Here is a 68,682-nt window from a genome sequence, read left to right on the forward strand (position 1 = left end):
TAGTGAATCTTTGATTCTCATATATTTTTTCGATTCTTACTCAATGAAGATGAAAATAAAACTGTTTTTAAAAATGAAATGGATTCTGTTTCAAAATAACAGAATTAGCTCATAATTGTTATAACATATATTAATCGATTAAATTGTCATGTTAATGGATTAACGGGTTTTTGAAAACAGATTTTCAATTATGGCTTAATCGATTAATAAACAGAAATCCTGGGAGATTAGCTATTGTAACTTCATTTAATCAATTATGATTTTGCCTAATCGATTAAGGATTTCACCATGACTTAATCGATTACAAATTGGGTTAATCGATTAAATTCATTAAAAATGGTTTTTCAATTTTAAATGGTAAACACCCTATATGATGAATGATCATGCAATCATGATTTTAGAAATGATTAAACCTTTATGCATAAAATCATGTATGCTAAATGCAAATGCATGAGTGTTAATTATCATATATTTATATGTTGATGTTATGCCTCATTTTATGTGAATTTTTTATTTTAAACTCTTTGTGAGACACTCCCATCTTGGGTTTACCTATCCTAAAACTCAATACTAGGCAATCATCTTAGGATTCTAGAATGTAAAAAAACAATCATAGATTCTATGACAATAACCTTGAGCTCTTGGTATGTTGTTTGTTGAGATGTCCAAGTCATCAAGCTTCCGTGTAACATCTTGTCTTCATCAAAACTTCGTAGGTCGGTTATAATGACATCGTTTGACTATTTTCCATTTCAGAAGCACAATAGTGCAATGAGGCAACACAATGCAACATTTGTAACACATGTAGTAGACGCTGATATTAGCATGACGCCATTCGTATTGAGAGATAGTTTTTTCGTGTTTTTTTATGTGCTATATTATGCATATAATGTTGTTTTTCAAGCGCAGGTTTAAAGGTATATTTATAATTGGAAAGGCTTTGAGATAAAGATTATGTCACATTTGAAAAGAATACTCATAAATATTGTTATTACTCTTTCAAAAAGCAGATATAATTCTTATCTCGTATTTAAAACGAATGATAATTCTTATTATGTGATATGATTTATTTATTTTTAAAACACTCATATAATTTGTTACCCAATATAATTTATTCATTTTAAAGAAATGATAATTCTTATTATCTAGTAGGGTTTATTCATTTAAAAAACCACTAACTTTTATAGAAATTTTTTATTTAACAATTATCACAACACTCTTATTTTTTTTGGAAAATTTATTTTGATTAGGAAATGATCCAAAACACTTATTTCAAATTGAGATTACTAAAATCCTCTGAATTCAGTAAAAAAATCCTAATATCCTTGTAAAACTATAAAAGTTATTATGAAACCATATCCGAGTCAAATATTATTATTTAATTTTATAAATTCATGCAAATTATCCCTCATCCTTTGTCCTTTCAACTTTAATATGATGCATTTATATTTTATACCTTAAAGGACACATTTCATACTCCAATATCCATTTGAATTTTCCAATTTTCTATACAATTTTAAAGAAGAAAAATTGAATGTTTAGTCAAAAGTAATAGAAAGAATAAATAGCTTTTATTAACTATCTCACTACCCACAGAAGAATACTGCAAAGTACAATTCTACTCTGTCTTATTGGTTTCAATCAAAAAATCATTGTAGGAGAAGGAATCTTTTTTAGTCTCTCTCTAACAACCAAAGGTTCCTTCTTTATTCATGTTCTGAATTTCCCTCTTTATTGTTTTTTTATATTTTGATGCAATTGTAGTGCAGTTTTGAAATCAGAAGAAATTAAATACAATGTGTAACCAATTATGAAAGTTTGGTTCTTTCTCTGTCTCTTTCACTATTTCTTACTTTACGTATATAATATGTTAATAAAATTTATTCTTTTCCCCTTGTTTTTTGTGTTTCCGGAAGTTATTTTTTTACTCACATGTGTTTCACTGATTCATTTTTTGTTTTAAGATGGGGCATTGCTTAGATTATTTGTTTCCTTCCTGCTTCATTAGTGTGTAATGTGTTCCATTTTGTTGGTTTAAAATCGGTTGATTCTTATTGTTGACTGTTAAGAACAAAAGTTTAATGTGAGTTTCTCAAATCATTGATTATGATCATGTTCGGGAATATTTAACATTCTCTATATTCTATAATGTAATTACCTTTTGGTATAGAACAGATGTATAGTTTAATCGATGTGTTCATTTCAGAAGTCATTAATTGTGGTTGCTATCACGATTTCGAGCATTTTGGTTGCATGAAATTTTTTGTGATTGAAAATTTATTTTTGAACCCAATGTGGCTTGTTCCAGCCACATCACTTTGATTCGGAGCCAGATTGCAATCATAATATTGTGACTGCATTAGGTGGTACAGTCTCCAACTTGAAGCCTCGTGCTTGATTATAGTTTTAACACAAACTTTGATTATATTCTCCTAAACGGCTCTAGAATCATGTACCACACTCCACTAGTGGGAGAAGACTATGTTGCTGTTCACTCTGATTTGTTCTGAAACTTTTTTTAGTTCAATTAGGGATTTGCTGAACGAGATTTCGTTAAGTTCTTCGGTTGAAGAGATGAGAAATTCATACTGTAACTAACTGCTAGTTGTTTACTATTTTCACAGAGTAGAGAATTTGCTCTATCAAGAACGGAATGAGATTCAAGCCCATGATATTTTAATATTTCTCTGTAATAGGAAGGCCATGGCACGAGCTTCACCATTAGTTATAATTCTTTTGGTTCTTGGTTCTGCCTTTGCCACATATAATCTGGTAACAATGATAATCCATTATGGATCTTCAGAAAGTGTGGCTATTGATGACAGAACGTTATTTGTTGACCCCATTATTGAGATGCCTTCACATGTAAAGAATCGGAAGAGATCCAAAGCGCCTTTTCATGTTGCCGTAACTGCTTCTGATGCTCCATATAGCAAATGGCAATGCCGCATCATGTATTACTGGTATACAAGACAAAAGAACTTGCCTGGGTCAGAGATGGGAGGATTCACTAGAATTTTACATTCTGGAAAACCAGACAACTTGATGGATGAAATTCCTACTGTTGTGGTTGATCCTCTTCCAGTGGGCCAGGACCAGGTGACTTTACTGTAGCTTTCAATTTTTCTGTTTTCATGTACATTTACCTTTATTTCCTTACCCCCAGCTTATCGACTTAGTAATATTGTAGTTGCTTTTAAATTGATTCAGCTTGGTTGTTAAAGTCCATTGCTGTACATGCTTGTGTCCGTAAATCTGTGTATCTCTTCGCATTAAAAAAAAAACATTTTTACTAGTCAGAACAAAAGTAATGGGGTTCGGACTTAGTGTATGAGATGGTGTTGAGTTCCTTACTAGTTAGTAGTTATTACTTATGACAGTAGTAATTCTGTCAGTACATTCTGTTAGTAACTGCTAGGCTTAACTTCTAAATTCTCTAGAACTTGTAAAAAAAACATTTGAGATTTGATTCAGATCTCAGATTAGTTAATGACAGTTACTTTCTTCTCAATTGTTCTCTCTCATTACTTTCTTGCTCTTTCTCACATTTTATCATATATAATGAACTCTGTTATGGAGTCCTGTGGTGAAATGAAATAAAAATGATTTGGTGTTGTAGGAATATTTAAATGATGATATTAGATGGATGAGAAGTGATGGATCATATATGGGCTTAATATTAGATGAAAATGGTTGTTAATAGGTATAGGTAGAAGAACTAAAGTCATAGGAGAAAGGTTTCATATTTTTTGCTTTGTGTAGAGTTGAGAGGATATCCCCTCTTGATGTAAATGTAACTTAAATATATAGTACTTTGCCTTTTTACAGAAAAACTATTCAGTTTGGAATAGGTTGGCATGCTTAAACTTCTAATACCCTAATAAGAAATTGAAGTTTCAAAGTGTTTTCACTTTTTCTTTTGAAGATGAATTTATTTGAGGCTTAGAACTTCAAAGTTTAGTTCTCAAATGTTCGCTGGGGCAAATATATTTTTTTCTCCAAAAAATAGGATTATCATATTTTTACAAATGTAGCTTTTGTTAGACATGCTAGAAGTAGAACGATATGAAATTAACATAGAGTTCTATTCTATGCTTGGTGCATTTTGTAAACAGAAGAAAACAGGATATAAATTAAAAGGTGATACATTTTGGTTCCAGTAAAAGAGGTGGAACCAAAGAGAACAAAACAGCACCACAATCTGTTTATTCCAATATGTTCTGCTACTTGCCAAACACTACCAAATAAATGTGGATTGCCTTAATTTGAATTTATTTTTTCTTGTATGTGGACATTTTGTATTCCTCTCATGTATCTTTTTGTTAATGATGTTTTGATTAATTATCACTAGTTGAATTTCCTCCTCTACCTTTGTATCTAATTTCCATATACCTGTTTGGACAGTTATGTATTTATTCATTTTTGGCTTTCTGCAGTCAAAGCGATGTAAATGTTTTGTAACATATTGCTTGGTCTGTTTTTGTTTGCAGGGATACGTTGTCCTGAATAGACCATGGGCCTTTATTCAATGGCTGGAAAAGGCTACTATAGAAGAAGAGTTAGATCTCTCATATCAAGTGATCTATCTTTCATTTTATAATTCAAAAAAATTGACTTACTTCCTCTGTTTTGATGCAGATATGTGTTAATGGCAGAGCCTGATCACATATTCTTACGTCCTCTCCCAAATCTAGCCGAATTGAAGAGCCGAAGTCAATATTTGCTGCAATTTGAAGAGCCGAATTGTTGTCACAGAATATGCTTATTGGAGTTGGATGTGGAATGCCAAGGTCTCTGTACAAATAGATCAACCATTGTGCTTCACAAGTGACCATGGCAATTGTCCTGTATTCGGCTTCGGAGGAAGATCTGGAAATGGTGTTTTGCCTTTTACTTTTCCATGAAATCAAAGCCGTCCCTAAGAAGAAGCACCATCCTGTTACTGACTTCCTTGTGTCCAAGCAGGATGCCCAATCTGAATCAGAGTAACCTTTTATTTCAGTGGTGTTGTTACTTGGAAAAAAAATTCCTTGCCCTGGTGAATTCTTGAGGTATCTCAGGATCCTTGTTGCTGCTTTGTGATGCAGATCAGTAGGATTAGAAAGGTATTGGCTTAAAAAACCAACTGCGAATGAGATATCTGGCCTGGTATGTGTTAAGTAAAGAAGCCTTCCTATGAGCCTCCTATAAGCTGTAGAATCTTCAAGAGTGTTTCCTGATTTAGAATGGAGTCTTGTATTGTATTCCATTGGAGTTGATGCTGGTTTGGCTCCTTGGAACCCTGTTTCTTGTAGGAGATCCAAGGTGTATTTCCTTTGATAGAGAGATATCCCATGAGCACTTCTTGCAACTTCCATTCCTAAGAAGAACTTGAGTTCACCAATATCTTTGATGCTGAATTTATTGTTGAGGATTCCCTTGGTGTGAATTATCTGTTGTATATCATTACCTGCTAAGATCAAATCATCCACATAAACTAGAATGTCTGTGAAGCCTGTGTCAGTGTTCTTAGTAAACAGAGAATAATTAGAGGAGGATTTTACATAACCTATTTGAATCAAGGTGCTTGTTAGCTTCTCATGCCACTGTCTGCTTGCCTGCTTCAGACCATATATTGACTTCTCAAGTTTGAATACCAGCTTGGGATCATTGTTGTGTAGACTTTGAGGGATCTTCATATAAACTTCTTCTTTGAGATCTCCATGTAAGAAAGCCGTGTTTATGTCTAATTGATGCATATGCCAATTAAACAGGGCAGCTAGGCATAAGAGGACTCTTATGGTTGTCATCTTCACCACTGGACTAAAGGTGTCCATGTAATCAACACCCTCAGTTTGGTTAAAACCTTTTGCCACTAATCTGGCATTGTGTCTCTCTATGGAACCATCAGGATTATGTTTGATTTTAAAGACCCACTTACACCCTATGGCCCTTTTATTATTAGGTAGGGTGGTCAATGTTCGGGTATTGTATTTGCTAGAGCTTCCAATTCTGCCTGGATAGCATTTTGCCAACATTCATGTTTGATGGCTTCTGCATAGTGATGAGGGGTTTGGCTGATGGATATAGCAAGAGAAAAGTTCTTATGTCTTTGAGATAGATGATTATATGTAAGGGCTTTGTTGATGGGGTATTTTATATGAGGTGTCTGAATGTTAGGTCCATGAACCATGCTGCAGTGATAGTCTCTTAGGTAATTAGGAGTTCTTTTGATCCTTTGTGAATGTCTATTGGCATGGTTGGAATCAGGAATATCAGGAATAGGCTCAGGTTGAGTGTGCAGAGTTGGTATGGGATCAGGTTGAGTGTGAAGGATTGGCATAGGGACAGGTGAGGTATCATGGATAGGTGAGGCATCATGTTCTGGTATGGGACAGGATAGTATGTTTGCCCCATTAATAGGAAGGATGAGAGTGGCATATCATTTATATCAGTGTTCCCTGTATTGTTGAGGAAGGGAAAAATTTGTTCAAAGAATGACACATTTCTATAGAGGAAGACTTCATTTGTTTTGGCATCTAAGAGTATGTATCCTTTAGTGCCATGCTTAAATCCTAGAAACACACATCTTCTCGATCTAGGATCTAGGATCTAGTTTTCTCCTATGTGAGACTAAAGTTGAAGCATAACACATGGAGCCAAAAACTTTCAGGTTTTCAATATCAGGCAAGGTGTGATAGAGTTCCTCATAGGGTGACTTATTACACAAGTAAGTAGAGGGCTGCCTATTAATCAAGTGTATAGCATGTGACACAGCATAATTCCAAAAACAGTGAGGCAAACCAGATTGAAAAGTAAGGGATCTAGTGACACTTAGTATGTGTTGGTGCTTTCTTTCAACCACACCATTTTGTTGTTGTGTTTCAACACAAGTGGTTTGATGTTATATTCCTTTTGATAGATAGAAATCACGCATAATAAATTCCTTACCATTATCACTTCTAATGGCTTTAACTCTCAAATTAAATTGAGTATCAACATAAGAGATGAATTCTTTAACAAGTTGGGCTTGAGTCAGATTTTTGTTTCATAAAAAAGGCCCAAGTAAATCTAGTTTTGTCATCAACGATGGTAAGAAAATATCTATGTCCAAAGGTGGAAATAGTGGACATGGGACCCCATATATCAATATGAATCAATTCAAATGCAGTAATAGATTTTGTAATGCTAGCAGAATATGGCAATTTTCTTTGTTTAGCTAGGTAACATATTTCATAAGGGTCAACATTTTTACTGCATCTTATAAAAGGAAAAGTAGCCTGCATAGTGTTTATTTTGTCATGAGACAAGTGGCCTAGCCTAGAATGCCACAGATTACAATCAGTGTGGCTAATGTGAGCATTAACATGGTGAGGTTTAGCATAGTTTTTGGTAGAATCAGATAGCACATATAGCCCTCCTTCTAGCTTAGCTGCACCAATCATCTTCAAGGAGTGAAGGTCCTGAATTTTACAATGATTGGTGGTAAATATTAGAGTGCAGGCTAGATAGGTGGTAAGCTTAGATATAGAGATCAAGTTGAAGTTAAAAACAGGAACATACAAAACATTGGTGAGGTATAAGTCATTTGAGAAAACAACAGTTCCTGAGTAATTGGCAATTACTTGATTGCCATTGGGCAAGGTGATCAACAGAGGTTTAATCATCTTGAAGTTTTGGTATAGGGACAAGGAGTGACAGACATGGTCTGTTGCTCCTGTGTCAAGAATCCATGTGAAAGATGTGGTTTGTGAATTACTTGAAATGTGTTGTTCTGTGGCAATGATGGAATTAGATGCTGGTTGATTCGTGCTATATTTTGCTTGGCTCATGGATTCTTGTATCAAATTCTTTAGAACATTGTGCTGAGCTGGTGTGAAGGCTAGTATTGGATCAGATTTTTCTTCTTTAAAGCTCAGATCTACAAGATCATAATGTTCTTCCAATGAGTCTAAGCTTGCTTGTCCTGCATAGTTATTGACATTTCTTGCATTTGTTTGATAGTTGGGTGGAAATCCATGTTTTTTGTAGCATGTGTCAGCAGTATGTCCAGTTCTCTGGCAGAGTGTGCAAGTCTTTTGTCCCCTTCCTCTTCCAAATGTTCCAGCAGGTCTGTTGCCAATTATTCCTCTCCCTCTTCCTCTTCCTTTTTGTCTTGTTTCATTGTAGTTGCTCGAGAAACTTCCAGAAAATTTCAGGTCTTCAAGTTGCATTTGTCTCTCCTGTTGAACCAAGGTTGAAAACACGTTGTTGATTGGAGGAAGAAGGTCATGAAGCATGATTTGTGATCTAACGGATGTGAATTGTTCATTCAAGCCTCTCAAGAAGCATATTACATAGTCATTCTCTCTATAATTTTGAATGGTATGGATGGTACAAGCACATTTGTATTCATAAAGGCAGGGAGGAATAGGCCTATAGTTGTCTAGCTGTTGCCAAAGGCCCTTCATCTGATTGAAAAATGTTGCAATAGATAACCTTGCTTGATGGAATGAATTTCTCCAATAAACTCAGAGATTCTGAGCATATCTCCCTGATGGTATCTTTGATGAAGATCTACCCAAATTTCTTGTGTCGTTTCCAACCACAACACACTCTGGACAATTGAAGGTTCAATAGAGTGATTGAGCCAAGACACTACCAGATTGTTGCATCTCTTCCAAGCTGTGAACATTTGATCGTGCGGAGGTGGTTTAGTTAGTGTTCCATTGACAAATTCTAGCTTGTTTTTGGTTTCCAAAGCCATTGTCATGACCCTTGACCAAGAATGATAATTTTCTCCGTTCAAGAGAGATGATACTAGAGAGGAGCCCGTGTTTTCATTTGGGTGCATGTAATAAGGATTTGTTGGGTCAAGAGTAGGATTTGTTGTGTCAAGAATAGGATTTGTTGGATTTGCCATTGTTATGCAGAAGAGGTTATGAAAACAGAATCGATGTTGAAACAGAGAAAGAAAATAGAAGATGAGAAAGTTGAGTAGCAGTGATGATTTGGAAGGAGATGGCGCAGCAGAATCACCCTTGCAAGGGTGCTCTGATACCATGTAAAATTTGGTAAACCATTGATAAAAGAGGAAGATGAGGTATGAAGAAGAGGATGGTTACAAACCAAGAATGAATAACCTCACAAGAGAAACTTTTATTTAATCACTACTCAATAAAATGTATAAAACTTCTATCTCTTCATTATTGAACTACTAAGCCATAGTTCATACTTATATAACTAAGAAGAATCAAGAAGAAAGAAAAGAAACTAGCTAAAACAGAAAAGTTTCCAGAAAAGGAAACTGAACCAATAACTGAATAAACAGAATTATGAAAAAAAATTAAAAAGGGAAAGAAATAGTTTTTGATTAATCTAAAGGAAGGATTTCATCTTGGACTTTTGGGCTTGGCCTTTGCTTGGTGTTGAGTAAGTTAGGATGACTAATATCATCAATTTTAACATTCTATGTCAACTTAGTCCCTAACAAAACCATTAGTGACCAAAAGTGGCTCCTGGATATCTAAAACAGATGAAAGGACTAAAAGGTTCCATATTTGTAATCTTGAGGCACTACATTGTTACTATTTTTCAAGGGACCAAAATTGTCTGCGTGTTTTCTTTATGGACTAACTTGGTCTTTTACTCTAAAATTTGCATGCATTCATCTTCGAATCGTATTTCTATATGAACATTCAGCTACCCTTACATCATCTTTGATAATTTCTGCAGGTGACCCTTGTGAAGATGGTGAATGAGGCTACTGCTAACATCCCCAATTGGGACACATTGTGAATATGGTCTTTTTTCCTACTTCAAGATATTCATAATCTTCTTTTGTCCGAAGAAATTATTCATCGAAATAGTGAGTCACCATTGATATCGACACATCTAGGTTCGCTAAATTTTAGGTAGTTCCTCTATTCAATCTTTTCCTTCTTCTTGTTTCCTGGATATCTCGTTCGTTCACATCTTTTCTTTGTTTCCCGAGTCAAAGTGCAAGTTTTGAAAATGAAAAGAAGCATATATGCATTGAAACAATATCTTCTTTTTAGTTTAGTCATAGAACAACTTAGTACACTACCCCTTTATAGGACAATTTTAAATGGAGGATGTTTCTTCTTCTGTTTTTTTGGGGTGATATTTTTGAATGAATTTTGAGCTAGTAGCCCAATGCTAGATAATTGTTCAATATGAAATAGCTCAGCAATTGATTAGGTATTGTATCATAACAGTACAACTATTTCTCATCATTTCTGTATCTTATCTGCATTCTATAGTTATACTTTTCAGTAGTCAAGGAAATTTGAAATAGTTATGGGTCCTCATTTTGGAAGTGAAAATTGAAGCTTCAAATGCACCTAAGTAATTTATGCAGCTTATATTTCATTGGTAAAATGCTTGTCCTCATATACAAATGTGAGTGGCTATGTAAATATCATGACCTTTCCAAAACAAAAGTGTTAGAATGTACGAGGTTTCCACTTACCATTTTTATACTATAAAGTTTTTTTTTTTTTCACAAAGTAGGTTGTCAAATTAAGTAAATGGAGAAGGGATGATAGGCTAAAATATTAGGGTTAAAAAGTTGATACATGGGTTAATATAGGAACAAAGTTATTGGAACTTTTTTATATACTAATTTTTAAAACAAAGTTAGATTTATTTATGATTTATCTCACTTTCTTCTTATTCCTTAATGAGTTAAACCCACTCGAAAATAGAGATAATTTTTTAGGTGAAATTATATAGAGTGGTCGAATTAAACTAAATGGGATTAAACTTTGAAATCAAGGATATCTCAATTTAAATAAAAAATCAAACATATTTTGTTTCATGTGTTTGCTCCAAATTATGAGATAGGATGTTATAATTTGAACATCTAAAAATGAACCTTACAATTGGGCTCCATGACCCTCTTCATACTCCATTATTCAAATCCTCACAAATCACAATGATTAATATATATATATATATATAATTTTGAACGTTTTTTAAATAAACAAAACAGGTTAAACTCTCCTAAATTAGCCTATAAATTTCCATACTCACATGAAGGCGGAAAATGGCATAAAATTATACTTTCTCATTAATAATTGGTTTAGAATAACAAGTATCATCCTTATGTGGTTAGAAGAATTTGTAAACTAATTTATTAGAAGAATATATCATGTTTTTGTTAAAAAGATGTGGTTAGAGATATTTTAAATGAGTTTAGTAGACGAAACTTGAAATTTGTGACTCCCATAATCCTAGAATAAATCTGATTAGCAAACTAACAAGAACGTATTGGTCCCTCTTGAATAATTCTCTTGTCTGTTTTCCAATGGTATAGTGACAAAGACATATTGGTCACAAATTCATATGATCAACTATGCACTAAAATGTTATTGAGGCAACAACGACATGCATTTGATTTGCACTGTTACATTGCTACCAACATTCTCTATCCTCCTTTTTGAGATGAACTTCTTATCACACTGGATCACCCAGTTGCTATTATTATTCCACAGCATAATTAAAAAATGTATTTTATACTAATATGTCATTTGATTAACATCTATTAGATTGAGGTAGGTAAGAAATGGAAAGTAAATAAACATATAGGTGGATTGTTGAATCAATTAATATTTTTGAATTTACTGACTGGATATAAATCAATAGACAAAAAGAAAATATGTTAATTGCTTTTTTACATATCTTATGAAACAATAAATTCTTTATTTTAAAAATGATGAACTTTAAATAAAAATATAATATAAGTTACAATAATTAAACATATATTTTAAAGAAATAAAATATTTCTACATCACAACAGTCATAATATGTATCGCAATAATTACAATTGTAACAATCATAATTTAAAACATCCCCATAACTCCATAACTATGGGGGTGTATTGGTTCTTTAACCATAATGCAAATGACAACAAGAAGGGATGGCCCCTACAAAATCCCCCGTCCACATCCACAGACTTCTTCCACCACCCTTCACAATCCACTTCTGCTCCTCCAATAACAAATTCACAATACATCTCACAAACACATATTTAAATTTTAATTAAAATTAATTTTTTTAATATTTTGTTAAAATTTTATTGATCCTATTCATATACATATATCTCCATACAATTCAGACTTATATATAGAGGTATATTATATAGAAATAACTAATAAAATCATGACAATATATTAAAATTTTAATTCTAATTAAAGTTTAATCTTAAATAATAACACAAAAACATAATACTTTTGTTTTTATAACACATTGGATACATCTCTATGTAAGTTTTTCTTAGTGTCTAGCTAAATAAAAAGGGGAAATAATACATTCTTCTATTGATTTTTTAATCAATTAGAAGATAACATATGTCACAATAAACAATAAGATATTTTACTTATTAATAATTAGTTTATAAGTGACTTATATTAATGATTTAACGAGAATATAAAGATGTTATAAAAAGCCCCTCACATTAAAAAGTTGACCATATAGCACGTGAGTTTGACCACATGATCCGTTCTAAGCGCTTCTTGTTTTTTTTCCTTCTTCACATTTTCTCTCTCTAAACCCAACCCAATCCTTCATTCATTGATTTCGGTTTCTCTCGTTCTCTCTCTTTGCGGCTAATTGCTAACCCTAACAATTCGAAGCCATTCATTCGTTTCATTTGATTCACATTGCTGTGCAGCGAAGGATGATTTTGATTTGATGCGGCCGTGAGCATTTTTGAGGTGTTCGATTCAATCTTTGCAAAATGTTGAACGAATCGTTTCGTGTCGCTATAACGCAAGGTTGAAATTCAATTCAATCATACAATGTCTGTCTTGGTGGCCCGTACGGGTCGGCATCAACAACGCTACGAAAACGGTTATCGCCTTGTTGCTGGGTACTGTTTCTTCATCAATCAATTTCTGTATTAGTTTTTTCGATTTTTAGTGAATACCTAATTTCATTATTTCTATTATCTATCCACTTTATGAGGGAAACAAACTTCACTTGCTTCATGAGAATCTTAAATATATATACATTATTCAGAGGCGATTTTGATATGGATTTGAAGTTCTTAGGGTATAATTGTGTGTTTTCATTTCTCGGATCCAGATTTTTTAGGAAACGAAATTGAGTTTTACTTTTTTTTGGATTTTGTTGGTGGTGTAATTTTTATGAGTATTTTTTCATCGACAATTGTGCACCCACTAGACGTAATAAAAAGGTATTTTTTAATTGTTAGTGTATCATCATGCTTTTGACTTACCTGCAATTATATTTTACTTTTTGGTTTTTAAGATTTGGTTGCTTTAAGACTGCTTGGAGTTTGTCATATTGCGAAAATTATTATATAGGTTTTGACTAAACCAATTACTTTAGGGACTTCACTTTAGAAATTTATAATGATTAAATATGAGTATAGAATGTAGTCATATTTCAAAGCTTGTTTGACTTTGTAGGTCACCCGACACCTTAAAAAACAAGTGGAATTTATAATTATACAGGAAAATTGATGAAACAGGCAATGGCATCCTCTTCCATGTGAAAGTTACTGTTGCATATACTGTTAAATTTTGCCATGTAATCTTTTTTATCTTTGTGAATTGGGGGACATGTGTGATTTCTTGTATTGTCAAAATTGTTATTTCATCTAAACAACTCAATTTTAAAAGCATTGACAGATTATTTGGTGCAATATGGGAACAAATAACTATATGAACTTGGAATTTGTAGAAGTGTGCTGGGAAAAGAATACGGAGATGTTTATTGACTAACTTAACTACCCTTTTATCCGAAGCGCCAAAGCACCTTTGTTTTATGTCAACCAAACTTTTTTCAACTAGGAGTTACATAGAGTTTGAAATTGTTTTGGATATATACACATGACATAAAGATCTGATCTATATATGCTAATTGGTTTTTCAGGTGTGTTCCCTTCAGGTATAAAAGTTCAGATGATTCTGTAGACTCTAATTCAGATAAGATCCTTGAAGTGCTTTTGATTAGTTCACCTAGTGGGCCTGGTCTTTTGTTTCCAAAGGTATGATGTTTGGAATACAACTTCTTACCTCTATATAGTAAAAAAACAAGAAACTCCTTACTTTTATGTTTCTCTCATTATACTTATTTTTCTATACTATTATGATTTCTGTCGTGATACATGATTGAGAATTTTGGGATGGATGTATTTATTTTGGTGGGACCAGAATACAAGAAATGGTTGAGATGGAGTAGAATCTATTTTTTGGTTATGAATTATGATATTCAGTGGTCTCCTTTTCATGATTTTTATTATTCAGGATTGGCAAATTATGGTGTGCTAGACATCTTTTGCCAACTATGTGTTAACTTTTGCTTCATGTAGTTAACATTATTGTTACAACGTTACTTCAACGTAATTGAAATTTCAAATTTGGTTGACTGGTACAATTAGTTTCTGCTATCTCAAAACTACAATGGCTTATATAAGATTCTCAATTCTGATTGTATTTTGTCAAAGGCAATGCCGTTTGTTTCCCTTCATTGTATTACACACAGTTCTCTTTATGTCCATTAATGGTGTAAGTTGTCCTTATAATTGTATTAGCGACATAGCTGTAGATGCAGCTGTCATTACCAGAATGCCCATTTGTACTATTAGAATGAAACCCAAGCTGTCTTGCCTTAGATTTAGGTTTTTATTCTATATTTAAGAGGAACTTAATCTTCTTGGAGTTCGACCGGGTAGATTTTCAACCGGCAACTGGTTTTAAAAGTCTAAGTTGATAGTATGACCTCAACCAACTCAGGTGAGCTGGTGGATCAATTTTGATTCCAATTCAATGAGATGCATCACTCCAAGGAAACAAGTGCAATGTTTTTTTTACCTGAGTCCTGCTTTTGAATGACCAGAAAAGAACATCATGTGAATTGCATTCTATCTGAGACTTCAGTTCTTTTGTGGAATTGACCTATGTGGATGATAAAGGATTGTAGGAATCTAGCACTAGAAGTTTGTTTATGAAACATACTGGGATCTTTGGTTTTAACTGCTTTTGAAGGGTGTATTTTGTAACTTGATACCACTGTATAGAAGAAAATTAGTTAACATGAAGAATGGAGATTTTAAGAACCCGATTGGCCAGTTTTCTTTCAAATTTTATGCACTTCATTTATTGTTTGTTAAATTAGATTAAATTTTATTTCTCTTGGATGAGGTGGTAAAATCACTGAGATTTTGTTTTCAATGCCACCTTTGTGGATGACAAATCAGTTTCCTTTAGTTTTCCTTATTTGAACAATACAACAAATTAGGTACCATTTATTGCACTAGCTTTTAGGCTTAAGTAATCAGATCTTAATTTAAATTTGTCTTGAATACCGTTATTAAATTTCATCTTATGCTGTTTAAGATTTTGTAGCCTCATAACATATTGATTACAACTTCATAGTAAGGGTCTGTTTAGAATAATTGCTGATACTTAATCGTTTAGTTTTGCTTTGTTTTGTAACTTAATGTAGTTGAGATCATCTGTGTATTCTTTGTTGAATGTGTCCTCATTGGAGATGTTATTTTCTATTAATTTTGATGTTGTTATTCCATCACAGGGAGGTTGGGAGAATGATGAAACTGTTGAGGAGGCAGCTGCAAGAGAAGCTATTGAAGAAGCTGGAGTTCGAGGAGATCTAATGGTGAAAAACTTCTCCCCTCATAAATTTATCTTAGTTTTTACCTTCTGTGATATTATATGTTGCTGTAAGTTGTGCTTGTTGATAATGGCATAGAGTGTATACTATGGGTGCGGCTATTAACACTTCAGCTTGCCTATCCACACCCGGCATCAACCAATCAAAATTTTACAACAAACAAGAATATATTATCATGATTGGTTAGAATAGTGTGAATAGGCAATTGAAGTGATAATAGCCTCACCCTTATACCTTAATGTAACTTTGCATCTTAGTGAAAGCAAGTGAGGCCACGTTAACATTTATAATTTGGGTAGTGGCTCCTCTAAAGTGCAGCTTGCACTTTAGGGGTTGAAGTGCACCAATCTGAACCATGTGATGAATAATTAAGATCATTACACCTCAAGTAATGAATCTACGGTAGAGTTTAGTCTGGATTAATGCACTTTAGCCTCTAAAGTGGCTGCACTTTAGGGAAGCTTCACCCTAAATTACTTTTCAATATTATCACATAATTGTTTTAATATGCCTGCCCTTTTTTCCAGATATGAGCAAAAAGTTAGCCTTGTATTTTTTGCATGCTATTGCTTCCATTCTGTTACTGCTGTCCTTTTAAACTTGGTCTCTTGATTTTTGTTTATTTTAATGGTAAACAAGTCTGGTGGATATTTTTACATTGCCTTTTATTTGGACATTTGGATGGATACTTGCTAACCAACGATTGAAACGTTTGGCTACTGGGTATCAGGATTTTCTTGGGTACTATGAGTTTCGGAGTAAGACGCACCAAGATGAGTTCAGTCCAGAAGGTTTATGTAAAGCAGCAATGTTCACCTTGTTTGTGAAGGAGGAACTTGAGTTATGGCCTGAGCAAAGTAGCAGAGACAGGTCTTGGCTGGCTGTATCAGAGGCACTTGGATGCCTCCGGCATGCATGGATGAGGGATGCTCTGGAATCCTTCTGCAAATGGCATAAGGAGAAATTGATGAGTGGAACAAGATGATATATCTGATCTGTAGACTGACTAGCCTGAATTCTCATTTATAGTGCATAATGGTATCTTTGGCGACAATATTTTACTTTAGGGAAGATAATCCTGATCTGAATACCATAGCTTCTCTTTCATGTCTGTGGATTGATCTCTGATTTTTTGTTTCAAATCAGAGTAATTCATAACAATGGATTTTAGTTGAGATTCTTGTTTCATATCTTTTTATTTTACTAGATTTTCACATGAAACACATTTTTGAGGGATACGACTAACCGTGACCCATACCATGTAAAAAGCACATTTTCTTATTCATATTAGTTTTAAGGTGTCACAACGGTGAAGCATTAGAGATTTAAACAATTCAACATTGTGAATATTGCAGTGGAAAAGAAAGAATTTTTTTCTACTAGTTATTAATATATAAGTGCAACCACACCGGTGGGTTGGGGTTGAAACTGATGCTCTAACCTTGACCCAACTGGAGGATACATTCAAAGATTTCTATTAGCTTCAATTCCTTGTATAGGTCCAATACTTGTATGGGTATGCCCTGACTACACAAATCTTGGCTGTTTACATGTCTAAGGAAGAGTTTGTGATGGGAAAGTCTTTGAAGATGGGAATCTGTTCCTACTTACCTTTCTTGCTCCCTCCAAAGGACAACATCAACAGTGCTTCTGTTCCATTAAAACATTTTTTTTTGGGTACAACTGAAAGTTTAAAAACAAAAACTAAAGGATATAGTATAGGTACGTCTGAAGGATACTTGGAGCTGTTCTAGGACTTTGAAAAGACTTGGAGATTCAAACTAAGTTTTGTCATGAAATTTGTCATCATATTTCTCTCTTTGAAAATATGTTGTACACGAGCTTCCCAAATCCTATTAAGCAACTCGGTGATGTTGTGAATAACTTGTGCCAAATACTGCAAGCGAGTCTGCATCTTATTTGTGATCATGTGAATTGCCTCAAGATAGTCAATCTCTAAGGTTATAGTTCGGTGTCCCTAGTTCCAAGCCAACAAAAGACCATGTTCTATAGCAAGCAACTCTGCTAGAATGAGAGACCCACTTCCAAACTTAACAGAGAAACCTGATAGTTAGTGACCGTCATGATTGAAGATAACTCCTCCTATTAGTTGATCACGAATCGAACAACTACCATCAACATTAAGTTTCACCCAACCAATCTCTGGGCGACTCCAATGAGAACTAACCAAAGCTACATCTATAGAAAAGATATATGAAGAATATCAATCTCTATAATCTTGATGGGCAATTTTAGCTACATAAGCTATATCCCATGTAACAACACAAAGATAGTATTATTAAGCTATCCCCAAACCCACCAAAGTCCTACCAAGAAAAGTCTTCTATTGTGGATTCTAACATTCCCAACTAGCCAAGACATATGTAGTTGGATAACCTTGATTATAATCCACTTTAAGTAGTTGTATTCTATTCCAATCTCCTGAATTTCAAATATTTATGTATGTTAGTTAATTTATTTTTTTATTAATAAGATGTTGATATAATTGTGTAAAATTTTACTCAAGGTGATAGATAACCTCAATTATACAAAAAATTAATTTAGAAAATTATATCATAAAGATAATAAAATATGAGAATAACAGTCAAAATTGAGAAAATGAGTTGTGAATTATTAGTTACACCTCAACATTAAATAAAAGTTTCTGTAAAAAAAGTTTAAAGTATTAACACAAACTCATTAAAGTCTACAAGAAATATTGTTTCTTGTAAATATCAATCCCAGATAAAAGAAATTCATAAAAATCTTTGTTGTATTTAACGAATTCTTTATTCTATTTTTTAATATGTATGCTTGATAATAATATAACTAATAAAATTGTCAAAACATTAAACTAGAAATATATTATAATTTTAAATAAATTATTGTAATACATTTATAATAATAATTATTTATATTTATATTTATTATGAGTATTATATTACATAGATAATATATTAGACATTATTTCTCATTTATTATTTAATTTATTTTTTGGCTAAATACGTGCATGGCATCCTATGACTATAATTTACTGAAACACCCACTTCGCCACACTCACTTATTCTCCTCAGCTAAGGCATAAACATCACATGCTGAGATTGACGCGACACTGAAGAAGAAGAAGAAGAAGAGCCCAATTGGTAACTTCGCCAACTTATTTTATTGTTTCAGCAATATCTAAATTTTTCAATGCTTCAACTTTTGTTAGATGACGTTTTCTTTCATGTGTTTGATATTGCTCACGAAGTGTTTGATAAATTGTCTATCTGAGAATAAGTGTGTGATTTGTTCATATTCACTTGCAATTGCACTAACACCTTTTGGCTAACCGATTTTTAATCCACGTGTTAGTGGATGTAATTAGACTCCTCAACTTGCTAATAAACACATTTTTTCAATTACTCTCCGAAAATGAAAAGCAATAACAACTCCCTTATGTGTTTTTATTGTTGTTGTTGTGAATTTAGTTACCTCTTGTCTTTGTAGCATCGTCCAAGTAGTTTGTGTCTTTGTGACATTTGTCATACTTCAATCAAGTTAGATGTGATTATTTCAAAAGATGAAAATTGATAGAGTGTTCAACAGACAACAAGACCCTTAAGACAACATTCTTGCGTATTATTTTCTTCCCTGCCATGTATATCTGCATAATATATGTTTTGATACTCTATGATTGCTCCTGTTATGTTCTGAGTAGAATCAAGTTTATCTTGTAATTTAAATTTGTAGTCTTTATCTGTCGGTGATGATGAGATGCTTGCACAGATATTTTACATGGGTAGTTTGAGTTTCGTGCGCAAGTTGTCTACATTTTGTTTTTTTGTATTTTAGTTTCTTTTTAAAAAAAAATGACTGAATGAAATTAGAGTTTCCACAATTCCTATAGAAGAAATAGCTAAATAGTGAAAGGGAAGATGCTTAGAGCTCGAATAGTGAATTTGGAGCCCATTTCATTTCATCTTTGATGCAGACCTCTTAATTAGGCCCAATAGACAGAATTATAGTGAGAGACTCAGGTTCACTAGAGTTTATGAAAGGAGGGGCAATGGGGAATAGCATAACTTCCTACTATGGAAATAACTAACTAAGCAGTTATGAAGGGGATTATATCCTGAGAGTGGAGACAGGGTAGAGGGGGGAATTAGTGGGACTGGGAGTTAGGAGGATTTGGCAACCTCACTGTTTGCCATTAGTCTATATATATTATCTCTGTAATTTTCTTTCCTTCAAGTTGATTCTAAGTTACAGAATTTCAGCATATAAACCTATCTACTTTTGTTTTTCTTGTTCTGTTAATATTTTGTTTCTGGTACCCATCATCTTTGGTATTAGAGCTCCCGATCTTGGGAGCTTATGGTAATTACTCGTGTACAAATGGATCAACGTGTGGATAACTTGGAACATTATGTACAAGAATTGTGGGCTGAAAACCAAATTCAGTTCGGTGAACTTCGTCGACTATTGGAAACCCATGACCGAAGGAGGACCAGAGGACGAACACCAAGAAGGGATGAATATAAGGATTCGAGATTACGATCTACTCATTCACACAACTCTTCCAAATCTGCTCATGAAGCCATCATAGGAGAATCCTCACTGGACGCAAGGTGGAGATGCCTATCTTCAATGGGAACGATGCTTATGGTTGGATTGTGAGGGTGGAGCGATACTTCTCACTGAATCACGTTGATGAGGAAGAGAAAATGGAGATTATTATTGTAGCTATGGAGGATAAAGCCTTAAACTGGTTTCAATGGTGGGATGAACAAACAATGGAAAAAACTTGGATCAATTTCAAGGAGGCGGTGATCAGGAGATTCCAACCGGGTTTATTTCAAAATCTTTTTGGCCCTCTGCTAAGTATTCGACAAACCAATAGTGTTATGGAGTATAGGGAGCAATTTGAGTTGGTGGCTGTCCCATTAAGGGGTATGGATAGAGCAATGTTAAAGGGGGTGTTCCTAAATGGGCTCAAGGAAGAGGTAAGAAGTGAACTGAAGTTGTTTCTCATTGAATCCTTGACAGAATTGATGGACATGGCACTATTATTGGAGGAGAAATTTTTTGCTGCTCGAAGGGGAAGGGGCTAGACAAAAGAGAAGAAGGGGTACATAGATAAGGGCAATTCTTATGGAAAATTTGTAATTGTTACAGACTCTAGTAAAGGAAAGAGTTTTAGAAATATCAATGCAGATGCAAACACAAAAGCATTGACCACCGGGAAGGAAGGTGATGATGTAAAGGGGAGTTGGGGAATGAAACTTTCTCAGGCTGAATTACAGGACAAAAGTAGGAAGGGACTGTGCTTCAAATGCAGAGAGAAATAGGGGCGTGAACATGTGTGTAAAATGAGAAATTACAGTCTCATTTGGTAGAACGAAACCCTAATGAGGATGAGGAAGAATCCCTAGACTTCTTTGAAGAGGAAAATGTAGGAGAAATGGTCATGGAGGGAAAAACTCTGCAACTATCCCTCCAAAGCATAGAAGGATTGACTTCCAATCAGTCCTTAAAGGTATGGGGAAACTTGATGGGGAGAAATGTATTAGTGGTTGACTGTGGTGCAACTAGTAACTTTATCTCAAGAAATTTAGTGGAGGAATTACAACTTCAAAAGGAAGACACTCCAACATACTCAGTGGAGGTGGGAATGGGAGTATTGAAAGGAATAAGGGAGTTTGCAAAAATGTGAAGTTACAAATTCAGGGAATTGAGGTAGAACAACACTTTTTCATTCTGGGGCTGGGTGAGACCGAGGTGGTGCTTGACATGGACTGGCTTGCAAGCCTAGGTGACATAGAAGCCAATTTCAGAAATCTGGCCATCAAATAGGAGAAAGATGGACAGACCTTCACGTTGAGAGGAGATCCTTCCTTATGCCAAAATCAAGCCTCTTGGAAGGCCATGGGAAAAACTTTACAAATTGAAGGAAAATGGTATTTCTTAGCCTATGAGAATGGGGGATGGGAATCAGAACGGGACAAAGGAAGTAATTTCCAGATGGAGAATGTTATAGCTAAATTTCCTATTGTTTTTCAGGAACCTCAAGGGCCGCCCCCAAAGAGACCTCAAGACCATGCTATAATCCTTAGAGAAGGAGCAGTAATTCCAAATATTAGACCCTATAGGTGTCCTTATTATCAGAAAAATGAAATTGAGAAGTTGATAAAGGAGATGCTTCAAGCAGGGATCATCAAGCCTAACACTAGTTCCTATAGCATCCCGATTATTCTTGTGAAGAAGAAGGATGGGGGATGAAGATTTTGTGTGGATTATCGGGCACTAAACAAGTTCACGGTACCAGATAAATTTCCCATCCACCTTCCAAGCACTTATGAATCAAGTGCTAAGACCTTACCTCAGAAAATTTCATTCTTGTATTCTTTGATGATATCCTTGTTTATAGTGAAAATGAAGAGTTGCATAGGTTTCATTCGAGGGAGGTGCTGAAATTACTAAAAAAAACAAACTTTATGCCAATAGGAAGAAGTGTGCTTTGGTCAAACTAGCATTGAATATTTAGGTCATGTTATTACTAGAAATGTGGTGGCTGCAAACCCCATGGAAATCAAGGCCATGGTGGATTGGCCTCCTCCAAAGGAGATCAAAGGGCTTAGAGGTTTCCTTAGCCTTACAAGATATTATAGAAAGTTTGTTAAAAATTATGGGAAGATTGTTGGACCTCTCACTCAACTTCTAAAGAAAGATGTTTTTGTTTGGAGTGAGGAAGCTCAATATGCTTTTGACAATTTGAAGGAAGTCATGACTCAGATTTCTATTTTGGTTGTTCCGGATTTTGAAAAGGAGTTTGTGATTGAAACGGATGCATTGGGAAGTGGCATAGGGGTTGTTCTCATGCAAAATGGAAAGCCCCTAGCATACATGAGCCAAGCACTATCAGAAACTGCACAGCGGAATTCCATATATAAGAAGGAATTAATGGCCATTGTCTTTGCAGTAAAAAAATGGTGCCACTACCTTCTAGGTAGGCATTTTAAGGTACATTCTGATAAAAAAAAGCCTTAGATATCTAACAAAACAGAATATAATTAATGAAGGTCAACAAAAATGGATGGCAAAGTTACTTGGATATGATTTTTAGATCAAATACAAACCAGGAACTGAGAATAAAGCTGTTGATGTACTCGCTAGGAAGATGCAGTTTGCTGCCATTTCCTCAATCCAATGCATTATGTGGGAGGATATAGAAGAAAAAGTTTTGCAGGATCCTAAATTAAAGAAAATCATGCAAGACTTGATGCAGGACCCAAACACACATGTTGGATTTCAACTCATCAAAGGCAGACTATACTACAAAAACAGAATGGTAATTCCCAACCACTCCTCTAAGATTCCCTTAATTTTACATGAGTTTCATGATTCAACTGTAGGAGGTCATTCATGGTATTTCAGAACTTGGAAACGGATTTCAACAACACTTTATTGGGAGGGAATGAAATCCTCCATAAAACAATATGTCCAACAATGTGAAGTATGCTAGAGGAATAAGTACCAGGCTCTAAGCCCCAGTGGGTTGCTACAACCGCTGCCTATACCAACCCAGGTCTGGTCTGATATCTCCATGGATTTTGTGGGAGGGCTTCCGAAGGCAATGGGGAAAACACCATCATGGTTGTAGTTGATAGGATGACCAAGTACACACACTTTATTCCTTTAGCACATCCTTGTACAGCCAAGGATGTGGCTGGAATCTTTGTCCAAGAGGTGGTCAAGCTCCATGGATTTCCCTCCACTATAGTGTCCAATCGAGACAAAATTTTCTTGAGCACTTTTTGGTCTGAATTGTTCAAGTTGGCAGGTACAAAGCTGAAGTTTAGTTCAGCTTACGATCCCCAAACGATGGTCAAACTGAAGTTGTTAATAGGTGCCTTAAGACCTACCTCAGATGCATTACAGGTCAAAAACTGAAAAAATGGCCCAATTGGATTGGATGGGCTGAATTTTGGTACAATACTAATTATCATTCTTCATAAAATCTACCCCTTTCGAAGCCTTGTATGGGAGGAAACCCCCCATCATAATAAGGGGAGATGTGGGAATGACTGCACTTGATGAGGTGGCTCGCCTCTCAACTGATAGAAATGTATGGCTAGAAGAACTCAAGGCTCAACTGGTTAAGGTTCGGAATTTGATGAGGCAACAAGCAAATAAGAAAAGAAGTGACATTGAATTTGAAGTGGGAGACATGGTCTATCTGAAGATCCAACCATACAAGCTTAGAAACTTGGCCAAGAGAATGAATCAGAAACTCAGTCCTAGGAATTATGGTCCTTATGAGGTGATTGCAAAAATCAACCCAGTGGCATACAAACTACAGCTTCTAGAATCCAGCAGAGTTCATCCGGTATTCCACATTCCCTTACTTAAAAAGTCAGTGAAGCCTACCATCCAGGGCCAGCCACTACCAGCTTGTTTGAATGAAGAATGGGAGTTGAGGCCAGAACCAGAACAAGTGCAAGGTTACAGGCAAGGTCAGCATGGTGAGCGTGAAGTCTTAATCAAATGGAAGGACTTGCCTGAGTTCGAAAATTCTTGGGAACAAGTGGAAATGTTGAAAACACAATTTCCAGCTTTCATCCTTGAGGACAAGGATATTGTTGAGGGGGGAGTGATGATGCAAATCCCTTAATTAGGCCCAATAGACAGAACTATAGTGAGAGATCCAAGTTCACTAGAGTTTATGAAAGGAGGGGCAGAGTGGGGAATAGCATAACTTCCCACTATGGAAATAACTAACTAAGCAGTTATGAAAGGGATTATATCCTGATAATGGAGACAGGGTAGAGGGGGGAATTAGTGGGACTGGGAGTTAGGAGGATTTGGCAACCTCACTGTTTGCCATTAGTCTATATATATTATCTCTGTAATTTTCTTTCCTTCAAGCTGATTCTGAGTTACAGAATTTCAGCATATATACCTATCTACTTCTGTTTTTCTTGTTCTGTTAATATTTTGTTTCGGGTAACCATCACCCTTTTGTTAAATATTTTTGATGTTGTGGTTGATTAATACTTTTTGGTAGATGTACAAGCATCACTTGACTGCTTGAGTGACTTTTTCATCTATCCAATGATCCTCTTCCCCATTTTGATTCATACCTAAAGGGAATATATTTTCTGCATATGACAGTTTGAGGAGTGGGAACTCAACATTGCCACTGTAATCTTCTCCTGTCATACACTATTATTGCTGCTAGTTAGGTGTTTTTCAACTCCACGCCTTCCCCCGGCACCACTCAGATTTGATGTTCGTTGTTTGTTAATGGTAAGTAAAGCATTTATCTTCTACTAAGGATAAAGGCATCTAGGATTCATAACTGGAGAGAGAGATAAAGGACACTGATGGGGTCGAGAAACCTGGGGCTATTTCGGTCTTTTATCAAAGAAGGATGGGAAAAGGCGACCTTTGTTGCAAAGTTCTTTTGCTTTCTACATGTCACCGACACCTATCTGGTCAGCCCGGTTCAGGTAAGCATGACTTCTCCTTGGCTCCTTGTCTTCAATTCTATTTCATGAGAAACAAGTAACCACTTCCTTGTTGCAGACCTTTGGTCCTAGCATGCTTCCTGCAATAGATTTGACAGCAAATGTGTTTCTCATTGAAAGGATCTCAGCCCGATCTGGTAAAGCTGCTTGCGGAGATATTGTTGTCTTGCGCTCACCTCAAAACCCGAGAAAATTTATCACCAAACGTTTGGTTGGAATAGAGGGTGATACTGTTACGTATGTTACTAGTCCTGAGAACAGTGATAAGTGCGAGACTGTTGTGGTATGACAATTTCTTATTGTTATTTTCTCCCATTTTTAGTATTTGGTTTGCTTTACTAGTATTTGAAGTTGCATTTTGGTAACTGGTTTGGGGGCTGCAATTGTTTTGGCCTCATCAGTTATCATGTAAGATTGGACTTGATATTTGCTTACCCATGTTTTCCCTTGCTTTGTTGATCATAGAGATTTGGTTTTCAAAGTTTGTCTTCTCTTTAGGTTCCAAAGGGCCACGTTTGGGTACAGGGAGATAACATTTATAAATCCACTGATTCAAGAAATTTTGGCCCTGTTCCTTATGGACTTATTCAGGGCAGGATATTTTGGAGGGTAAGTTTGTGCATGCTTTGAACCTATACACACATAAACCCTGCCCCCTGTTTCCCTCTTACTTCACTCTGTTACTTTCCCATAATCTTTTGATGATTTGTTTGTAGGTATCACCACTTCAAGATTTTGGACCTTTCTGGAAAAACTGATGTGAAGCATTCAATAGAATTACAATTCTTGTACAACATAACTGATAACTGTTTATGTTTAATTTTGAAAGATACTCTGCCTATTTATACTCTATCTGTTCAACCCTTTCTTTTGGATTTGGAATTCACTCTCCTAACTTGTGCCTTATAATCATCTTAGTTTCAAAGTGTTACATTATTTTTATTACGTATATGGACAACTTACCTTTTAGGTATTTAGTATTTATCTGTTCATGCTTGTGAATGATCACTGATACTCCGATTGGTTTGATTATTATAGAACATGTACGTCTCTGCCTTAGAAAAATCATAATATAGGCCTCGTACCTTGTAATAACAAGCAAACTTTCCTCAAACATTGTAACATGGATCTTCTTTCTAGGACAAAGATACTGTTGTTCCAAAGTATATCCCGAACTAATAAAAACATATCATATTAAATTAAAAATTTATTATTTTTCTATTGTTCCTTCATTTTCACTGATTTTGGATATGATTTTGGATATAATAAGAAATCTTTATCCTCTTTCGGGATCCTTGATGGAGATGGGGCCATTAAATCAACACGTTAAATATGAATTGTTTTGTTGAGTTTATATATATATGTATGAGTTTGCTAATTTGAGTAACTTTCTTTTTTAGTGAGTTACATGTTAATTTTGTGTACCATAAAAGTTGGTCACAATGATATTTTGATAAGTTGCTATTCTAAAAATTAAAAATAAGAATTATTATTTTCTCTCTCTTCCTACCCTCCATTTCAAGCCTTCAAACTTATATCATAATCAAAAGTATAGCAACACACGTAATAACCATAATCCTATTTGTTTTTTTCAATCTCAATATTCTACCATATTGTATTATATAAAATAGTATCATAAAATAGTATCATAAAAATCATATATACAAGTTCAAATATGTCCATTTAAATAATATGGGTCACATTTCAAGTGAATTTAATACGAGTTGAAGTTACCTGAAACACATCAATGACATGAATGATTTACTTTTTCAAGCCCATTGTAATTGAGTTCGGATATAGAATTTCAGGTTTGAGATTGGATAAGCACAAATTCAACCTCAATCCATTCGGTTACATTCTCTTCTAGCTTGCCCAACCATACAAGCTATCATACACCCAAATAGAATCAGAATCATATCCATTATTGAACTTGAGAGAGTGAAAAAACAAATAAAAATATAATAATAATTATATTATTTTTATTTACAGTGTGTGACACTTTTATCCTTAAAATTAAAAGAATGAAACTTCTCTTGGATTTCCAGCCGAACATGTGAATCTCTAATGCATGGGGACTACAAAATTGAGGTAATGAGACAGAAAAAGGGAATTAGGTTTAGAAATTTTTTTTAATCATAACTTAAAATATATACAATGATAATTTAAAAGTTTTATATACTGCAGTATCTACCATTCATATTTCATATTTAACTATCATAAACTGTTTGAAAAAAGATATACTTACACTAACAATATATATACTTCAAATAAAAGTTAAAACTAGTTATTAAAATAATAAACAGGTGAGGAAAATAGAAACGATGCATATGCACATGAAAGCACTAAAAAAATGAGTATAAAAATGAAACTCAAAAGATTGATTAGTCCTCGGAAGTGGAATATCTGTGCATAAGAAGACATCTAGAGATTGGAGTCCATCTCTCTCTTCTTTCTCTCTCTTCTTTCTCTCTCTTCCCTCGTTACTTTACTTTACTCCAATAAATAAATAAATAAATAACGTTAGTCAGAGTTGAAAATAACGTTACACCATCGTCACTCATCATCGTCATCACAATTCCAAGGTGGGTTTGCTTCACTTTTTGCTATACTTTACAACACATGAGTAAAATCTACCATGTTCACAGTGAATTTTACTGCACTGAGGCTAGGTGAATTTCAGTTTTTGATCTTGTTGCGCTTGGGTTCTGTACTTTTTATTCATTTGGGCATGTGAGAGTAATTGGGTTGGTGTCAAATTAGTATTTTTTCTTCTTCTTTTTAAACTGTGGTGCTTTGACTTTCTAGTACTTCCTTTTTTGCTTGTCATTGTCTTGCTCCGTGAATTGGGCTTTTGGGTACACATGAATGTGCCAAAGTTTGCTTTTTTGCTTACTTGAGCTCCTACAATTTAGGCTCTTTGTTTTTGGTACCTTGTGATTTTGTTTTTCTACCTCTATGATATGATTTGAACTCATTTGATGTTTTCCAAGGTTGTTGTGTTTGTTTGGGATTACTTTGTTGTAGTTTGTTCCGTGTTTTTAATGTTGTTTTACTTTCTATTTGTCATGAGAGTTAAATAGTTGTTGATTTGATGTTCTATGTTTACTATGGCAACTATTTTGTTCTTCAATTTATCACTTGTTTTGTTTTTCTTAAAATATTTTGTTGGGCAACAGAATTGAGGATATGATGGTGGCTTTGATGCATGGAGAGTAGAACCAGTGTTGGTGTTGAAGATGAGAAGGGAGCACAAAGAGGGATACCGAGCTTCAATAGTCAGTTATCCATTCCAAGTGCATTGTACATTTCATTTTTGCTGAATTTATGCTGCAAATGTTGATTTTGCTTCTCAGTGTTAGTTATTTATCATGGGTTTCTTGCCTTTCTAGATTGAGATGTTTCTTAGCCCTTTAATTTTACATTAGGATGATACAAGGAATGCATAGAAACTTGTGATTTTTATTGCTAAAGGTTCTGTTATACTTATATTTCCCCGTTTGCTTGAATTTAATTAAATATACTAGTGATAATTTCAGCAGACTCTCTCTCTACTACATTCACAGATCTAGCACAGTTTCCTTTATACCTTAGGTTTAAGGTGAAAACTTTCTGCTTCAGTTGGGCAGGGTGAACCATGCTATATTGCTAACAGTTCCATTTCTAATTTCCTTTATGGGTATAATAGGTTCATCTGTGCATTAGTTGACATAAGTATGTTACGTTTCGAAAGACTAAATGTAATGTGTGATGAGTCAACTTATCTACACTTATGTTTATATTTATAAGAAGGATCAACGTGGCCCCTTTCATAGAGTTAGTAGTAGATAGCTTATAATCTAGATAGGCATTTGACGAGGCAAGATGAGTTTTAATAGAAACTGTACAAAAATGTTTGACGCCTTCACATTTTTAATAAATAAATAAATTGGTGCTCTATTTAGTAATTTGTACTGATGATATGAAAAAACTTCTTATTAACTATTTTTCAAATAACCTAGCAATACCTTATACGCGTTTCTTGAGCATGGGGCATCCGTCATTTTCCCTTCTACTAGTAGTCTATTATTATCACTAGGCATATAATTTTACTTCAAATTCCGCTAGTTTCTCAAGTGTTAATGTCTTCCCTTGGGAGGTTGAAGTCAGGCTCTACACGTCAAAGTTTTCCATTCTAGGTTAGAGTTTATCGTGTTGAAATTTGTTTATGGTATCTTAAGAAATTTTGTCCTTATATAGCGGCGCTTCATAAATATAAAAGTATCTTTGAGTATGCTATTTCACATACAGAGGAGAACGTTTTGCTCAAGTTGTGGGTGAATCAAAATATGATGTAATTGGGTTGGAGAGCTATCATAACCAGTAGAACAGTAGAACGTACACAGCTATTCTTTGTAAATGCATTTGCGCTAGTTGTAAGATCGTGACCAGAGTTACCATATTCACTGGTTTGGTCAGAACCACAAATTGGTTCATGAGTACCAATTTGCAGTACTTTTGTGAACCAATACACTTTAATTTATGTATTGATGTCCAGTCCCAAGCCAACCACCATCGAACTCGTCACTAGGCTTCAAACCACCACCTCTCCACCACTGCCACTCCAACTGCACATGATGGGGCTGAGAGATATGTTTGCACAGGGTGGAGGCTGTTGGTTTAGATAAAGAAAGGTGGAGTTTGCTTCAGACTCCAAAGAAAGAAGTTGAAGATGAATGGGCTCAATAAATTTTTTTTGGAAGAAAAAGTGTGGATAAAAGGAATAAACACTAACAATGAAACAATCAGTGTATAGTAGTAATGTCTTCATTATAAAATGAATATACAATAACTTTTATGCGGAAGGAAAAAAAATTAAATTACGAGACGCATGTTTAATTTACCAAGAAAACTATCAGCCACTTTATCAGACAATTTATTTTATATTTTTAATTTTTATTTTCACGTGAATAATTTTAATTTTAAAAAATTATATTTAGAGCATACTAATTAGCATACCCACTAAGTATATTCCTGCATACCGGATGCTTAGCAAAGTGATGTACCACATATCGAAAAGTATCATGAAATTGGTAACTGATTGAGCTCCTGATAGATCAGATAAAAAGTCGCAAACATTCCTTTTTTCATACTAATATTAGATTTTTGACATGGGGTATATTATTTTACTGGTTACTTGGACATGTTTTCTAGTAGTTAAGGGGCCAATCATTATTTTTGTAGATTCTTAGTAGATGATTCTTCTCTCTTTGATCTGTAGGCTAAGGATAAATATAAACTTAGTTTGGATTCTTTTAAGGTCAAACGAGAGAGTCAATATACAAATTGGTATAGGTGCATCTGTCAATTTAAGGAATCCAAAAGTTTTTGGCTTCAGTTTTGGTTAAGGAACTGAGTTGTCATGATATTTTAACTGTGTGATGATTGTTGCATGTTTGTCTTGGTTTCCATGTCGTACGGTAGTGTTAAAGAGAAGAATTTGGGGGATTGTAAATATAGATTTTATTGGTTTTCTTTATTACATTAAAGTTGATATAATGAACTGGATATTCTTATTCAAGTAATGTCATTATGATTTTAGAAAATACTTTCACAATGGTTTGAACAGGTCTTTATGATAGTATTTGAATGCCAATTGTCTTGCAGCTCATTTATGTTCTTTTCCATCATGTCTGAAACTTCTTGAGTTACTACTTTCAATGAAAATTTGAATTTCGATTTTGCAAGAATAGAATCTGTGTTGTGAAATGAAAAAATCATAAATTTGGAATCATTTAGTTATAGACGAGTTCGTTTTTTATGTAAACTTTAACATATTGGTTGACATGTGTTAGCATGATTTTCAGCTATACAGAGGGGAGAATGATCAATTCTTTTCATGTTTCTTGCTTGGAGCATTTGACCAATCATAGGGCTTAGAGAATGCTGTTGATCTGAGTAGAAGTAAGTATTCCCGTGAACCAACATGGTGAAGTTTACATGTAACTAGTATTATCACTTGTCACGGTGCATCGAATTATCTTTACAAGACTACTTTTTTTTATTTGTCAAAATGATGTTTAATTATCATTTTTTCAAACAAGAGAAAAACTAGGGAACTATGCAATGGTTTCTCTTTGCACTCGCACAGATATGCCCATTGACGCATGATGTTGCCTAAACTGCTTGGATATTCATGTCTATGGTCTTGCTAAATTTTTTTTCCGAACTCTTGTTTCTAATATAGATTTTTTTCCTCTAGCTTTTCCATCTCTAATGAATTTTCCTGATATATGATTCAGGTTCAATCATCAAATATTCTCACTATATTAATTGATAATACTGAAAACCGGGACGAATCTGCCATGGCTGATGCCAGTCCTCGGACTGATATTTCTACAGATGCTGACACTGATGATAAGAATCAGCAGGTGATATTTCTTTATCTTTCATGCTATTTTCTCCCATGTTCAATTGATGATATCTGAAGTCCCTATAACCAGTCTAGGTGGAACTTGTCAACAAGGATCCAACCGCATGATTGATCAAAATATAAGTAGTACTCAAACATAGTGCATGGACAGAAGTCTTTTTGTTTCTGTTCCTTTAATCAGAGTAGAATTGTTAGTGGTTATTCTTCACAATCTAACATGTGATGCATGCTATATTTGCAGTTTGATAGAAGTCTATCTCATGCTGGTATGGTTTCTGACTCCAGTGACAGATCAAAGGATAAAACAGATCAGAAGGTTAAATATATTTTAAATTTTGTTGTGTGGCTAATATCTAAACCTATAGATGGTTTTGTTACATGATGACACTCTTTTTCTTTCATATTATTTCAGAGTCTCCGTAGGCTTGCTCAGAATCGTGAGGCAGCAAGGAAAAGTCGGCTGAGAAAGAAAGTAGGAATCATTTTGCCTATTTTTTGGTTAATATTTATTCTTATAAGTGTATTTTGTTTCCTGCATAATTATTGCTATCATATCATAATAATTCTGTCAAGAAAACTGGAATGATGCTTTCCTCCTTTTGTCGTTATCTTTGTTTGCTAGTAATCTACATCTTCCTTGAGTTAAATTGACAAGCAGATAAATTTGGGAGGGGTAGCTTTGTTCTTGGCGTTTCTTGGAAAAAGAATTAGAAGTTGATGAGTTACTTTCTTCTTCAGCACTGTGCTGCTATAGTACTGGTTTACTTGTATTTCCCTTATCAATAATTGTTATGTAGTTTAATCCAGTGATCCCCTTATAATGTTTTAACTTTGGCATCTATATAGTTGAAAGAAACAATTATGTTTACATTCCCCACTTAGCCATTTGAGACGCTATATGGAAATCTCATTTTCTTAACGTGCGTGGCCTTTTTATGTAGGCCTATGTCCAACAGCTGGAAAGTAGTCGTTTGAAGCTGACCCAACTAGAGCAAGAGCTTCAGCGAGCTAGGCAGCAGGTGGGATTTGTTAATTCTAGCAACTAGAGGGCCTCGACTCTCTCTCTGTCCCTCCCGTTTATTTTTTGTATGACACATTTCCTTGGCAGTCATTTTCAATTTTAATCCAAAGTCCTGTTTCTTTCGGTAGGGAGTCTTCATATCAAGCTCGGGTGATCAAGCACATTCAATGAGTGGAAATGGTATCTTGTTTATAGAACACGTTGCTTATTCTAATAGTTTTATTTTAGAAATATTTCTAAACAATAGTAGTATAATCAGTGTCTATGCTGTAACAGATTATTGAAGTAAACATTCAACTTCTCTACTGTTATGCTAGGTTATCCATAATCATTAATACATTGTTTTACAGGGGCAATGCAGTTTGATGCTGAATATGCAAGGTGGCTGGAAGAGCAGAATCGGCAAATTAATGAGCTAAGAGCAGCTGTAAATTCTCATGCAAGTGATACGGAACTCCGCATGATTATTGATGGTATATTGGCACATTATGATGAGATTTTTAGGCTGAAAGGTATTGCAGCTAAGGCTGATGTTTTCCATTTGTTGTCTGGAATGTGGAAAACACCCGCCGAGAGGTGTTTTTTGTGGCTAGGTGGTTTTCGGTCATCTGAAGTCCTTAAGGTAAGCTTTTGCTGATCCTTAATTATGCTTTAGCATATAAATTTTAGAGACACATTGTAAGAGAGAGAAATATATTTTTTCTCTAGAGGAGCATAAATTTTAGAGAAAACCTTTTTTCTACTGAAAGAAATAATTTTCTATAGATACATTTTGTTTTGTAAAATTTATGAATTGGATACCCATCCAATTCACTGAAGTTGATAAATGGCATCCGTTTAGTGAGGGATGGATTGGATAATTTTAAGTATGACTTGATGGATTCTACATGAGTTTTGGACTTTTTTTTATTCATCCATATGTTACTCCTACTCGCATTGTTGGATGATGAAGAATCTTAAATGAATGATGTCAGAGTATTACATCAAACTAAGTTTTGTAAGACTTACTAGTAGGTTGTGGGTATGCTGTTTCTGATGCCAGTGGGGTTTTAGCTGTGAGGTTTCACTTTTTCTTGGAAGAAGCATGGAGTTAGACTTATGTCCCATGCACAAATGATAAGGGTGAGGTGGTAGAAAGTTCAATAAGGAATAGACTGTATTTATTTTTTATCTTTCAAGTTCGATGAACATGCTACTTTCATTACTTGATACGAACCCAAGAATAGAACTACGGATTCTATTGAAGAATTGCTTGAAAATGAACAAAGAGTAGGAGAGAAACTCTCCTCCAAGGGTTCCCCCTTTTTCCTATTCTATTAATCCATGTTTTTCCTTGCTTTCATCAATTTTGGTGATTTTATAACCAAAATTTTAATAATCTTTTCCCTCGCCATATACCGTTATATTTAAGATACAGCTTTAACAGAAACCTTTGTGATAACACTTGCATCTCATGTTTTTGAAAAAATAGGTAAAGTAATGAAGTAATTTTGTAGTGCTTCAAAATCAACTGAACCCTAAATCTGACTTATGGGAGCTTAGTGGTAGAAGATAAAGAAATATGAGTAAACACATTTCAGTTCCTCATATTTTTCGACCTTACCAGTTTAGTCCCTCAAAAGTTGAAAACCAAAAATAGTCCCAAAAAATTTCTAATGTGGGTCAAATTAGTCATTTTTAAAGTCAAAGTAGTCCTTATCAGCCTATCAGGTATTATAAAAATGCTAAAAATGACTAATTTGACCCCATTTGATATTTTTTGGGATCATTTTGGGGTTTTCAACTTTTGAGGAACCAAACTGGTAAGGTCGAAAAACATGAGGGACTGAAATAAGTATTTACTAAAGAAATATTACATGGTACATAGCTTGACGGCCCTAAGCCAGAGGTAAAACCTGAATTATCCCTACTATTATAGTCCTTCATTCTCAATTTACACACGGTAATGCTTATACATGATTTATAAGCTATTGTGGAACTTAGAATATACACAGTTTTTCATAATTGCTTTATTTTTTTCCCCAAGATGGTGAGTCATTTTATAATTTCTTTACCTTCGACTCCGTGTGGTTGCAGCTTCTGGTAAATCAATTGGAACCTCTCACGGAGCAGCAGGTGGTGGGTATCACCAACTTGCAGCAATCATCGCAACAAGCAGAAGATGCATTATCTCAGGGCATGGATGCATTGCAACAGTCCCTTGCTGAGACATTGTCTACTGGATCACAGAACTCATCTGGTTCATCGGGGAATGTGGCAAATTACATGGGTCAAATGGCAATGGCCATGGGTAAGCTAGGGACACTTGAAGGGTTTATTCGACAGGTAAGTTTTCCTTACTAACTTGTATGCAATTACTTTACTACACTTTTTTGTGAGTAGTTGAAAAACCATTTAGTCCAACCCTCAATTCCTAATATATAACTTTAATTGATAATAACTTTATTGCTCCAAAACAAACTCCCCCCTTTGCATAAGAACTTTTGCCATGGTAGAAGGGAATGAGATTTTGAATGGTTAAATCAAAACTGCTGGGACTAGTCTACAGTAGTATTGTGTCATTATCTGAATTTGTGCTTCGTTGGCACGTAGATTTGACATCCATAATGCCAGTTTATTGGTTTTATCTCAAGTGATGCCAATTTAGCTTCATTAACCACTTCTGCAAGGATCATTTGCATGCTATGTCCAACAAATTTTCATTCAATATAGTTACTGATACCATGTCATTATATTTACCCCTCCTAGCATAAAAAAGACCAAGAAAACTTTCTGGTGAACAACATTTCATGTAATTTTGTATGCTTAAATGTCTTACTGCATTTCCGTGTTTGTTATTATGATATTAGGCTGACAATCTGCGCCAGCAAACTCTCCAGCAAATGCACCGTATACTGACAACTCGCCAATCGGCCCGTGCCCTTCTTGCAATACATGACTATTTTTCACGGCTTCGTGCTCTCAGTTCGCTCTGGCTTGCCCGCCCAAGAGATTGATGTTTGTGGTAAATAGTTTGTTAAAAGTTAATTCCATAGGTCCTTCCTTCACCATCAATATTTGATCATTGTAGGTTTTACTTTTAACAAGTGTTTGTATCACTGATTTAGTGATTCGTTGAGTCAATCTAGAAACCTATTTGGTGACAAATAGTATGGTAATATTGTCCATTGTAATTGTTCCTGAAGGACTTTTCCTTTCAATACAAAAAAATAGGGATATATGATAAATTTTAAGGTTGGTTCAGCTGACAAATTGATCTGAGTATGGAACATTTTTCTATCAATTCCACATTTTTCTTTTCTGACTTAGCATCTTTTCATCCATTGTGTGATTCATCCATAGAAATAAAAATTTAACACCCATTAGAAGGTTGTCAAACATTTAGATCCTACCTATGATTAGATTACATGGAATTGAAATGTAAAATGTGAACTTAACATAGAACCTATAATATAAAATTATGTTGAAATAGACAAACAAAAATAAAATTAGGCATAAATAAGCATAATACCTTCAAGGGCCCAATTCAAAGATCAAATACATAATGTTATATAACACACGTGTTCGTATTAGAAGCCATTGAAATCAATCACTCACTCTAAAACACTGACTCATCTTACTTTCACCTCTCACACGGTTTGCTATTGTTTTTATTTATCATTATTTTTTATTATTTGCATACATCATACACAATATTGTTTTGTTTAAACAAATGTAATTTTGCTTTTTAATACACTTAAGTTGGTGTTTGATATGAAGAATATTTTTCATTACATTTTTCTGAAAAGTATATTATGTAATTAATTTTAACACTGATAGAAGAGGATGAATTGCACCTTTATCTAGATCAGAGTACAAATTGCATAACAGAAAGTTATGTGACACAAATTTTGTTTCCCCTTTTTTATGTATATAATAATCTACCCTGATAAGTGATAAAAATGGATTGCAACTTCAATTTATTCATTGTTACAGTATTTACAAGGAAGAAATTATACAAATTAAGATTAACAACATTGTAGTTTATTACAAAACCAATTCTAGCACCAAAAGGACTATTTTTATAAAGAATACTTCACAAGAAGAAATATTAGCAAAATAGGAGCAATGAATATTCACATAAAGGTAGGACCAAAATGGAAAGAGCTTTACTTTCCCTCCCTTTGTTGTATAAATTACACTAAGCAGAAGACTAAGGAATTTTGAATTGTTTCTTAAGAAACTGAGAGGCTTCTGAGTCACCCCTATGGCATAATATTCTTAATAGAGTTTTGAAATCAGCACCAAGTTTACATTTCCCACCTTGCATTTCCATGCCACTAGCACATTTCAAGTCTTCAACCAACTCTTGAGTCTGCAAAATAATACAGATTATCATAATATACATTCTGAGGAATGATTGTTCATTCTTGCAAGAAAATATTTTCAACCAAATTACAAGATATATCACTCAGGGAGCAAATTCTATGGCAAAATAATGTAAATGCAATCATGAAACTTGAAGAATCTGAACACATAATTAATCACATGCATGGAAATATGATGAGATTTATGCAGACAATAGAAGTAGTTGAACCAACCTCGTAGTCATGCAACTTGATCACATGCCGAACATGCGCGACTTGATTCTGGACAACACCCCGAGGAAGCCCATCACCTCCAGATATGAAGAATTCCTACAAGATACATACACAATGAAGCTTAAAAAGGGGGAATTTAAGGCATAAAGGCCATTGCTGCTGTCATAGAATGATACACATATGTGTATGTATATAAAGAGAAATGAGATTTTTAAATCGATTTGTATAGAAACATTAAGTTTAATATGTAATATATATTTATATGATTATATATTTAATATGTATAAATTTAAAATTCTCTACATGTATATGTATGTATGCTCTACATATTCGAACCAACTCATGAACCTAACGAGTTAAAGTATACTTGGCTTAAGTTGGACTCGTTTATTTGATGAACTCAATTTTTAGCTTAAGTTCAACTTATTTGGTTCATGAACCAAGTTATCGAGCTAAATAATTACTCGAGTTTCGAATAAATGTAGAGTTGATTCATTGTCAGTCCTACATAAAAGTACCAGAGCCCAAAAAACTTCAAAAAGAGTAACTTTTCTCATTTTCTATGATCATCAAATTTATGAAATTAAAACTCTATGTAATGGTTCTGATTATTTTTTATTTCCTAATTGAAGGAACTCTTCCTAGAAGGTTACCTTCCTTAGGGATCTTTTCAGAATGAACTGTGTAATGTTTTTGTCTCAGTTGGTAAATACAAAGTACATGTTTATCAGCAAACATTCTGTGTAATGGCTTTACATCATTGACAAGCCAAGCTAAACCACTCGTCGTCCTTGAACCATTTCCCACTCAAACTCTTATTTTTGTGAAGGTGCGAAGAAATTGCAATATCTAATTGGTATGTTGAAAGGGTGAGCCTCAACACAATAGCAAGGTTGCTGCTTAGTGGCCAAAAGGTCCCAGTTCAAACTGGTATGTTGCAAATTAGAAATACAACTTCATTTTGGCATTAAAATGACTAGTAGTCTAGTACGATACCTTTAGGACCTCCAGATCTTCCTCCAATAGTTTTGCATCACCGGGAAAGAAAACTCTCGATGAACCCCCATCTAAGATCACACGGAGTAAACCATCCTGGCAATTGGGGAAATATTAAAATCACAATACTAATACTAAATTTATCATAAATCAAGATCAAGCTACCAACCAATGATGCCTGAAGAAGACTCATAACTATGCGATCCCTTAGAGGCTCCACAACAATATCACAAAGTTGATTAAGTTCCTGCACTAAGTGAAAAAAGAAAATTAGAAACCACATAATCAATTGAATTGAAAGTTTTAGACTTTCAAGTGAACCACATTGATATGATGATTGGTTCTTAAATTAGATAGATGTTACATTACCAAATATTTCATCAAACTAATGGAGCTGCCAATATCTACAGGTGCAATTGGTTAACTAATAAAGTGATACAATCAATAGTGATAAGCCTGGGACTCAAGGGCCATTAGTCTAAACAAATTTCTATTTCTTTTTCATCAAACTATCATAAAGTATAAATGCCATCATGTTTAACTAATGGTTTAAGTTGACAGCAGGGGAAACAATTAGTCATATTTAACAACATTAATTAGCTAATTTTGAATCTGAATGTAATCTGAAAAATAAATGGGAAGAGTAGCCAAATGAGATTGATGCAAAATGTGATTTCACTTTTGGCATATATAGTTTTTATAAATTGAATTTGAAAAATGAAAGTCATATAACATGTACAATATAGAATAATTAAATCTTTCTGATGAGATAAACATTACCATGTCAAGTGGTTCTATAAGTGCATCCACCCTAGAGCCAGAGACAGTGGGGTTATATAAGTTGTCTATAAACGGCACTCTGAGATCACAGAAGATGATTTTAGTTCCTGCAAAATGATAATTAACCCAATGCAATGAATAAAAGAAGAGTTTTATTTGCAAGAAAATAGACGAGGTTCCAATTCTCACCGGTGTACTCACAAATGCGGTCCATAGCAGCATTTATAGCCTTCCTACTTCCGTCCAAGATATCCTTTTGCGAAAAACTTTTGGACTTCTCGTCTAAGGATTTCTCTAGAGAAAACAATTGTAGAAGTGTGTAAAAACAAAAGTAACAGTTCAGTAATGTAATCAATTAAGATTTTTTAGTTTTGAGAAAGCGAGGTATAGAGAGAGATAACAAATGGAACATCAACAGAAATATTCATATTTACTTGTGTACATGACAAGTTGGCAACAATAAAAGATTTCAAAATCAGTATCAGTATGAATAACAAAACCAGTACAGATATAACAGTATAGCCACGCACTTATGAGTTTTTCCTGGGACCTTTTACTTGTCCATCGCTCCCAAATGCTATCCACCAATTTATTTAGATGGATAATTTCATACTACAGGAGGAAGAAAAACTTAACATTAGCTTAATGCTTCATGGTTTTTAACATATATTTTATAATTGACAAAAACTAATAAAAAGTATGAGAATGGAATTTGAAAACCTTTATATGTATCAACACCGTGATTGTTAATTGTATAAGGGTTGGGGTACACCTCATACTCAATTATATAAAATTTTATTTGCTGATAAAAAAAAAGTATGAGGAAAAAACCAAAATCTTCAATCCAGAATGAAATGTACCAATCAAAATATATAATGATTTGAACAAGAGACTAAAAGGTAACTTGAAATGAAGAGAAAAAGAGATACCGTCAAAAGAATGGAAAAGTAAGTGAAAAAAATCTAGGTACAATTCAAGTTTGCTTCACTTGCACTCACATATAATGTATTTAATTGAACACAAAGTGTTGGAGTTGCTATGACACTAATTTCGTTGGGCGTTGTCTCATCAGGCATACGAGTGTCAAACAGTTCCTTCTTTAAAAAAGCTTTTATTCTGGCTTCCTTGCTGTATCTTGTGAGAATAGGCACAGGTGGTATTAAATCCTCCTTGCTTGCTTCATAATTAAAAGGGAACTTTAGCATTCATACAAATGCAGTATATAAAAAGCTATTACCCGAATCAGAAATATGTAGCATCTACTTACCCAAATCATTTACAACACTATTTGCATACACTTGAAGAACATTGTCAATGCCACGGAACAAGCTATTGAGTTCTGTAAAACTAATTGGAACTTTAAGAGCGAAAAATTGGTCAACTGTCTGCACCAAATAAAATAGCAAATGAATCGAAGGTGCAACATATAACCGGTTATACATAATAGGGGGAAATTAATAGAAATAAGAATAGTTCATTGTCAGAGGCAGAATGCAGAAACATTCAAAAACAAAATGTGTAGTCCACTGGGGGAGAGTTCAAACCAATCTCTCTTCTACCCGCTTGGTTACTTGAGTGAGATAGATATTCAATTGAACAGAAAGGAAAAATAATAAAAAGAAAAAAGAAATAATTATTAGAATCTCTATAAAGATGTCGGGGAAGTGAATATAAATGCCACGCGCAAATTAACAATTTTGCAACTAATAGTCTAATACTCGGACAGCGGCTTTGAGTGTAAGACTAAATTAGGTTTTGAAGCCAGAATTTGACCATAGTTCTAAAAAAACCAATAAGAAAGTGGTTCTGCTACAAAATCAATTACAGACAAAACTATTTCATATTTTACAGTTTCTCGTCAGAAAGTCTAGCAAGGACAGCCTGCTATCAATGCATTAATGCAGAAATTAACCTGGAATACTAGTTGGTTAATATCTCCACTTGCATTCACATAAGCATTAAGAACACGCAAGGGTTGAAAATACAGTTGATATACACTTTAATCTCCTAAGGAATGTAAGTAAGAAACTGCCACGTTCATTAAGAACTATTTTGTTGTACAACCATATAACAGATCCCAGAAAGACTACCACATTCTTACCTCCTCCACAATCCTGTAAACTTCGACGATAGAACCAGCATGCCTCTTTTGAGGAGATATTGGCTCCCAATGCTGTGAAAATATATTCACAAAATATTAAATTTTTGTGCAGTGAAGTAAATATGCATAATAGTAGTAGGTGAAGATGAATAGACCTAACCTAAGAGAAGAAAAAATACACATAAATTGACAGCTCCTGCATATAGGATTTACCTCTTGTTGAATAGCCCGCTCTACCCAATCCAAAATTCTTCCAAGCTGCGAATTGAGCCAGCGTAACACCAACGTTCCAGATTTTGTCTCAATCTATAACAAAAACAAGACAAGAGCAAAAGTTTAGAATAAACAATCACAAAAGTACTATAACGTTGGAACTGTCAAAGAGTGCACAAATGTAAAACCATTCGAAACATATGTATAGATAATCAACAACCCAAATGACAATAACAAGCAACAAGTCATTATATAATCCACGATATGCTCGCCAACTGTCATCTGCAACATAGTGATCGACCTTCAAAATCATGTCTGATCTAAACATAAGAAAGCCCTTTATTTCAGATAGCATCTTTTTCTAACAAGTAAAGGGATAAAATACACGGAAATGCAGACAGGGTACTTCTATATAAGTGATAGTGCTGGGCCTCAGGGTCGTGGGCTACAAGTCAAAAAGTATGTATCAAAGAAAGAAGAAAATGGCTCAGGGCAGCTTGGGAATTAGGGAGAATGAGTCTGTTGTACATGGCTCTAACAAAGTAGACACATGGCAGCCACCGAGTGCTGAGGAAATTTTGCAATCACAAGGGATATGAATATGAGGGGAATGGAGGGTGCTGGCAAGGCAGACAATCATTGGGAACTTCGGGATGAAAGTTGTCACAGGGCAGAGCGCAATCTTCCCTCTGATATTTTTCCTTAATTATCCGTGCATCTTTATCACGTTATCCACAAATTGTACTCCTACCTTTAAAGTACAGTTAAATAATCTGCACTTTATCCTCTGTTTGTCCTTATTTCTTCCTTAATACTTGTTTGGTACCTAACAGATAGCAAGATATATCTGATCAAGTATACTAGTAGGAAATCACTTCGTAATTCTTCCATGACATTCCACTTATTGGTAGATGATGTTTGTTGTTATGCACACAGAAAAACAAGATTGAAGAATCTTCTATGTTGAGAAATGAGTTCAGTTCTCAGCACCAAGGAAAATAGTTTTGTGCAATCCAAAAGCAATCTAACTGCCTAACCTGGTAGAGGTTCAATTTCTTGAACAAGATCTTAGCATTGTGCTCTTGGCATACAGATGTAATGAGTACCATTACGAACTGTTCTATACTTTCAGCTGCCGGGAATACAGAAATGACATCCTTGGACAGATGTTCAGCACCATCCACAAAGGGTTTCTGAAAAAAAATTGTCATTTCAAATACGTATTCCATAATTTGATCAGGAAAAATATAAACAAATGGTATACACAGTCACCAATCTGTTGCCATAAAGTTTGTGAACTAGTGATGCAGATACAACAGCTGCTTGAGAATGCCTCTGAGATAAAACAGCCATGAAAGTTCCTGAATCCCTTTTTAGGAGCTTCTTTAGTTCTTCTGCAAGCAATGCCAAAGGATGCTCATGCGACATATCTACTCTTTCAACAACTTGCAGTGCCTGCAGAAATAGAAAGATTCCTTAAAGTTCGGCATGAGAATGGAAAGTACAAAAAAAGTCTTCCTATATCCAGTAGTTTGCAATAAAAACAAAAAACGAGAATAAATAAAAACAATTGTTCCCATGAACATTTAAAAGACATGACATGGCAGAATCAACAAAAACATACAAAACAGATCTAAGCCCATCTTTGCATCTTAATTTCCAATGGTTCTCCGATATATATTTAAAGCTCAAGCAGAACTCCATTGAAATGTTTTAAAAAGTTCACTTGAACATCTTGTTTCCTATAAAAACATGCAGTTAATCATATATTATCAATAGCAATCAACAAAATATTTGAGATTAGTCTGTCAATTATCAGTCAAGTGGAGGATAATACTTGAATAACAAGTCAGGATTTAAGCACATAAATCAAACATGAGAAAACATCTTCACAACATAAACTACACTATCAAACTTTATCATCATTAACAATAATACTCACCCTTGCAAATGCACTCTTAACTGATGATGATATATATAACTCTATCTGATCAACATCACTAACTGGAAAGGAGCGCATGGTCTGCAGGAAAAATGGTAACAGGATTTTTCAACAAATTTTTATGACAATCCTACTGTAAACTTTTACAAATGATCTATTCAAATCTGAGAGGTGTCATCAAACCAAATTACACACAGTTCCTGGTTCTTCCAGAAGAAGCCTCCTGGTAATCATTGCAACTGCTACCATCTTTTCCATTGTTGCTGAACTCTAAAATGAATAAAAGAAGTGTTTCAAAACAAAATTAAAGGTGCAATTCAATATATGAGAAATAATTGGTTGACACTCAAAACAAGATTTGATGAGAAAGGAGAGTGAAAGGCTTCAAGAGTCTTGGTTAAAATAAAAATAATACGGTACAAAGAATAGCATCCAATCAAAAGTTACAACAGCTAGAAATCAATTGAAACATCTAAATACATGCTGAAATTATATATAACAGGTGCAAGAAAAACTAATTCCTCTTTACAAAAGTCAATGTCCTTGATGGATTAAACAAACCATAACCCTCCAAGTCTTCTTACAGAGACATCCTATATTAAAATGAGGATGAAGGATCCTCCTAAAACAGCCAATATCGTAAGAGACAGATAATAACAAAACATCACTTCACAAAAGCTCGTCAACAATCAGAAAATTGATTATAGAAATATCCAAGTATTAGAGATTAACTGATAGTTAGTGAGTAGGAAGAACTATAAAAGTTTAGCAATATGCTAAACTCTTGTAGTAAGTTGTTAGAAGACAGTAATGTAGCAAGTTAGTTAGAAGGCAGTTATAGTTTAGTGTAACTGCCACGGCTTCTATAAGTAGAGCCAAACAGTCTTTGTATCTTAATTCAAAATTGAAGAATAAAGAGTACAATTCCATTTCTCATTTCTATTTTCACAACAAGTATCTCATCCCACCCAGCAGTACCTAATAATATAAACAGTGCAACAAACCTCACTGAAGTGCAGATGGTAATCTCCAAGCTGCCTGTCCGTCCATCTCTTAATCGGTGTCAAGAAAGATTGTAGAAAAGACATATCTTGTTCACCTTCAACCTTGGAACGCAAGCTTTTCAAGTGCAAGCTCTCTTGTTGGCCACGCTGTTCCATTAGTGGTATTTTCTTTAACTGTTCAATTGCATGCAGCAAAATTCCTTGCTCACTTGTGATAGCATACTGCAATCCCACAATAAAATAAGTTTACATTATATAATGCACTAACTGACGATGACAAAAAGAAAGTTGTCTCATTATTGAACAAATACAAGCTAATCGAATAGTACAGAAATTACATAGAAAAAGAACAGGAACAAAAAGAGCAAAACAACAAAGAAACTCAAGCTAAATGCCATGTCATTGTATCCCTATTGGTGGAACTTTTACCAACTGACCTTAATCTTGATTATCAGCAAATAAAAGTACACTTTTGTCTTGACAAAATCAATTCAACGAAAATGGTGGGAACATACTAAAAAATTAATAAGAAAACATCCCAGGAGTATACAATGTGCTAATTTTAAATATTTATTAATAATCTTAAACAGCTTTTTCTTATATTCTGGAGTTCAAGTTCTCCAAATTCAACTTTAAAGATTTGAGGCACCACTTATTCCCATGGTTATGGAGAATAAGAATCCATATTGAACGATCCTAAAAGTGTTATCTACAAGGTTATATTAGGGTCTAAAGTAATACACATCAAACTATCTAGAAGAGACAACGACGAGTGTATCTTACAGTTTTATTCCAAATAGAAATAGGTTCAGGTAATGAACAATAAGACAGCTTAGTAGTCTAACTATACAAATTGATAGTGATTCTTTTAAATAAAATTAAGAGAAATTGAACAGCTATACCTGACGAAATAAAACCCATGCATAGCAGGTGTAATGGATTGTCTCTGATATCCCTAAAACTCGCCAAGTCAACTTCAAAAGTTCAAGAATTTCTTCCACTTCCTGCACAAAATGTGAGCCATAGATGACCCAATTCAGAGAAATTTACAAAAGTGGTACAAATTATTTTTATAAGTAAATAAATGTTATTAGAAAAGAAGGGAGAAATTTCCTTGGTAGATTGTTATATGAAAGCTTCATTACAATTATATGTTATCTTTTCTTTTTATAGAAAAACAAATCATTAAGGAAGATAATTACAAGATAGGAGGATAAGATATCTTCCACCAAAAAAACCTACAGAGGGCTATAACTCTTATTCCAAGTTGTACATTGCAACTAAATACATAATCTAGAGTAATCCTCCCTTTCCTTTCATGTTAACAAAATCATAAGAAGCATCAGTTGTAGTTGTACAGCCCATGCACTCAGGAAAAACACACTACATCACTTGTTATTGAAAATTTCAGAAAACGAAAAACAATGAGGGATAGCTTAGCAATGATATAATTTCTCAAACTATCATGATATAATGGCTTTGGAAACAAAGGGCACCAACCTCTGTCAGCTTTCCCTCATCTAACATGTCGAATACACTGAGAAGTAATTTTTCGTATAGTCTGACATTGAAGTGGTAACCATCTGCCCAATGGCATATTTCACCAGTTAACTCACCCCGAGCGGGCCTCTCAACAAGTGAAATGGCAATCTCCCTCAGAGACCTCAAGCATTCTTTCCTTTGAAGCTCACCAGTTGAAGATAGGAGAAACTAAAAAGCAATAAAGCGAACACAATTAGTAGAATCATGTTAGGCACATCCAATCAGACATATTACAATGGTAAGCCAATTCTTATGATCTAATACAAACAGAGAGTGCTGTAATATATTAAAGCATTTGAATGGAGAATATCACACTTCAGACTCCTCAATCTTTGCCAAAAGAATCCTCAACTCATTTGTCTTGTGCCCACATTCACCAAATCCAACGGCAGGGTGATGAACAAGCCCCTCCTCCAGAACTTTTAACTGCACTGGCGCATTTGGAAATGTTCAACATAGACAAAAAAAGTTATTAGATACCATCAGCTTCATCTTTCCATCCATGGAATTACAAGCCAATGAAGTAGATGGAGCGCAGAGAAGATTCTATAACAGATTACACTACCTGCCTCTTTTGCCACCTTATAAAAGCCTTCTTATCAGAAAATTCTGTCTGTGAAACACAGCAAAGCAACTCCAAAGGAATCAATAGAGTATCCATCCTTTTTCCCACTATTCCCACAACAGCTTTTAGTAACCCTTGTCTTGTCTTAATATCCATTGACTCAGGTATCTGCATTCACACATCTATAAATATGGGTGCAGAACACATAAGCAAACACAAATTTAAGATGTTATATTATTTTATATTATATTTTACACAGTTTACAAACATATGCTGCCTCATTCCATCTAAATAATGATGGGGTTACTAAATGTGTCAGCTGTAGGGAATAAGTATAAACAAAGATTATTCTATAGACAAACTAAGCTCAACTTATGAGTCCTGTGAAAGGAAAGGTAAAAGGAATCTAGAATGTATATTGAACTGATACAGATTGAAAACCTATTAAGATCCCAATAGCCTTCAGTGACACCAAGTCACTTTGGGGACTGCTTGATCCGGGGATCATATCCCACGGAATCCACTTTGCCTCAGCTTTTGCCTACAGCGTCCTTTGTAACCAGAGGAAAGAATAACATTAACAAATACAAAGGGGGAAATCAAGTTCCCATCACTCTATAACTCTACCATTTGAAGAACAGAGCTCCATATATTATGTTATGCTGTTGAGTTACATAGGCATGCAGTTGGTTATTAGAGTGATGTTCTGTTAGAAGCTTCTAAACTTTTATTCCAGGCTAGGCTTCTAGATCCTATAGATAATCGTAGGCCACTGTATAAAACAGTTGAAATCTATTTCAAATAACAGAATAAGTTAATAACCTTTCTCACATTTTCTCAGATATCATAACTCTATTAGAACTCATGTGTAATCATTTCTTAGAAGCAAGTATCAAGTATTACATCAAATCATAGGCCTGTGAGTGAGAACCTTAACTTTAAGACTTAACTTTCTATAACGAAAAAAGACAAGCCTCCAGAATCACACATAGTAAATACCAACCCAGCTTCTGCACCACCTCCCTTGGTGAAGGGGAAGCCGCAGCATTATAATATTTTTACTAGATATGATATTCAATATACAAATAAAAGGTCCTTGCACATTTAAGGAGTACAGAAAGCAACATTAGAGAATAAGAATCATGGTAGGAATATTCAGTGGAAAGACCAAAGTATGGGTAATTGGAACCTAAGCCCCTTATATACCTCCATTTGAACACGCATGGTTTCCAACAAGCCAACTAATCCAGGAGAAACCTGAGACTGGGATATAATACTTCCACTTATGCTGCGTCTAAGTTTCCTGATGAAGCTGGATTTTTTTTCTCTCTTTTTTTCTTTCGATGGGACAATCAGACCCCTGTTATACAAGAAATATATGAAATAACTTCACAAATAGAAAAGATTCAACATCACATATTACTGTGAAAACATACCCCGTGGCTCCAGCACAAGCCAAGAGAACCTCATATGCAGTTTCACGGAGATCATCATCTGTGACACCTAACAGTAACACCAAATATTAAGAAAATTCATCATAGCTTATTTTTATACATTTCATTTTAAATTTGATGCATGAATCATCCAAAAGTTATTTTTGTTACCCATTTTCTATAAAAGAAGAAATCATTAAATGAAACTTTGAAGAAGAAAAGTACAAAGAAAGAGGATAAGAAATCCTATTAGATCTACAAAACCATCATTCCAAAAGAGATCTCCAATCCCTATATACCCATAATAGAAATGTCCGGTGAAACAACCATGGGCTGATACCATCTAAAAGGCAAGAAAATACTTTACGCCTTCAAAGATGAGGGGGAATAAATTTCTAGTCAAGGCATCCTATAAAAAGGCGCAACAGAAATCATAGAAATGTTCCAACCATTAATTATACAAGTTTCCACCTTAGCTTTGACTTCTGCATCTTAGCAATCCACATATAGTGTCATGTAACAGGTTACTTAGCATCATCTTTTAACATTGTTGATTCATTTAAGTTTCTTTTTCATGTGTGTTCCTCTTAACATATATATTCCAAAATATCCAAATATTTCAAGCCAAAATATAATTCATCTGATAATATTTGGACTGCATATGATTTATAGGGATGCAAAGAACTTATCCAACACATAAGTGTTCTAGAACAATCACCTGTTGAAAAAGAGGGCAATTCTACTGCAAGATCATAAGCATCATTTGTCGTCCTTTCCTCCCAGAAACTTTCAAGGACTAAAGCATCACCATCATCCTCAAAGTCATCAATGTCATCCACAGTTAGCTCCTCTTCTTGACTAGATTGGAAAGACTCTGATCTTGATGCATTTGGGGATGGTTCGGCAATAGGAGGTGGACTTGAAACCGCTACTGTGGAAATAGGAACAGGTGTTGGTGCCCTTTTGGGAGGTGAACATGAAGGCTCAGAATCAGTGACCAAATAAAATTCACCAACTGGACTTGTATCACTCTGTTCAAGGTAGAAGCATTTGAAATTTAAACATGATCCTCACTAACTATTGAGCAAAAACTTTCATAGATATGGAGGCAACAGGGAATAGAAATTAGAAAGAATGACTGGAAACAATTAGCACAAGAGTTTGGAAAATGCATGATATCCATTAGCATTTATTATAATAGGGAAGACCACTCGGGCCACTCCAATCATAACATGTTCAAGAAGATAAAATCCAATGATGACTTCTTAACATACTAAAACAGATGTTAGTATAAATTTGTCATCCGAAAGTGCATAAGGCAAATCAGTGCATCACTTATAATAATACTTAAATGTGTATAAATAGACAAATACAAATACACAATTCACAAAAATATAACATAACATAAAAAGGACCAACTCCACAACATACCATTTGGGATAATACAGTATGATCATGATAATCTTTAATTGCTTCTGAAAGCTCAACCATTTTACCTACATAAGAAAGGCATGCAATTAAATCAAATAAGTCTGAAAAATTAAAAGTAAATAAATAAAAATATGATAAACAACTGGACTCACTTTTTTTGGCACAGTTGAGAACATAATCAACACTAACTTCATCTAGATTCACATCATCCAGTGTAACTGCACCAGGCGGCATCACAACCTTCTCGATTAAGCTCCCTGAGAGTATAAAATCAAGAAGGACTCGCCGGTCCCTTCTGAATCGCTGGAGAAGCTTTAAGGCATTCTCTCTAAAAAGTGAAAACTCGTGAAAATCACCTCAAGTAAGGATCATATAGTAACCCTGCTTAGAAAATTTTAGTTGCCAGAATGTACTAAGAAATCAAAGGAAAAGAGACACTTACTCTTCCATGGCTAATTAAGCTACAACAATGTTGAACTGCAACCAACTTCTGAAATTTCTACAACATGAGATATTAAGAACAATTAAAAAATTCCAGCATTTGAAAACTAATATCATGCCCAGTTACAGAGAATAAAAACAATCGAATTGAGATCATTTTTTGTACTCAACAGAAAACGAGACCAGATTAGACCCAATTCAGATTTTTCAAACATTTGATCAAAAAGCAAGTGAAAAACGAAACTTTTCAACAGAAATCAAAAAACCCAAATGAAACTTTCATTCCCCAATAACAAAACAGAGTGTTACCTTGAATTACTGCTAAAAAGTGGCTTTTGGAAATGAATTGAATGCAAAAATTAAACCTTTTTGCCAATGAGAGAGCTGAAGTCTCAAAATATGGATCGAATCAAAATTTGAATGTTATGGATTGATGAGAAGGTGAGAATTAGAAGGTGAAGTGTGTAACAATCATTTTATATGTAACATGTAAAAGCGACAATGCCGTCTCTAACTACGACCAAAGTTGACAGAAGAATGTTCCGTTAAATTCTCTTCCTTCAAATTTGGTGACTTTATGATTTGGAGGTATTCTTTTATTTTGAGTTCTGTTATTAATGAATATGTCCTAAAAGTACCTAGTCAAAAAATAATAATAAGAGAAAAAAATTTGGTCTAATTAATTAATGATATCTTTAGCTACTAATATTATTGTTTTTCTCAATAAATATTGTTTTCAAGCAATATTGATAATTTGGGTCAAGTCCATGAATCATGCCCACCATTTAGTGTAAAGCAATATTAATTGTCAATATTATTTTCACGAATCAAACTCTTAATTTTTTGTTCTATTTGAGAATTTCGTAGAGTTATATATTACTGGAACAATTTTTTATTGGTTAATAAGAAATAAGTTATTTTTTATAAGCAAAATTTATGCTAAGGAGAATAGGGATATCCAAGCTATTACAATGATTATATCATTTTCTTAATAGAATGTAATAGTTTCATACATTAGCATGAAAAGTTTACATAAAAATCAGCGAATTACATAAATACCTACCATGAATGATCCATTACATTGATAAGATTCATAAGCTCACTATAAAGTTTATCGTATTTTGCAGTATACCACATGATCATCAATCATAACATCACTTAAAACCTTAGGTACTTGAATTATCTGAATAATAACATCAAATAATTGAAAGAATGTATCACACAAAAAATACAAAGCTTACTCATCTATTTGATTATAAGGGGAGTCCAAATCTACTTGAACATTTCCTATAATAAGTTAGTCATAAGTTGTGGATTAAAAGGTAATATAATTTGTATGCTTTTAACATTCCTAAGCATTTGGAACACATTTTGCTCTTCAGTGGTCACTACCACTTTGACTCTTTGACAAATTGGCCAACTTTGTGTATTCACAACTCACAAGAGATGGAGAAACCATCTTCACCCTCCAAGAACCATCAATTCCCTTGGACCCTAAGTTCAATTATTATGGATCTTGTATTTGAGTTACCTTTCATGTACTTCCCCATTATACTCATGACAATAAATACTTAGATCAACAATTTTATTTCAATAAACATATTAGAATCATAGCATTTGATAAAAAGAATAAAATATATTATTACATCAGAATATAATTTATCTCCTTATACTCACTCAAACAGTAAGTGAATTTATAAAAAAGTAAAACACATGTTAAACAGTAAGTAGATTTAGATAGATAAATTATCTCCTTATTGAGATAATTATTTATTCATCACACAGTATTAGTGCATAACCCAAGAACAAAGAGAACTACTCAACCGTGTTGAAAATACAAGTTATATACAACATTAGTCTAGACTTGAAAAGATAGTAGATATGAATTCAATCTTCTATTTTATTTTCTAATCTTTATCGTCTCTCACTTCTCTATCTAAAATCTCTCAATTTCAAATTTAATGCATTGTAAATACTTAGATTACAATAAGCATAAACATATAAGGGAATAAAAGTAAAATGATGGTATATTTTATTGATACACAATCGTGGTGTGCAAACATAATTGTGGTGTACAACACGATCTAGCCGTAGTCACCTTGTAACACACAAGAATTTGTAATTTAATTAATTATCATATTTTAAGATGCATTTAAATGAAGAAGTAGGTGATTAGTTCAAGTAATAAGTTCTTAACAAAAATGAAAAGAATTTTGTTTGCATAGACTAGCTAGTATGTGGGGGAAAGAAAACATGTGTGAGAAAATTTCATGAAGTGGACTACTTTTATTTAAAAAGTTAGTTTTACTGAATAACTCTACTTCAGAAGCTACTTGTCAATACAAGCTTTTAGTTACATTCATAACTACAAGGGTTCAAGCTTGCTTACAACAATAAAGGTTCAAGCTCGCTCACAGCAATAAACTATAATCTTGCAAAACAGAGTTCTACTTGTGTAACGTCCCAATGGATCCATAAGTATTATATTAGATCAAATATCAATTATTTGATTATTGAAAACCATACTTGTTGAAAGAAACAAGTAAAATAGTTTTTTACCACAGGGTACAAGGATACTACCAAAAAAACAAGTAAACTAGTAAGTTGGGCCATAAAAACTAATTTTCACAAGCCCATTGGTTGTGGGTGTGCACTGCTAGAACCCAGGAGGTCTTGTTTTCCAAATGGGTTGGGCCTTCAGAAACTGGTCCATTTTCTCTCTTCATTCTCTCTCTCTCTTAGATCTCACCTTTCCCTTTTTCACTCGCTCCTACTTTGTAAGCTCGTCCTTCACGATCACTCTCCCTTGGCAGGTTCCACCACTACCCACCTCATTCTAACTATAATTGTTGTTTTTCAATAAATCAATTAATAGTTATGAACAAAATCATTTTGCATAGATTGAAATTGCAATTTAACATCTGATTATAATGTCATATAATGTACTTGTATGGATGCACATAACCTGCTTGACAAAATGCTTGAGCTACTGGTTCTCTTTGGAAAATGTCTGTCACTTAGTTTTTTTATTCACTGATTGGATGTTTTGAATGTATGCAAGCCAAGTGGTATTGAAGTGCACCATTATGCACGTGTAAATAAACTTGTTATGTGCTGAATCGAAAATTGATTGGTAGTGAAATAATGGTACTGATCTCCTTCATTACAATGTTATGTATAGTGATAACTCATGCCATATTCTGGTCCAGTAACTTTAGGTTTGATTCACTTTGGAATTAGATGTGCTCAATTTTTTTAGTTTCTTATAATGCACCATAAAAGGAATTAAAAATTGTCATTCTTTAAATCTGGAGTTTAACATTCTTGCTAAGATGAGAAAAAATGTCTCATACACCCCTTTTGGGTGTAGAAGTTGTAGGGAAGACAGATATAGGAAGAGAAAAGAGAAATGCAAATTGGTGATGGGATAGGTAAGGAAGATTTATTTGAAAGAAGGATGAGGCGTAAAAGATGGTGTATGAAAAAAGTAGAAAGGATATAGGAGTTGAACTGAAAAATCGATAGGCTAACTGGCAGCTGACTTTTATTTTATTTTATTGTACTATAAGCAATAATATGACATTGGATTTTTTATGTAACAGCTCTTCTACGTTTTTCATTGCCCTGCATAATATCCAAATTTTGCTTTATAGAGATACAAGCGGTTCTGAAGCTGACTTTTTTTAATTTCCCAATTTCAGCAATGCCATCATTAGATATTCATTCACTGCTTCTGTTCTCTGCCATTTTCCGTGCTATTTTAATTCTATATGGAGAGTGGCAAGATGCTCATATGGAGGTTAGGTACACTGATGTTGACTACCTTGTCTTCTCTGATGCTGCATCTTTGATGGCTTTGGGTGATTCCCCTTATAAGAGAACTACATATCGCTATTCTCCATTGCTTGCATTGCTTCTTCTTCCAAATTCATTTATCCATAGCTCATGGGGGAAATTTCTCTTTTCGGCTTCAGGTGTGGACAAGTTTTTTTTTATATAGTTTCTGCAGATAACTCTGTCTTGAGTTGAAGTAGCAATCGAGATAACTTGTCATATAAACATCTTTTAGGCTATGGTTCTAATTCTATATCAAGTGTAAGTTTGGTTTGTGGATAGCCAAAGATTAATGTAGTATTTTTATGGTTCTAGTTGTGCATACATTAGATATGATTTATACAGAAGCCCTTTTAGCTGCATCTAATATGGTCTTCAATATTTGAGGGGAAAAAGTTAATTCTAACAGAAAAAAACATATTGTAATGGTTAGTCTTGGGATACAAAAACAACAACCAAGCCTTAGTCTCACTACGTGGAGTCGACTACATGGATCAAACAACGCGATAATACATTGACAAAATATTGATTTTCAAATATTTCTTAATAGTTTCACATATGGGTTTTCTTGTTTCCCTTGGCCTTTATGAATTGGATTAATATCCATTTTATATACTCTCATTACATGCACATTCTACTGATATCCTTCACTGTCTAAACCACCTAGGGTGATATTTTACCATCTTTTCTACAATAGAGTTATCCTAATTTTCTTTCTAATGCATTATTCCTAAGTCTATCTTGTCTAGTGTGTCCACTCATCCAACTCAACACTTCATCTCTGTTACGTTAAGTTTATTCTTTTGTTGACATTTTACTGTTCAACATTCAATTCAATATAACATTGCAAGCCTTATAATTGCAATAAAATTTTCCCTTCAGCTTGTGTGACATCTTCCTATCACAAAATACACTTGGCACACTCTTCCATTTCATCTATCCTGCTTCAATCTTATGGTTTACATCCCCTCTATTTAGTTATCGTTTTGTAATATTGACCCAAGATACTTAAACCTTGATACTTGTTGTATGATATGATCTTCAATTTTCACCTTTATGGTAAGATTTGTGCACCTCTTGCTAAACTTACACTTTATATGCTCTGTCTTATTTTGACTTATAGGAAAGCCATGTGCTTCCAACGTTTGTCTCCACATTTCTAGTTTTTCATTTACCCAGATACCAAGAAATTTCCATTTCTAGCTTTGGCTCTCTGCACATTCAGTTCAAATCAATGTATTTTTTACTTTTAATACAAAAGAGAAAAGCCTATGCTAAATGATTTTCTAAATATTTTTCATGTCTAAATGCAGATATACTTGTGGGATATTTTATCTATTATATTCTAAAGCTGCGGAAGGTTCCTGAGAATCTCTGCAACTACTCTGTCATGACTTGGCTCTTCAATCCATTTACCTTCACCATCGGGACACGAGGGAACTGTGAACCCATTGTTTGTGCCATGATACTGTGGATCATTATCTGCCTCATGAAAGGTATGGTATAATACAAAAAGCAGAACAAGTATGGTTTTGCATTCTGCATTAGCTTTAATTGATGGTGTTGTGAACTTGTGATGATAATTTTTTTTTTACCCCTTATTCTGTTTATGTCCCAAAAAGTGTATTGCACTGTTGGTGCATATGGTCAGCTGGTCATATTTTATCTCCAAGATACAGTTTAAGATACCCAGAAAATTATTTTCAAGAATGGATTTTGCATTCTGTTGTTGATCTTAATTTTAGTTTTGAATTAGGTACGGAATTATAAGAGTTCGTTAAAAATGCAGCGTGTAAAGAATTAACCAAAATAAATTTCCACGTTTTATACAAAAGTGCTGATCAATGAAAATTGTAATCTTTTCATATCTGCACCTGTTTGTTAATTTTATTTCTCCTATTAAGCATTCTAAAAGATAAGCAATTGTACTAAATATAAGAGATTCCTTATATACCCTCTGTTTGTATGAGGATATTGGTACCTGTAGCAATCAGTGCCTAATTTTTAGCCACTTGTCCAATTTAATTGAGATATAGATACAAATATAACTTGCTGTATTTATATTCCAAGTGGGACACATGGACAAATATTAAGCACTGATTGTTAAGAGGTACTGTTACCCTCCAAGAGAAGAAGAATACCCGAAAAATCTCCTAGACTGTAGTATATAACTGAGTATTTTGTTGGTAGAGGGGATAGATTAGAATGCTCTTTACCTAGTTTTCATTTTTTGTTTGCTATAATATCAATTTCAAAAGTGAAGTTTGAGCGTTACATTTGATTATTTAGCTTTCTGTTGGTTGATGCACTAAAGAAAGTTTCTTTCTCAAAAAGGCGTGAAATATTATATATTTGCATATCTCTTGGTGCCTTGATGGCATGTTTTTTCCCCTTTTCCTTCTTTCCCCTGGTTTGCAGGTAACGTGTTACAATCAGCATTTTGGTATGGACTTGTTGTTCATTTCAGGATTTATCCTATAATTTATTCTATTCCTATTATCCTGGTTCTTGATCCGAACTTCTTCCCATCTGGTCAGAAACCTGTCCTAAGGAACTGGAGTGCTATTCAGGGAGAGACATCCAAAGATGGGAATGACTGGTATACTTTGCATAGTAATCTATTAAAAAACATATTCACAAGGGACAGGCTGATATTCGGACTGATCTCAGGATTGGTTTTCCTCTTTTTTACTGGCCTGTTCTTCTGTTTATATGGGTGGGAGTTCCTGCATGAGGCGCTGCTGTACCATCTCACTCGTACGGATCCAAGGCATAACTTTTCCATCTATTTCTATCACATCTACCTTCATTATGGGAATGATATTGCCGTGGCGGAGAAGCTTATCTCCTTTTTACCACAGTTTTCAGTGCAGCTAGCTCTTATTTTCTGCTTTGCACAAGATTTGCCATTTTGCCTATTTGTGCAGACTGTGGCATTTGTTGCATTCAATAAGGTTTGTCAATTAATAAAGCGAAATATATGCTGAAATTTCCTTTAGTGCTACATATTTTCCATTTAACCAAAGTTTTCTATATAGACTTCAGTAAACTATGTTGTTTATTTCATGCAGAATTGTGTCTACATTGGACACTTCTTTATTAATATTCTTTCAGAGCAATACACTTCCTTATATTTTAGCAGAAATGCATAAAACTGCACATTTAATTTCTGTGTATTTGCAGGTGATTACAGCACAGTATTTTGTGTGGTTCTTTTGCTTGTTGCCTCTAATACTCCCATGGAGTAAAATGAATCTTAAATGGGAAGGGTTGTCTTGCATTCTTCTATGGATTGTAGCTCAGACTCATTGGTTATGGTGGGGCTACCTGCTTGAGTTCAAGGGGCAAAATGTATTCTTACAGCTTTGGGTGGCAAGTTTAGTGTTTCTGGCAGCCAACATATTCATCCTCGTCATGATTATTCGTCACCATAGATATGCTTCAATTTTCAAAGGTTTAGAACATGCCAAGTCCAAGAATGTAGCTAAGCTTGAGTGAGTGACCCTGACCCATCATCATGAATGATTTTCATCCTTATTATCATGACCACAGTTGAATCAGATATCAGTCATCATATTGGAATATGGGCATTTTTTAGGTGAACAAAAATAGGTTGGTCACTTTATTGTTGTTTTGTTACTCTTTATGCCCCTCCCTCTCTATTTCCCCAAAAACATGATCTGAAGCCATAAATGATTTTGTTGCTTTCACAGCCCCAGCCATATGTTCTTCACTCTGCACTTTGTTGACTTGAGCATAAGATCTTTTAAGAAACTTTTTATAATTTTTTTATCTTACTATGTTGGATTCACACTAGTATATGGATTGTCCTAATATTTTGAATGTAAGATGTATGGAAATTCAAGCTCTATATATTGTAGCCTTCCTTTTTCTTTTACTCCCCCTCCCTTTTTTTTTAAGTTTTGGGTTGTGGAAATTCTCCTAATTCCAATCTCAAAGGCAAAATAATGAAAATGGCAATCTTGTTTATAGTAGAATTATAAATCATTTAGTCTTAAAAGATAACCTTGTTTTAAAGTTTGAGCTTGATCTTTTTTAAATATATAGGCTGTGGACACAATTATAAGAAGGCACTTGTAACTTCTTCCCTCTTCTATTTCATCTCTAATCTCTGTTGAGAGTAATTAAAAGTACAGTTTTTAAAAGATAATTTATTTTCATTATCTTTCCAATCTGAGGATAAACGTAATATATAACATAAAAACCCAATGGATATAGAGGCATTGCCAAAATAGGTTAAACCCCTCCTCTCACTCCTCTCCGTAAGAGTAAAAATATGCCAAGTAGAGAGGAAAATACTGTTAAAAATAAAAAGCAACATGCTATAATATTTTTATTATTTTATTTTTAATTAGATAATCCTTAAAAGTAAATGTTAAGATAAGAAGTCCCCTGTCCAAGTAACAGAGAGGATCTGTTCTCTCAATAAGTAGTTGGAATATTTCATGTGTAAGTAACTTTATACTTTAGAATTTTTAGTGCTTATCTACACATCTTTATTTCCCTTCAGTAAATCATTTTTATTTTGCTTTTATTGCAGCAAATTAATTAAGTGTTATAATAAAATGATGAACATAAATAATCTAGTCAAAATATAATCATTTTACATTCACAAACAACCCATTTAACAGTTTTAATCCTTGTTATATTAAAGAGTGAATTATATTAGGAGGAAAAGGAGATGAGAGTTAACACAAGTAATTTTGTTGCAGCCTTTTCTTCATTGAATATATAAAAGTAGTTGAGTAATAAGATTTTGAAGCAGCTCATAGCCTCACACTGTCACACAGCATAAAATGCAGATTATTGCAATGTGGACCCAGAAGTAGTTTTGGCCACAAACTCATAACAAAGACAGCATCATCAAATACAAGATCCTGAGATGTCCAAGTAGCACAATATCAAATCTTATTTCCAACGTGGGCCAATCAGATTTTGGTTTTAGATGCTGAATTTTAGGCCACAAATTTGATCATCAAAACATCCTCACCCACAAACTTATTATCCGAATCACTATCTTTCTTGATATACATCATAACAAGTTAACAACTACTTTCAAATCCTCTCTCATCTATCACGTTTTACCAACCAAACAAAATTATGTCATTTCTTCATGACAAAATTGCTTATTTAAGTTTTTACCTTTTTAGAATTGATTTTATAGTGCTTATTATTTTAATATAGTAAATACAAATTATTATTTTAATGGATCCCTATGATATAATATCATTCTAGTTTTAAAATTAGTGGAAGTGAATGCAATTATAATCATTTTCTAGGTAAGTGAATGTAACCATAATACTTAGAGGAGTTTAAAACCTATGGAATAGGTATAAAGTTTTATACGCTATTAGTAATTCGTCTACATGATCTGTACTATTTTTATTTGAGAGTCAATGATAATTAACATATGAATGATAAATGATTTGTTGATAGTATAAAAAACACTTACAATATCATTGTATACCTATTAAATCATATTTAAAGGACACAAATATATACAATTGATTGTAATGAATGATTAAGATTATTATAATTAATTAATAAATTTATATCAAAATTTTATCCAGATTCATATATATATTAAATAAATTCTAAAGTAAAATTGTATATTAGAAAAGCATCCCCTAATCTTTAGAGAGATGACTCTATAACTATTTCATGCCACTTGTTACTATATTTTTTAGTAGAATTGGTAACCTTACACTATATCTTTATTTATATCACATTTTGTATCATGGAAAATTTCTATTGCTTAATAATTTCCTATAATGAGAATTGTCAAGGGCATATAGGGAATAATATTTCCAAGCCAGCTTAGAAAAGGACGATCCAAGATAATGAGATAATCACAAAGATGGACCAACATTGCAATGTGGACCAATAAGATTTATGTTTTAGATGGAGAAATGAAGGCCACAAAATTTCATTATCAAAACATCCTAAGCCACAAACTTATAATAACAAGTCATTTTCCTTTAACTTTTTGTTTACTGACATGTGTGATGTTTTCCAACAACTTGCAAGTTGCAACTCTCTCTTACTTATAAAAAACAACATCATATCATTCATAAAATACTATATGTGCATTTCAACAGGTTGAAAAAATATTAAGACCTCAACAAGTTAAAAAAACTTGGTCTTTTATTTTCATCAATAAGAATCTGAGTTTTGACTCTCTTTTTTCTTCAGGTAAGCCATATAAAGCTATGTTCTTTTCATGTTTTTTTCTTTCTTTCTGTCTTCTGCTATTGATATATATTATATTTGGAGTATGATTCATGTTTAAGGTTGATTTTATGGAAATTATGTAATTTTGAAGAAGATATGGTTTGTTGAGGATGTGAAAGATAAGTGGTGTTTAGTAGTTTCATCAAGTTTTTATCTTATTTGTCTGTGATTTCACTTTGTACCATTTTTCACCATTTTTAGGCTTTTGCTTTAGTGGTTTTGAACATTCTATGGCTTAATTAAAGTGGATTTTGATTCTTCAATAAAGATAGGAAGGGTGAGGAAATAAAACTTGAATTGATATTGAAAGAGAAAGTCAAAGTTATATAGAAAATACTGTTGCAAATCTTTGTTAGCAATTTGTATATTGGTTTATTAAATCATGCACAGGACAAGAGAACTAAAGATTAGTCATTTGTTTCCAATACCTGTGCCAAAAATGTTTTTCCGAAGCATTCTGGAAACAAAATCTTTGCTTGCGAGATTAAGCCTGCATACATCGAGCCTCGTGTACTGGGCACCCTTTTTATTTTCTCTGGTCACAACCTCCCTGGAACAAGAGAGATCTCTAGGAAAAATAATATTTTTTTGGATCTTAAGAATTTCTCTAGGAAGAAATAGATGCTTTTCAGCACTTAGCAGAGTAATTATGCATGCTTTGATGTACATAGCACATAGAAGAAACACATAGGACAATTGAAGTTCTCCTTCCATGTTAATCAAATAGCTTCTATGTCTATGAATTAACAAATTCTGAATATTTCCAATTAGAAAGGCAATTTTGCTGCACACAATATTGACATGATTTTAACACTCTACAGATTATTTGTCATGGATTGCTACTATGGGTGTGACATCAATGATTTTCGTGTTCCCGAAGATCAAGATTTATTGGATAGGCATCCTTCACCAGAAAACTGGTCAGAATGGGGAATAAATGCACCTGAGGGTTATGAGTCACCTAAAAAATACTTCACTGCCGATACAAATTCAACAGAGTTAGAATTCGATTTCATGGATGAAGCTTTCAGTCATGAAATTGAGCTCAAAGCTTCTGTACATGATAAAGACCAGTCTACCAGTTCAAGTGCACGTGGAGGATTGCTTGAGCAATCATTTCAACAAACAGAAATTTCATCCGAATCGGATCAGCCTAATTACAAGCTTCAAGACCTATCATGTTTCGAACAGACAGATGACATTTTCTTGTATAGCTTCTGAAATTCTTTAACATGGCATAAGTATGCTATAAATTGTAGGAAGTCCAGTGCAAATTGAATTGCTCTGCAGTGTTTTTGCATTCCAAATTTCGCCATATTTATCTTTACGATTGAAGACTATACAGACACTAACACAAACATACTACTATTGTTCACAGAACTCTATAAGCATGAACCTGTTCTAGAATGGTAAGGGCTCCTCCCATTTTCTTGAATAATTCTGTTATAGAAAAGTCATATTTTTCGTCAAGCATCATGCATGTAATATAACACAGCGGAGACATTCAAGTTCACTGGCTTACAATAGGCATGAAGTTTATCCAATTCATATGACTATTTTTGTGTTTCAACCTTCTCATATTTCACATAATGCAGGGATTCTGTGATTGATGATCTGTCCTGTGTTGAAGACCAACACAAATCCTTTTACTTTTCGTCTGAAAACACGTGCAGCAATACACCTCGTACATCGCAGGAAGATGTTGAAGCCTCAAAGCTTGTTCCATACTACTCAAACTCTAATGATTACCTGGATATAGAGGTATAATTGTCTTTTCTCTAGTATTTAAAAGGTGTTTTATCTATCATTTATCTTTCATTTGAAAGGTGGTTTAGAGTGTCACATATCTGAAATGAACATTTCACTCATGTTGGTATTGATAATAAATAAAAAAGAGCGACTCGGTGAAAAAAGCAACTGAACATTTAGCAGTTTTATAAAATTTATATTTTTTGGAGAAATAGAGTAAAACATGACTTCATATGATTATTGAAACAGATAGAACTAGCTTTTATTCAAGTTTAATTGCAAAATATGTTGGTTATTGTGTTTCCAGGCTTACATTGTGTCATAATCTATTTAATTTCTTTTTAAAGGCACTAACAATCAAATACTCTGTACCCTTTTGTGCAGTGCAATAGAGATGAAACCATGCATGCACATTCATCTCTTGAGGAATCTATATTGCAAAATCTTGAGATGGCAATTGCACAGGTGATGTGACTGAGAATTGTGATCCTTGGCATTTGATTAAAAGTTATCTTACTTGCTGCTAATTTTGTATTTCCTGTTTCACATTACCAGTTCACTGGGAAGACCCGTATTTGTTTCCGAGATGCGTTGTACCGCCTTGCCAGAGATACAAAAGAACAACATCTAGTAGAGAACCTGGATGGAGGTCTTAACATGCAAGAGTCAATGCCACATGAAGTTCTCAATGATACCATGAGGTATATAATTTATATATGCTGCATGTCTGTTATGTTCTTTCGGCCTTTTAATTGACGTTACGATTTTTTTTAACGGCGTATATTGCCATGGATGACATCATAAATTCTGCTTGGTTTGGCTTGAAACTGATAGTTTGATTTACTACATAACGTAATTTCTATCTCCAATACTTCAGTTTTCCGCATGAATCATGCCTAAGTTGCAGTATAGACATCACTTTTGATTTGTTATATTAGTAGTAACTAATAAAGTCATGTTATCTAGTGAAATGTTCTATTTTGGCTACACTGTTGTATTGTTAGTGTTAAACAGAATTCCAGAACCATAACATGCAGCACTGTTTTCTCCTTGTGTTTAGGTCTGAGGATAGGGAACCAATGGAAACAGATACTAACAATGTTGACAGAGCAGTTGCAAATCTCATGTACAACAAGATGGAAACTAACATGCAAGATCTTCCCCTTACTAACATCCAAGAAGTAAATGGAACTTAAGGCCTTCCGGTAAATGGCTCGTCAAACACCTAGAATCCGGCGCAAAGATTTTGTTATTCCCTCCACCAAATATTACAAGATGCCAAGGTTCCGATATTTGGATAAAGGGACCAACAGACCGCGGACAAATCACACATTGCATGTGATGATCCTATACAGAAGTCTTCATGCTAGAATTTTGTTAGGTATTGTGATAGTGAGTTTAGTAGTAGCTAGACCAGAAATATGAAAAACTATTTTCCTGTGTAATTATTCAGCCCTTTATGAAACAAGGAGGCTTGTGATTTTTACTATAATGGTTTCTTTGATCTGTATGTATATATGCTTTTGCACCAGAATTATTTGTATTCAGTAGTTTATATCCATTTGGCTCAGTATTGCCCTGAGAGAAAATGAGTGCATTGATCAACCAGATATTAGGAAACCATGATATTATTTATATGCTAAGAAAAAATGATAGAGGGTAAATTTTTTTGTTAGAAATGATGATTGTGTAGCATTATTTGTAAGCTAAATATCAAATACAAACTATGCATTTCTAGCTAGTACTTGTACTTTTCAGATTTTGGAGTAAAAAGATATATATCCAACTGGAATTTCTGATTAAGAAACTGTGGATGAGAAGTGAATACAAATGTTTTTCCATAATCTAAAAAGCATACCTCTCAAAATCCATCTAAAATGTACTCTCAACAACAATTCAGGATAATTTTTCTGACAAGTTTCATTTTTTTCTACTTGTTATAAAATATAAAGTTGATTAGATTGTCCAGAATTGGTTTGTCCAAAAAAATACAGAAAAATAAAATCTACTCACTACTAACCCAATTTGGTCCAATCTTAATTGGACCTAACATCATGTCAAGTTAAATCAAATCCAAGATTAGATTTAGATTCAAAATTTAGTTCGATCAACATTTCAAACCATCCTCCACCGATCAATGACATATCTTTAGTCATTGTAACATAACATTTTTTACCATCCTTATTGTTATTTGCTATCCTATCTGTTCTACTCAAATGGTGATGTGTTATATTTTTTTAAAATAAAACTGAAGTTGCTATTTTTTCATTTGTTGTTTTGGAAAAGTTGAGTAAAATCATTTTGAAAATGCATAAAAAATAAATAATTCGATCTCAAATTTCTTAAACACATTTATTTTAAAAATATTGTTTTAAAACCAAAAAAACACAAAAATACAATCATGGGACTTAGTTTTGAATTTATTTCAAGATGTGAACATTTGTAACTCTGTCATGCATGCCAATGCTTGGCCAAACTTTATTTAATGTGAACACTTTGTAACTTTTAGTGCCATCCCACATTGTCAAAATGCATCATAATGTTTTCAATTAAAATTAAAAAAACCATTCTTTTTGTATTAAATCACAAAGTCAACCCTGACAATAGAATTTTTCAACTCCATAAAAAACATCAACTTAAGTTTGAATCTTAAAGTATAATTTGGGTAGAGGTCGTATAATACAATTATTGAATCCTTTTAAACATGAACTTATCAAAGAAATTAAATGGTACAAACTTATATAAGTTATATGTGTTCCTAAATCTTAGTTTGATTAACCCAACAAAAAAACAAAATTTAGCTCAATTACACTGATCAACAGATCACTAAATTTACTGTAACATACTTAAGTTCAATAGTAACCTTAAATATGTGACAGCATGACATGAATACATAGAAGAAGATAAGATATACCTCAGAAATGTTACAAATTCAGTAATCGTTAAGATTACATCAATTCCACCATAAAAGTCAAACTATATCTCATTCTTTCAACAACTAAACTAATTAAAATATACTGTAATTAATACCTAAGAACAAGAATTTTGTTCTAACAAAAAAAAACAAAGCAGATAATAAAAGCCAGCTATATTTTCAAACCTTGATAGATTAGAACAGCTAGACACCAAACACTACGTGCACCCCACAACCTTAGTTTTCTTCAATGTTAATAACATGTATATATTCAACAACCCACCAAATCATTCAACTTTATTTTCATCAAACTAGACAACACAAAAATTATCTTTTCTTAACCTCATTTCATTTGTTTTCACCAAAAACACATTAATGGCATCACCACCACTATCACCAGTTATTGAAGGAGACTCACCGGCCACAACAATTGCCACCACAAAAGAAAAACGTTTGGCAACTCCCCGATTACCTATCTCCTTGCAGCCAGCAAACAACAAGAGCAAACATGACTCTAAGTCCACCAAATTCTATCGAAAGTTCCGGTCCGTGTTTAGGACGTTCCCAATCATCGTGCCGTCATGCAAGATGCCTACAGTCAACGGGAACCGCACCAACGAAGCATTCATACACGGCGGAACGAGGATAACAGGAACCCTATTCGGACACAAGAAAGCAAGGATCAACCTTGCTTTCCAAGAAAACCCTAAGTGTCTACCTTTCCTTCTCCTGGAGTTGGCTATCCCGACAGGGAAGCTGCTCCAGGAGATGGGAGTAGGGCTTAATAGGATAGCCCTAGAGTGCGAGAAGCATCAAAACAATGAGAAGATAAAGATAGTTGATGAACCCATTTGGACATTGTTTTGTAATGGGAAAAAAACTGGGTATGGGGTGAAGAGAGAGGCTACAGATGATGACTTGAACGTGATGCAGTTGTTGCATGCAGTGTCTATGGCTGTTGGTGTTCTACCAGATGACATGTCTGATCCTAATGATGGAGAACTCTCATATATGAGAGCACATTTTGAGCGTGTGGTTGGGTCAAAAGACTCAGAGACTTATTATATGATGATGCCAGATGGGAACAATGGACCTGAACTTAGTGTGTTTTTTGTGAGGGTTTGATGGAAAATGGGGCAAGAAAATGTTGAATTTTTTTGCAAGATATGGTTGCATGTATTTGTTTTTAGAAAAGTTATATTAATCTCATGGGTTATTTTAGGTTAGAGGTCTATTCTTATTTTCACACTTAGGATAGACAACCAGTTAATTAAGGTAGATGTTGCAGAAATTATGTATATTTGTTTATTTCTTGTTATGAAACAAATTTGGTAAGCAATCATTAGATTCGTGTATTTGTTGTTTTATTTTGTATTTTAAATGGGCAAGTGACATACTGATAATATTCCAATTAACTTTTGTTCGAGTTCTTGAAAATTTCATTTACCAACAAACATGGGAATTTGCCCAATAAACTTTAAAAAAAATAATAACTCAATAACCTTTTATGAATAACTCTTCTAATCCTTTAGCAAGACTTGAAATTGGGGTGTGTGGCCAGATACTAAGATTCAGAGAAAGACAGATAATAAGACAAGTTCACAAATTTGGGGATAACAATGTATGACAAGTACAGTGTTGGCTGGAAAGATATGTGTTTTACAGCTTAATGTGATGTGATGATTCACCTTACAAAGCATCTTCAAAACATAGGCACATGGGTCATAAGAAACTCTGAAACAGCTATATAAAAAAGAATGGTCAATAAGAATAGGATATGGAAAATGAATGAAAAATAACAAAAGAGAAACCAAACATAATAGAGATTGTTTTCAGGAAATGAAAATAGAAAATGTAAAAAGAATATTTTGTGAACAAGGGCATCTTAACTTTCAGACTTCCATTTTATAGGCAGACAAATACTTGATAAACAAGATTGGCCAGAATGAAAATTGAAAAGTGAAAACTAAATGTAGCATAATATCACCTAATAGACTAAATGCAACATTGATATCTAATTTAAAAGATACTATGTAACTAAAACCAAAATTTCAGCATAATCTGAGGTGACCAGTTCTCCCACTGTATCAAACAAACATTTAACCTAAAGGTGGGATCAGCTACCCACCACACTTCACATATCAAGGTGCAACCACAATCCGTCCAGCCACCTGGTCAAGATCTCGTCGGCCACTGGATGTAATTCTCCGGCCACTGAAAGACAAAATTATGTATATATGTGTATATATATATTAAGTCAATGCCAAAAAGCAACGAAGGTGCAGAATAGACAAGAACAAAATAAGAATCAGAATAGAATCATTCATTTCAAAAGCAAACCAGTGCTAACAAAAGCAAAAATTCATATGCAATAAAAGCTAGGAGCATGAATAGAAATAGAAAGATAGTTTCCACCAAAGCATTCACATATCATAAGCTTAATATTATTCTAAATATTGTAGATTTAACTGAAGTAAAGGAGTCCTTACCCCTTGGTGTCAATCTCAATGATGTTCATGCTCTGCAACTGTTGAAGAATATGACGAGCAACGGAACCACTGCTCTTGCAGAAGTGGGAAGGACGGCTGCCATTACTCTGGCTCCCACCATAAATCCTCTGGAATGCTCCAACACCAAGACCTCCTCTCAAGTATATCTTTCTGGCCATGGATGCTGAAAACAAGATAGAATTTAATCACAAAAATTGTATCATTGCAATTTCCAACAAGAAACAGCCCGAAAAGACTTCTATGCTTGTGCAAAAACAAGGAAACAAATCTCACCAGCTCTAACATAGTACCAATCAGGATCGTAAGGAGCCAACTCCTTGAATCTTGCAGTCTTCACAATATCAGTCCATTCTGGAAGTTCGATCTGTTTGGAACCAAAGAATAAAATTAACAGAAATTAGAAAGAGAAATAAGTACTTATGAACTTGATAAATCAACAGAACCACACAAGGCACATAAGCAAACATTCATCTCCCGAGCCCATAGCATAGGAGACAAATTAGATTGACAAATTGAGAAGGAAAGCAAAGAAAAAAACTGTATAATTTAAGACAATAGGTTCCAGTTAGGAAAAACATAAATAACTAGTTTACAACAATTTTTTTTCTCTAGGTCAATAACACTAATTGAGGATAAGCTTCTGAATTTCTTCATATAATTTTTTTTATTTGGGGCAACACATAGGAATAACTTACAATGCAATAGCAATTACTTTAACTAGAGTGTGTAATCATTCAATTTTTTTTCAAAAAACACACCCACCATGTATAATCAATCGAATGAGATTCCAAAATAAGTAAGAGAAAGCATAAACTTCAACCCAACACAAAAAAAAAGTTTTAGAAAAAGTGTCATGGTGACTTCTCAAGCATGAAAAAGATGACACGCATAACAAATAAGAACTACCAACAAATTCTATGGATATAATAATAATGGGTTTCAGATAAATTTGAAATCTTTACCTTAAAATACAAAATTTCAAAAAAGAAATAAATGATTAAAAAAAGAGTGAGATGATGATACCTTGCCAGATCGCTTGAGGTGAGAAGAGTAAGCCTTGACAAACTCATGAGGGGAAACGTCCTTCACAGTTCTCGCAGTAGCCATGACTCTCTCTCTCACTCTCCAATTAGGGTTTCAACCATCTCTTTATTATTTCTAAAATTGGAAAAAGCTCAAACCCTCTATCTTATACCCTATTATATGGCTTGTAACAGAATTGGGTCAGGCTTTTTCCTAAGTAGACTCACTCATACTTTTTCAAAAACATATTTATCTTAATTGATGAGGTTATCTAAAAAAACTTATTATGATTATAGTATTTTAATATAATTATATGTTTAATATAGTATTTTAATATAATTAATTTTTATAATTTAATTGTTTCAGTTAATGAGCCAAGTTAAAAGTAAACATATTAATCTATTTATACATAGATATTTTAGTCTATTTCAAGAAGTTGTAGTAACATGTTAGGTTTTTAAATGAATCAAACTTAGGTTTTGAATTTTTTTAAATATGCGAGAACCTAGACATTTATATGTTATACAACCTCAACCTAGGCGTGAGTATGGTCCGATTGGGACAAGTACAGGTTTATTCCTTATTCAGCTTTAAATGTTGGTTGAATCATTTTTTTGAACTCAGACTAGGTCTTAGATCGAAAGCTAACCTAACCTTAAATATCGATTGAGCCTGCCTTTAAACTCAAACCCGACCTAGATCTAATTAAATATAATGCATATTCGTCTTGGATAAAATTTTCTCAATATTATTTATTACTAAGAATATATAATTTGACATATAAAATGATATAT

The 68,682-nt window shown here is 33.8% G+C and overlaps 9 protein-coding genes and 1 long non-coding RNA gene across 20 annotated transcripts; 7 read left to right on the forward strand and 3 right to left on the reverse strand.

The window, feature by feature from the left end:
• Positions 1,541–5,081, forward strand: LOC109325043 (hydroxyproline O-arabinosyltransferase 3-like). 2 transcript variants are annotated; one of them, XM_019557186.1, is made up of 4 exons: positions 1,541–1,697; positions 2,625–3,099; positions 4,491–4,558; positions 4,639–5,081. In XM_019557186.1, the coding sequence occupies exons 2-4, from the start codon at positions 2,704–2,706 to the stop codon at positions 4,829–4,831; spliced, it is 657 nt and encodes a 218-aa protein (XP_019412731.1). In that variant the 5' UTR covers positions 1,541–1,697; positions 2,625–2,703; the 3' UTR covers positions 4,832–5,081. The 2 variants fall into 2 exon arrangements, with proteins under 2 accessions (XP_019412731.1, XP_019412732.1); XM_019557187.1 differs by lacking the exon at positions 1,541–1,697 and having other exon boundaries at positions 2,324–3,099.
• Positions 12,553–16,827, forward strand: LOC109325384 (nudix hydrolase 16, mitochondrial). Its single transcript, XM_019557717.1, has 4 exons — positions 12,553–12,850; positions 13,879–13,993; positions 15,541–15,624; positions 16,370–16,827. Exons 1-4 carry the CDS (start codon positions 12,780–12,782, stop codon positions 16,622–16,624), a joined length of 525 nt encoding a protein of 174 aa, XP_019413262.1. The 5' UTR covers positions 12,553–12,779; the 3' UTR covers positions 16,625–16,827.
• Positions 18,687–35,851, forward strand: LOC109325385 (mitochondrial inner membrane protease subunit 1-like). The gene is made up of 6 exons (XM_019557718.1): positions 18,687–18,782; positions 24,793–25,130; positions 25,207–25,431; positions 25,647–25,757; positions 25,865–26,195; positions 35,729–35,851. Exons 2-5 carry the CDS (start codon positions 25,005–25,007, stop codon positions 25,904–25,906), a joined length of 504 nt encoding a protein of 167 aa, XP_019413263.1. The 5' UTR covers positions 18,687–18,782; positions 24,793–25,004; the 3' UTR covers positions 25,907–26,195; positions 35,729–35,851.
• LOC109325386 lies at positions 19,467–24,728 on the reverse strand. Its single transcript, XR_002105130.1, has 2 exons — positions 24,636–24,728; positions 19,467–19,601 (listed from the first exon to the last, which is right to left on the reverse strand). It is a non-coding gene; the product is annotated as an uncharacterized LOC109325386 (long non-coding RNA).
• Positions 27,537–35,811, forward strand: LOC109325382 (transcription factor TGA2.2-like). 4 transcript variants are annotated; one of them, XM_019557715.1, is made up of 11 exons: positions 27,537–27,730; positions 28,325–28,448; positions 30,992–31,088; positions 31,427–31,555; positions 31,799–31,873; positions 31,970–32,029; positions 32,499–32,576; positions 32,707–32,758; positions 32,929–33,200; positions 34,655–34,903; positions 35,428–35,811. In XM_019557715.1, the coding sequence occupies exons 4-11, from the start codon at positions 31,490–31,492 to the stop codon at positions 35,572–35,574; spliced, it is 999 nt and encodes a 332-aa protein (XP_019413260.1). In that variant the 5' UTR covers positions 27,537–27,730; positions 28,325–28,448; positions 30,992–31,088; positions 31,427–31,489; the 3' UTR covers positions 35,575–35,811. The 4 variants fall into 4 exon arrangements, with proteins under 4 accessions (XP_019413260.1, XP_019413259.1, XP_019413258.1 ...); XM_019557714.1 differs by having other exon boundaries at positions 28,325–28,441; XM_019557713.1 differs by having other exon boundaries at positions 28,325–28,423.
• LOC109325381 lies at positions 36,547–50,152 on the reverse strand. Of its 5 annotated transcripts, none has more exons than XM_019557709.1 (27): positions 49,916–50,149; positions 49,608–49,664; positions 49,318–49,493; positions 49,166–49,230; positions 48,453–48,765; positions 47,738–47,804; positions 47,508–47,661; positions 46,302–46,469; positions 46,052–46,162; positions 45,695–45,904; positions 45,097–45,198; positions 44,195–44,416; positions 43,374–43,460; positions 43,191–43,271; positions 42,521–42,703; positions 42,286–42,441; positions 41,249–41,341; positions 41,036–41,107; positions 40,202–40,319; positions 39,933–40,111; positions 39,465–39,546; positions 39,124–39,228; positions 38,935–39,041; positions 38,324–38,401; positions 38,155–38,250; positions 37,159–37,254; positions 36,547–36,932 (listed from the first exon to the last, which is right to left on the reverse strand). In XM_019557709.1, exons 2-27 carry the CDS (start codon positions 49,613–49,615, stop codon positions 36,771–36,773), a joined length of 3,291 nt encoding a protein of 1,096 aa, XP_019413254.1. In that variant the 5' UTR covers positions 49,616–49,664; positions 49,916–50,149; the 3' UTR covers positions 36,547–36,770. The 5 variants fall into 5 exon arrangements, 4 of the variants coding, with proteins under 4 accessions (XP_019413254.1, XP_019413255.1, XP_019413256.1 ...); XM_019557710.1 differs by having other exon boundaries at positions 43,386–43,460; positions 49,916–50,148; XM_019557711.1 differs by lacking the exons at positions 49,608–49,664; positions 49,916–50,149 and having other exon boundaries at positions 49,314–49,479.
• LOC109325303 (GPI mannosyltransferase 1) lies at positions 52,303–57,320 on the forward strand. 2 transcript variants are annotated; one of them, XR_002105118.1, is made up of 6 exons: positions 52,303–52,419; positions 53,308–53,580; positions 54,754–54,936; positions 55,859–56,394; positions 56,624–56,993; positions 57,117–57,320. XR_002105118.1 is itself a non-coding variant. In XM_019557586.1 (5 exons), exons 2-5 carry the CDS (start codon positions 53,310–53,312, stop codon positions 56,936–56,938), a joined length of 1,305 nt encoding a protein of 434 aa, XP_019413131.1. In that variant the 5' UTR covers positions 52,303–52,419; positions 53,308–53,309; the 3' UTR covers positions 56,939–57,110. The 2 variants fall into 2 exon arrangements, 1 of the variants encoding a protein (XP_019413131.1); XM_019557586.1 differs by lacking the exon at positions 57,117–57,320 and having other exon boundaries at positions 56,624–57,110.
• On the forward strand, positions 59,587–63,002 carry LOC109325309 (protein LNK3-like). Its single transcript, XM_019557592.1, has 7 exons — positions 59,587–59,653; positions 60,514–60,905; positions 61,071–61,101; positions 61,288–61,453; positions 61,826–61,906; positions 61,997–62,142; positions 62,502–63,002. Exons 2-7 carry the CDS (start codon positions 60,524–60,526, stop codon positions 62,635–62,637), a joined length of 942 nt encoding a protein of 313 aa, XP_019413137.1. The 5' UTR covers positions 59,587–59,653; positions 60,514–60,523; the 3' UTR covers positions 62,638–63,002.
• On the forward strand, positions 64,575–65,769 carry LOC109325305 (protein MIZU-KUSSEI 1). Its single transcript, XM_019557588.1, has one exon. The coding sequence runs from the start codon at positions 64,731–64,733 to the stop codon at positions 65,478–65,480; it is 750 nt and encodes a 249-aa protein (XP_019413133.1). The 5' UTR covers positions 64,575–64,730; the 3' UTR covers positions 65,481–65,769.
• LOC109325308 (40S ribosomal protein S19-1) lies at positions 65,901–68,050 on the reverse strand. 2 transcript variants are annotated; one of them, XM_019557591.1, is made up of 5 exons: positions 67,889–68,050; positions 67,139–67,229; positions 66,845–67,028; positions 66,484–66,569; positions 65,901–66,098 (listed from the first exon to the last, which is right to left on the reverse strand). In XM_019557591.1, the coding sequence occupies exons 1-4, from the start codon at positions 67,970–67,972 to the stop codon at positions 66,497–66,499; spliced, it is 432 nt and encodes a 143-aa protein (XP_019413136.1). In that variant the 5' UTR covers positions 67,973–68,050; the 3' UTR covers positions 65,901–66,098; positions 66,484–66,496. The 2 variants fall into 2 exon arrangements, with proteins under 2 accessions (XP_019413136.1, XP_019413135.1); XM_019557590.1 differs by lacking the exon at positions 65,901–66,098 and having other exon boundaries at positions 66,205–66,569; positions 67,889–68,049.

Source organism: Lupinus angustifolius, chromosome LG13 (assembly GCF_001865875.1).
Source record: "Lupinus angustifolius cultivar Tanjil chromosome LG13, LupAngTanjil_v1.0, whole genome shotgun sequence".
NCBI classification, from domain to species: domain Eukaryota; kingdom Viridiplantae; phylum Streptophyta; class Magnoliopsida; order Fabales; family Fabaceae; genus Lupinus; species Lupinus angustifolius.

What these genes read in the sequence shown, in the direction of transcription:
- LOC109325043 (XM_019557186.1), top strand. Translation starts at nt 2,704, where the DNA reads ATGGCACGAGCTTCACCATTAGTTATAATTCTTTTGGTTCTTGGTTCT. An exon ending in TTCCAGTGGGCCAGGACCAG is followed by an intron (nt 3,100 to 4,490) that starts GTGACTTTACTG and finishes TTTTGTTTGCAG; the next exon opens with GGATACGTTGTCCTGAATAG. An exon ending in AAGGCTACTATAGAAGAAGA is followed by an intron (nt 4,559 to 4,638) that starts GTTAGATCTCTC and finishes GTTTTGATGCAG; the next exon opens with ATATGTGTTAATGGCAGAGC.
- LOC109325384 (XM_019557717.1), top strand. Translation starts at nt 12,780, where the DNA reads ATGTCTGTCTTGGTGGCCCGTACGGGTCGGCATCAACAACGCTACGAA. An exon ending in GGTTATCGCCTTGTTGCTGG is followed by an intron (nt 12,851 to 13,878) that starts GTACTGTTTCTT and finishes TTGGTTTTTCAG; the next exon opens with GTGTGTTCCCTTCAGGTATA. An exon ending in GAGTTCGAGGAGATCTAATG is followed by an intron (nt 15,625 to 16,369) that starts GTGAAAAACTTC and finishes ACTGGGTATCAG; the next exon opens with GATTTTCTTGGGTACTATGA.
- LOC109325385 (XM_019557718.1), top strand. Translation starts at nt 25,005, where the DNA reads ATGGGGTCGAGAAACCTGGGGCTATTTCGGTCTTTTATCAAAGAAGGA. An exon ending in ATCTGGTCAGCCCGGTTCAG is followed by an intron (nt 25,131 to 25,206) that starts GTAAGCATGACT and finishes TCCTTGTTGCAG; the next exon opens with ACCTTTGGTCCTAGCATGCT. An exon ending in ATAAGTGCGAGACTGTTGTG is followed by an intron (nt 25,432 to 25,646) that starts GTATGACAATTT and finishes TCTTCTCTTTAG; the next exon opens with GTTCCAAAGGGCCACGTTTG.
- LOC109325382 (XM_019557715.1), top strand. Translation starts at nt 31,490, where the DNA reads ATGGCTGATGCCAGTCCTCGGACTGATATTTCTACAGATGCTGACACT. An exon ending in AGGATAAAACAGATCAGAAG is followed by an intron (nt 31,874 to 31,969) that starts GTTAAATATATT and finishes ATATTATTTCAG; the next exon opens with AGTCTCCGTAGGCTTGCTCA. An exon ending in AAAGTCGGCTGAGAAAGAAA is followed by an intron (nt 32,030 to 32,498) that starts GTAGGAATCATT and finishes CTTTTTATGTAG; the next exon opens with GCCTATGTCCAACAGCTGGA.
- LOC109325381 (XM_019557709.1), bottom strand. An exon ending in TCTCAACTGTGCCAAAAAAA is followed by an intron (nt 49,231 to 49,317) that starts GTGAGTCCAGTT and finishes TTTCTTATGTAG; the next exon opens with GTAAAATGGTTGAGCTTTCA. An exon ending in TTTACAGGATTGTGGAGGAG is followed by an intron (nt 40,320 to 41,035) that starts GTAAGAATGTGG and finishes TATTTGGTGCAG; the next exon opens with ACAGTTGACCAATTTTTCGC.
- LOC109325303 (XM_019557586.1), top strand. Translation starts at nt 53,310, where the DNA reads ATGCCATCATTAGATATTCATTCACTGCTTCTGTTCTCTGCCATTTTC. An exon ending in ATTTCTCTTTTCGGCTTCAG is followed by an intron (nt 53,581 to 54,753) that starts GTGTGGACAAGT and finishes GTCTAAATGCAG; the next exon opens with ATATACTTGTGGGATATTTT. An exon ending in CATTTGTTGCATTCAATAAG is followed by an intron (nt 56,395 to 56,623) that starts GTTTGTCAATTA and finishes GTGTATTTGCAG; the next exon opens with GTGATTACAGCACAGTATTT.
- LOC109325309 (XM_019557592.1), top strand. Translation starts at nt 60,524, where the DNA reads ATGGATTGCTACTATGGGTGTGACATCAATGATTTTCGTGTTCCCGAA. An exon ending in TTGAGATGGCAATTGCACAG is followed by an intron (nt 61,907 to 61,996) that starts GTGATGTGACTG and finishes TCACATTACCAG; the next exon opens with TTCACTGGGAAGACCCGTAT. An exon ending in GTTCTCAATGATACCATGAG is followed by an intron (nt 62,143 to 62,501) that starts GTATATAATTTA and finishes CCTTGTGTTTAG; the next exon opens with GTCTGAGGATAGGGAACCAA.
- LOC109325305 (XM_019557588.1), top strand. Translation starts at nt 64,731, where the DNA reads ATGGCATCACCACCACTATCACCAGTTATTGAAGGAGACTCACCGGCC.
- LOC109325308 (XM_019557591.1), bottom strand. Translation starts at nt 67,972, where the DNA reads ATGGCTACTGCGAGAACTGTGAAGGACGTTTCCCCTCATGAGTTTGTC. An exon ending in ACCTCAAGCGATCTGGCAAG is followed by an intron (nt 67,230 to 67,888) that starts GTATCATCATCT and finishes GGTTCCAAACAG; the next exon opens with ATCGAACTTCCAGAATGGAC. An exon ending in TTGGTACTATGTTAGAGCTG is followed by an intron (nt 67,029 to 67,138) that starts GTGAGATTTGTT and finishes TCTTGTTTTCAG; the next exon opens with CATCCATGGCCAGAAAGATA.